Below are 72089 nucleotides of genomic sequence, written 5' to 3' on the forward strand. Positions count from 1 at the left end.
TATATAATTGTGATAAATTAATTTAAAAAATGATACGCTAGAATAAGAAGTCGGCACCAGAAATCTCAAACTATAGTTAAAATAAAATAGATTAAATTATGATAACTAGCATGTATCCCGTGCATTTGCACGAGTAATAATATAAAAAAACCGTAAAAAAATATTACGGTAAAATTTTTATGGGCGGGTCAACCCACAATCCGACCTAAACATCCAATTATTCTCACATATATCCAAATTAACCACAACTCTCGATCCGGCAATCCGGACACTTTAAAAATTAAGCATCATTATATATATATAGATTAGTTAGTTAAAAAATTGAACTTATATTGTTAAAATGACACGCGTTTATAAAATTTGGGTTGAATTTAAAATATAAAGTGTTATTAGCCTAGTTGGTTAAAAGATTGTACTTGTTTTGTTAGGTTGCAAGTTCGAACCATACATATAACATTTTTAATTTTATTTTTAACCGTTTTAAGTTTATGGGCGGTTCAACCCACAATCCGACCCAATTATCCATTTACTCTCATATATATTCAAATTAACCACAGCTCTCGACCCGGCAATCCGGACACTTTAAAAATTAAGCATCATTATATATATATAGATTATTAAAATATTTTTTATTTTAAATTATTATTTTTTATTTTATTTATATATCAATACATTTTAATTTTTTTATCAAAAATAATAATCATTTTTTCAAAATAATCGCTCATTGATATTTTTTTATTTCTCTATATATTTTTAAAAATCCCCAATCCAAAAAAGGGTTGATGTTTGTCTATTAAGGAAAAAGTATCCCTTAATATATGATTTTTTTCAACAAAAAACCTGTTAAAGCCACGTTTTGACTGGTATCTGAAATTAAAATATTTTGAAAACAAATATCCACCATCATATATTGAATCAAATTAAAACACAAATGAAAATATATATTTAACTATACCAAACCTTTTTTATTTCATTTTTTAAAATCATTCTTATTGAATAAAAATTAAATAATAATTAAGCACACTATCAAGAATGACAGATATATTAAAATAATGAACATAAACAATAACGAAAAATAAATTAGAGTGAAAAAATTATTTATCCAGAACTTTTTCTTAATATCATTATTTTTCCGCTAAAATTCGGGCATCTAAGGTGGCAGCGTAACGAAAAAAATGGAGAACATATTTGGATTTCTTAAAAATCAATTGTGCTTCATCCAGATAATCCATCACAAAACTGCAAGAATATAGTTTTATTGTTTCTACCATCCCACTTTCTAACATTCAACTCACATATCTAATATTATTAATGAGTCTAACACGTATAAATGATTAAATATGAATGAGACTTTTGTAAAGATCATTTAAAAAAAAACTTTGATTAGAATTAATTTGTCGCCCAATTATCCTCTCAAAATTTAACTACATTCTCTTTCAAAACCTGAACATACTTTCAAAACCTAAAAATACTTCCCAATTGTTACAGCTAATAGGACTATTTATCATTTAATTAAGCTTCTATACCAATTCGATCCATAATATTTGCTTATAATAAAAAAGCAAAACATATTGTTCGATACAATTAAAAATCTGCAATACCATTTAAAAACATAACATTATTAAAGTGAATGAGATATGAAACTCTTTGAGACTTAATTTAAACCTTATTCAGAATTTTTTTTTTAAAAAACTTTTTTGTTAGTCAGAATAATTTAATTTTCTGTTGTTAACGAAGACCCTTGTAATTAAAATTATTTTCAAAAATTTATTTTCAAATTATTAGAAGACAAGCAAAGTTTCTTATTCGTGCTCTTTTGATTGTTTCTTCTAATTTATATCACCATTTTTTTTAGAGTGACAGAAATCATATAATAGTTAAATTTGTTTCTTTTCATTTTATTTGAGAAATCCATATATATAACTATGACTTCCTCGTTTTAACTTATAATCTTCTTAATATAAATCAAATATCAGGTATTCAATTAATCTTTTTTTAGATAAAAAATAGTCACTATTAATCTATCTTAATAACTTAATTATTAAGTTTCTTAATATAGTGATGATATTGTTGTTAAACCACTAATTAACTATGCCACTAATTAACTATGCCTTCAAAGATGTTCGGCATTATTATTTAGGTAGGTTATTTGAATAATTTTTTTTAAAAGGTAGTGTATATTAAAATTGATAAAATTGTTTTACTAAAACGATAAAAACATGACAATAAGAGAAAATAAAAAACAAAAAAAAAAACGTTACTTAATAGGTTATTCGAGTTCGTAAATTCTCGAGAAGAACGATTAACTCCCGACGGACTCTACCGATTTTCTGGAATCAATTAGTGAAAGTTCGATAAATAAAAAACATTCTTATAATCTTTAGATAAATAATTAGGCCTTGTTTGGTAGTGAGTTTTTTAAAAAAACTAAGAGAGAGAAAAATTGAATGATAAATGATAATTTTGAAAAGATAATGATTATTTTTAATAAAAGAAAAATGATTGAGAGAGGAAATTTGAGGGAGAAAATAGGGGAGAGAATGATGTGACTATTAGCCAAAAAAAAAATAACAAAATTGTTCTATCTTCTCTCTCTCCTTACCTTTTTATCATTTTTCTAACCAGTGATTTAGTAACGCATCATTTCCTCCCCGTTCCCTCAATCAAATTCTCTCACCTATCACTCCTCTTAATAAAAATATTTTAAAAATATTGATATATAAAAATAAAATAAAAAATATTTTAAAATAAAAAATATTTTATTATTTTGCTTAATAAAGTGAGTAATATAATTAGTGAAAAATAATTGATTAAAAAATTAAGAAAAAAATTGAAAAAGAAGAGAAGGGACTAAAATTATGTAATATAATGAAATGTAAAATATGTAACCTTATTAATTTATAAACTTAATTGTTTTAATTAATTACACCCATCAACATCATATCATTAAAATATATAAGTTCACTAACTGACATAATTATAAAATTAATAGCATTTAGCCGTGCATTTGCACGAGTAATAATAATATAAAAAATCGTGAAAAAAATTATGGATAACATTTTAATTTTATTTTTAACCGTTTTAAATTTAAAAATGGGTCACTCACAATCCGACCCAAGTATCCAAATTAACCACAGCTCTCGACCCGGCAATCCGGACACTTTAAAAATATCATTATATTTATATATAGATTAGTTAGTTAAAAAGTTGAACTTATACTAATATTAAAACGTCCCGCGTTTATCAAATTTGGTGTTGAATTTAAAATATAAAGTCTTTGTAGCCTAGTTGGTTAAAGAGTTGTACTTGTTTTGTTATGTTGCAAATTCGAACCATACATATAACATTTTTAATTTTATTTTTAACCGTTTTAAGTTTATGGGCGGTTCAACCCACAATCCGACCCAATTATCCATTTACTCTCATATATATTCAAATTAACCACAGCTCTCGACCCGGCAATCCGGACACTTTAAAAATTAAGCATCATTATATATATATATAGATTATTAAAATATTTTTTATTTTATTTATATATTAATACATTTTAATTTTTTTATCAAAAATAATAATCATTTTTTCAAAATAATCACTCATTGATATTTTTTTATTTCTCTATATATTTTTAAAAATCCCCAATCCAAAAAAGGGTTGATGTTTGTCTATTAAGGAAAAAGTATCCCTTAATATATGATTTTTTTTCAACAAAAAAACCTGTTAAAGCCACGTTTTGACTGGTATCTGAAATTAAAATATTTTGAAAACAAATATCCACCATCATATATTGAATCAAATTAAAACACAAATGAAAATATATATTTAACTATACCAAACCTTTTTTATTTCATTTTTTAAAATCATTCTTATTGAATAAAAATCAAATAATAATTAAGCACACTATCAAGAATGACAGATATATTAAAATAATGAACATAAACAATAACGAAAAATAAATTAGAGTGAAAAAATTATTTATCGAGGACTTTTTCTTAATATCATTATTTTTCCGCTAAAATTCGACGGCATCTAAGGTGGCAGCGTAACGAAAAAAATGGAGAACATATTTGGATTTATTAAAAATCAATTGTGCTTCATCCAGATAATCCATCACAAAACTGCAAGAATATAGTTTTATTGTTTCTACCATCCCACTTTCTAACATTCAACTCACATATTTAATATTATTAATGAGTCTAACGTATAAATGATTAAATATGAATGAGACTTTTGTAAAGATCATTTAAAAAAAACTTTAATTAGAATTAATTTGTCGCCCAATTATCCTCTCAAAATTTAACTACATTCTCTTTCAAAACCTGAACATACTTTCTTGATCATCCATAATGATTGATCTTGAAAAATCTTTCAAAACCTAAAAATACTTCCCAATTGTTACAGCTAATAGGACTATTTATCATTTAATTAAGCTTCTATACCAATTCGATCCATAATATTTGCTTATAATAAAAAAGCAAAACATATTGTTCGATACAATTAAAAATCTGCAATACCATTTAAAAACATAACATTATTAAAGTGAATGAGATATGAAACTCTTTGAGACTTAATTTAAACCTTATTTAGAATTTTTTTTTTTAAAAAACTTTTTTGTTAGTCAGAATAATTTAATTTTCTGTTGTTAACGAAGACCCTGTAATTAAAATTATTTTCAAAAATTTATTTTCAAATTATTAGAAGACAAGCAAAGTTTCTTATTCGTGCTCTTTTGAATGTTTCTTCTAATTTATATCACAATTTTTTTTAGAGTGACAGAAATCATATAATAGTTAAATTTTTTTTTTTTCATTTTATTTGAGAAATCCATATATATCTATGACTTCCTCGTTTTAACTTATAATCTTCTTAATATAAATCAAATATCAGGTATTCAATTAATCTTTTTTTAGATAAAAAATAGTCACTATTAATCTATCTTAATAACTTAATTATTAAGTTTCTTAATATAGTGATGATATTGTTGTTAAACCACTAATTAACTATGCCACTAATTAACTATGCCTTCAAAGATGTTCGGCATTATTAATTAGGTAGGTTATTTGAATAAATTTTTTTAAAAGGTAGTGTATATTAAAATTGATAAAATTGTTTTGCTAAAACGATAAAAACATGACAATAAGAGAAAATAAAAAACAAAAAAAAACGTTACTTAATAGGTTATTCGAGTTCGTAAATTCTCGAGAAGAACGATTAACTCCCGACGGACTCTACCGATTTTCTGGAATCAATTAGTGAAAGTTCGATAAATAAAAAACATTCTTATAATCTTTAGATAAATAATTAGGCCTTGTTTGGTAGTGAGTTTTTTAAAAAAAACTAAGAGAGAGAAAAATTGAATGATAAATGATAATTTTGAAAAGATAATGATTATTTTTAATAAAAGAGAAATGATTGAGAGAGGAAATTTGAGGGAGAAAATAGGGGAGAGAATGATGTGACTATTAGCCAAAAAAAAATAAGAATGATGTGACTATTAGCCAAAAAAAAATAACAAAATTGCTCTATCTTCTCTCTCTCCTTACTTTTTTATCATTTTTCTAACAATTGATTTAGTAACGCATCATTTCCTCCCCGTTCCCTCAATCAAATTCTCTCACCTATCACTCCTCTTAATAAAAATATTTTAAAAATATTGATATATAAAAATAAAATAAAATTTAATAATTTAAAATAAAAAATATTTTATTATTTTGCTTAATAAAGTGAGTAATATAATTAGTGAAAAGTAATTGATTAAAAAATTAAGAAAAAAATTGAAAAAAAAGAGAAGGGACTAAGATTATGTAATATAATGAAATGTAAAATATGTAACCTTATTAATTTATAAACTTAATTGTTTTAATTAATTACACCCATCAACATCGTATCATTAAAATATATAAGTTCACTAACTGACATATTTATAAAATTACTAGCATTTAGCCGTGCATTTGCACGAGTAATAATATAAAAAACCGTGAAAAAAATTATGGATAACATTTTAATTTTATTTTTAACCGTTTTAAATTTAAAAATGGGTCACTAACAATTCGACCCAAGTATCCAAATTAACCACAGCTCTCGACCCGGCAATCCGGACACTTTAAAAATATCATTATATTTATATATAGATTAGTTAGTTAAAAAGTTGAACTTATACTAATATTAAAACGTCCCGCGTTTATCAAATTTGGTGTTGAATTTAAAATATAAAGTCTTTGTAGCCTAGTTGGTTAAAGATTTGTACTTGTTTTGTTATGTTGCAAGTTCGAAACATACCTCTAGTATTTTTAATTTTATTTTTAACCGTTTTAAATTTAAAAAAGGGGTCAACCCACAATCCGACCCATGTATCCAAATTAACCAAAGCTCTCGACCCGGCAATCCGGACATTTTAAAAATTAAGCATCATTATATTTATATATAGATTAGTTAGTTAAAAAGTTGAACTTATATTAATATTAAAACGTCCCGCGTTTATCAAATTTGGTGTTAAATTTAAAATATAAAGTTTTTGTAGCCTAGTTGGTTAAAGAATTGTACTTGTTTTTGTTAGGTTGCAAGTTCGAAACATACCTCTAGCATTTTTAATTTTATTTTTAACCGTTTTAAATTTAACAACAGGTCAACCCACAATCCGACCCAAGTATCCAAATTAACCACAGCTCTCGACCCGGCAATCCGGACACTTTAAAAATTAAGCATCATTATATATATATATAGATTAGTTAGTTAAAAAGTTGAACTTATATTAATATTAAAACGTCCCACGTTTATCAAATTTGGTGTTAAATTTAAAATATAAAATCTTTTTAGCCTAGTTTGTTAAAAAGTTGTACTTGTTTTGTTAGGTTGCAAGCTCGAAACATACCTCTAGCATTTTTTATTTTATTTTTAACCGTTTTAAATTTAAAAACGGGTCAACCCACAATCCGACCCAAGTATCCAAATTAACCACAACTCTCGACCCGGCAATCCGGACACTTTAAAAATTAAGCATCATTATATATATATAGATTTGAATTATATGTTAGATAATTTCAAATTTGAGTTCTATCTAATAAAATTGACCTACTTTAATCTTCTAATAGAAGTTTGACCTCTAATTTTAAGTGATGAATTATTTTTGGTATAATTGAACAACTTAGTCTCACCTCATATACCCGTTATAGATGTTCATTCTATTTATTATGAACGGGTTCACTCTATTTACTATGAATTGTTTTAATTACAATGAATTAACAGTGTATTTATGAAAGAGAAAAAAATATATCCATATTTTTTATTTATTTTATTTTATATCTTTTATAAATTAATTTTAATATGAAATCATGTGATTAAAAGTGATAAATCCAAACCGACCGTGTCCCACAAATCATACCAAACAGGGCGGTCCTTTAGATTGAATCATTTTCTGTTCTAGTTACGTTTTCTTTTTCTCTTTCTAAAATATCTACCTTCTCTTTTATTTTTTCAAAATACCTATTTTTTTGTTATATTTTATTTTCTACTTATAAGCACATTGTTTAAATTTTCTTCTTTCTGAAATTGTAATAATCCAAATAAAATAGACTCCGCAAATATTTTGTACATTTAATTATATTTAAATAATGTTTCTCTTTTTTTTTTAAAATAAAATGTGTACATAAATTTAAGACTAACCTTCAAAATTAAATCATTAAAATAAAATAGAAATTAGTTTCAATAGTACAATAAAATAAAATATATTAAATAAAAAATAAAATTCATTACATAGAAAATAAAATAAATTACTACCCAATAAATATTAAAAATAATGTTGGGGACATCGCAAACTACATCTTTGTATGTCTTTTGTTTTCGCATCATCCACAAGAACCCTCATTTTTGTAGGTTGTCCAATTCCATTAGAATACACAAACTTTAACTTCTTTAACACGCTTATTTCTTTTTTATCTTTATGTCTTCATTAGAAATAAAAAAACACAATATCTCTTCATCTTTTTATTAATAGAAATGTTCAACATAATTGATTAGAAATTTAGTTAAACTTATAGTTATACATTTCACGTTAATAGATTTGTGACATGATTCAATATATTGTTTTTAATCTAAGTTGCGATAATATTGCTCGTCATTGTCTATTTCATCGCATTAATATTTATCAATTTTTAACTCATTGTTATAATTTTGATATTATTGACACTACTTCAGTTATATTTTACATTTTATTTTGCAATTTCTTTAAGAAAAAAAGTATTCATCCGTTACAAATAAAATATAATTAATATCGATAAATTATAAAATACATTAAACTCACCACAAAAAAAAAAACAAAAAAACATCTAACCTAATAAATTTGTTTGAATTCTCAATTATATAGAAAGTTATTTATATAAAAAAATATAATTAACACTGTTAATAATTTGAGTTAACAATACACTAAAATGTTGATATGGATTATAAACTGAAAAGTTTAATTTGATAATATACTCTAAATAGGTAAAATCTTTGTTTTAGACAGCAGTAAATATTTTTTGTCAAGTGGTTGTATATTTTTTTTTTCTGGAATTAAGTGGTTGAAAATTGAATTTAAGTGTATAAATTAAAATAATCTCATTCCAATTAAAGGAGGAGTTGTGTCTTAATCAATAATCCCATTCCATTTTACCCTATAAAATCTGGTTTGGTCTGAGTTTTATAAGATTTTTTTTTTCTTTTTAAGTATTATTTTCAGTTTTTTCTTATAAATTCTCTCTGTAACATAATTATCATTTAAACCATATATCAATCATTTCAATAATTAAAATACAATTATTTTATTACTACTAAATTTAAACAAAAAATATATTTTAGTAAATAAATCAACTAAAAACTTAAATAATATTTTTTTATCAAACAAAATTTTTTAAACAAAATTCTAGAAAAACATCAAAACACTACAATCAAACTAAGTTCTAAATCTCTATTATAAAAAGTTTTTTTTTAAGTAATAATAACCCATCAAATTGAACCACCATTTAACAAATAGGATCCTTTATGCCCATTTTCTCCATGTGATTCATGTGCCCTCAAACATTGAAAGGTTGAAATAATTTTAATTTTTTTTTTAACATTTTCAACCTGTGACAGGACCCACGAAAGAAAATAGGCACATTTATATGGGCCTGGTGGTTCGAATAAAGATTTTAAAAAAATTGGGTTTCTGAAAAACAACTATTGATAATTTTAAGAATGTGGGGGGATATTTTTGGATAAAAAATTTAAAATGTTTAATATATAATAATAAAATAAAATTTTAATAATTTAAAATAAAATTATTTTAATATTTTAATTAATGAGTTGAGTTATTTAAAAGATATTTTAAAAGATAATTTTTGAATTTAAGTTATTAAAATATTTTCACCCATAATTGTACTTTAAATGAAGGGAGTTTTAATTTTGTAGGTGACATTATTTAATTTAGGCCTTCTTCACTGTTAGATTTTTTTAATAATATATATTATTTAAATAATGTTGATGGATAGTAAGATTGAGAATTTTTTTTTGTTAGTAAAAATATTTTAAAAAAATATTAATATATAATGATAAAATATTTTTTTTAATTTAAATTAATTTTAATAAATTAATTGAATAACATAATTAATGAATTACTCTTTAAATAATTATTAATTAAAATTTTATATTTATTTAAATCAATCTAGCAAGATTTATCAGGAATAGTACACTCTTTGTAATGGAAGAGAACATTAATAGAAAAGACAATACTACGAATTCAAAACATCTCATAAATTTATTATTGCAAAGAATTTCTTAACAATTTAAATTTAATTAAATATTATTTTAACCTCCTCTTATATATTATATATTCAATTCATTAATCAAAATATTAAAATACTTTTTATCTTAATTATTTTATAATTATATATTAATATTTTAAATCATCTTATCAAACAAATTTTCGTCTCCTAAAAATGATCGTCAATCAATTACTTTTGAAATAATATAATATGAGAAGTTAAATTGAGAGAATGCTGTGACGTCATCTTATTTGTTAGAAAAAAAGTTTGAGAAAAATGAAATTATTTTATTTTTTCAGTTAATCAGATTGCGCCACATAATTTAATTTTCTCATTTGCTATTCTTAAAATCGTTTGAGTGAGATGTTGAAATACTTTGTTTAAATTTACAAATTAATAATTATTTTATTTTTATATTTATTTTTATTATTTTTTGTTTTCTTCAATATAAAACTTCTTAAATTCATAGAAGTCAACACTCCTATATAGTAATGTTATTTTTATTTATTTTAAAAATAAATTATTTACTATTTCTTTTAATTGACTTTGATTTAATATTTAAAAATTGAAACAATCAACCATATTGAACTATAATTAACTTTTTTTTTTAATAATGAAGGGATAGTTCAATTGGGTTTATATATTTAAATAATTTAACGTAATCAAATATCATTTTTCTCTATCTCACTCGTTATATTACTAAATTTAATAACTAAAATACTATATTTTAAATTATTATTTTTTAATTTATATATCTTTACTTCTCAAAATTATCACCAAATTCAAAGAAGGCCAATAATAATAGAACAAAAACTTTTAAGTATTGCTTCAAAGGTCAATGTATATATATAACAAACAAGATACTGAAAAAGCAATATAACCGACCAAATTAATTGCTGTTACATATTTTTTTAAAACAAATTAATAATGATGCCCAACTACTATAATAAATTTTTCAATAATAAAGAATCTACCCAATAAAAACTTCTGTACTCATCTACTTCTAGCATCAAATATATATATATATATATATATATATATATATATATATATATATATATATATATATATATATAACTCAAGCAAAAGATAGATAGAATCTCATAATGGCATATTCATTAGCCAATGCAACTACTCACCCATTGCAATGCCCTAAACACTTTATCCTAGTCCATGGTGCATGTCATGGAGCCTGGTGCTGGTACAAGCTCAAGCCCTTGCTCGAATCCGCTGGCCATAAAGTAACCGCCATTGACATGGCGGCATCCGGGATAGACGAAAGGAGAATTGAGGAAGTATTGACGTTTGACGATTATAATGCCCCATTAATAAATTTTATGAAATCTATCCCTACCGGACAAAAGGTGGTGCTAGTCGGACACAGCCTAGGAGGATTAAATATAGCCTTTGCTGCTGATCAATTCCCGGAGAAGATCTTTACCATTGTATTCCTCACGGCTTTAATGCCTGATTTTCGCCATAAACCGACTTATGTCCTTGAAAAGGTGATGACACCAAAAAGTTTCGATAATTCTAAACGGTGGTTTTTAGTTTTCTTATATGAAATTGACAAACATTATTATCGTAGAATCTATATATTTTTTTCTTATCAATTTTTTGAATCAGGACACAATAATAGTTTTAGATGATAAGTTTTTACCAAATGATTTATTTGTTTGATTTTTTGAGGAGGTTAAATTTTTTGACATTCCTAATAGGTTTTAATGACTTATGTGGGTGAGCTATCTTTTTATTAATCACATATATTTGTGATATTTTATGTTGATTTAGTAAATTTTGGATAATTTATTTTAAATAATTTATGATAATTAATGCCATAATTTGAATTTAACCCTTATTTTTTATGAGTTTTCAAGGTTAAGTATCTTAAGATTTTTATAATTTAGTGGATCAACTAAATTTGTTTTATCCTTTAAAAGAATTGACATAATTTCAAAATGACTCATTAATATTATTTTTATTATGACTTAACTATATCAAATAATTTAAAATAAATAATTTCTTGTGCAATGAATTATTGCAAAGTTACAATTTTTGGATTCATAATTAATATATTGTTTTTTTATGTGAAAGTTCTTCGAGAGGACTCCAGCAGACGCGTTGCTTGACACTAAGTTTGAACCCTATGGTCCACCTAACAAGAATCTCAACTCAATTGTTTTTGGACCAAATATTTTAGCCAAGAAGCTTTATCATTTATGTCTTCCTGAGGTTATTCTATCTCTTTTTTATATATTTATGTCATGATTATCCGTTTTTATTCATAGCGCAATTTAATCATTTTATATGATTATTTTAAAATAATCATATAAAAATGTTTTAGGGTTATATATTTATGATTTTCTAACAAATTAAAAATGTGATGAAATTTAGGATCTTGCATTAGCATCATTGATGGTTAGGCCTTGCCCACAATTCACCGGGGAGTTAGCAGACGGGAGCAACTACTTGTCTAAGGAAGGCTACGGTAATGTGCCACGTGTCTACATCCTTTGCAAGGAGGATAAAGTGATACCAATTGATTTCCAATATTGGATGATCGAGAATGTGGGAGGAGTGAAGGAGGTGAGGATGATGGACGGTATGGATCACATGATCATGATATTTGGTCCTCGTGATCTATCACTCCATTTGCTTGATATAGCTGCCGAGTATGATTAAATGTTCATCTTAATTAGAACATAAAATAAAAATACTTTATATTAATTGTCTTTTTATATGAGTTTTATTTAGGGATTCGATTTTCGGGTTATTCAAGTTTTCTTTTCGGTTTTTTTCGATTTTTTATTTTTTTAAGCAAATTCGAAAACGTACCGATTTGAATAAATTTAAATTCGGTTTATTCAAATTCGGTTGGATATTCGGTTCAGACCAAATATTGAACACTCCATACTCATAAGATGAAAGGAATTTCTTAAGAGAGTTATTAGAATTATCAAGTTGTTAGAGATTTTATCTACTAAAATTATAAAAAAAAAATGTAAATCACCCGAACTATGTTTAGTGATTGACCGTCAATGTTCAGAAGTTAAACGACAAAATTAAAAATAAAACAGTGTTGATGACGATCAGATATGATGGTGGAGAGGTGTTTGTGATTAAAAATAAAACCGTGTTAATGACGATCAGATATGATGGTGGAGAGGTGTTTGTGATGGTGGTAAATGTTTTCGATAAGAAAGAAGGAGATATAGGTCAAGACTCAAGGGTAGACGGTTGAAGTGAGGGATTAGAGTGTTAGAGATTATGGAGGACTACTAGCTACTGAGCTAAATTAATATATAATAAAATATATAATTATTTAATTATATATAATAAATTATATAATATATAGTAAAATATATAATTAAAATAAATAATAACAAATGAATTCGGTTTTCGGTTTGATTTTCGAGTTGAAACTCAAACTCGAAAACCAATTTGAAAAGCATATTTAAATTCAAATTGGTTTGAAATTCGATTCGAAAACTAAAAATAAAATTCAAATTTAATTTATTTTCGGTCGAATATTTGGTTTAAACCGAATATTGAACCCTAGTTTTAGTAATTAATATTTGCTCCTAATAAATTAAGTCTTTTATTTTTATTTTTATTTCTTTTCACTATTTAAATTAATTGCGTTTTATGTGGATTACCAAAACAATAATTTCAAACATTTATATGTGTCATTTGTTTAACCATCGTTTTTTCTCTATCAGGATTTAAAATAAAATGAAAATGAAAATGAAATTCGAGTTGAATGGAATGATGAATAAGAGACTTAAGTTCTATATAATGATAAATAAAAGACTTTGATTTTTTTTTTTAATAGATATGACCCAAAAAAATTAGTAGCTGTAAAAATGAAAAAAAAAGTATTTATATTACAATATTATTTTATAATAGGTAGATTTTGTTTTTGATAGTATCATAATTTATGTATATCAAATGCTAAATATTATATTTTACTAAAAAGATGTTGGATTTTGAATTCATATTTTATTAGAGTTTATATATTAAAATGTGTGTTTTAAGCTTTTATTGAGTTTAGGAGTAATAGTTTAGTCTTTTTGGTTTTTGTTGTACTTTTATAAATAGAGACATTGTAACATAGGGTTATATGGACCATCATTTAATGATAAATCAATAGAATGAACGACTCCCCGAGGATGTAGACATTATCGACCGAACTTCATTATATCATGTGTTCTTTATTATTTCTTACCACTTTATATTTAAATCTTATTTTATCATTTGTTTAGATTAGATATCTTCTCAACATGTGGTATCAAATCATGTTTTGAGAATATTTAACCTAATCTATTTGTGAAGATATGACGAAAACCCTAACCACCATTGAAGAAGTTGATGCAAATTTGTGTTTTTGCTGAAGATTGTTGGTTGTTTGAGAAAACAATATTGGTTGCAGAAGAATTAGCTGCTGTGAAGATTTGAGTCGAAATCTTCAGTTGCTAAGGATATGTCAACGGTCGTTAGAATATTTCTTAGTTTTGGGTGACGATGTCTTGAGAATGAGAGAAGAAGACAATTGGTTGTTTGTTCTTCTCGAAGGCGCCAACGGGTGCAGGTGACGAAAATTCATGTATGCAGCAACACCAGAACGAAGAAACTAAGATATATTCTTTTAACTTATTTTAATTTGGAACATATGGTCTATTAAAATATAAAAAAAAATAAAAAAATATACCTCTATATATATATATTATATTATATTATATTATATTGAGAAGGAGCCAATAATATTTGAAGCAATCAACAACTAATACTTTTTCAACGAAGACTTTTTCTTTAAGTCTCGTTTGATTTCACAAAATAGGTTTAGGGATTATTTTATTTCAATTTTCACAAGTAAAACCTTTGTTTGATTTTAATCAAGATATTAAAGCTTTGTTTGTTTTGATCTTGAATTTGTATTGAAGCTTATTTGACTTTAATTTCTCAAAGATGGAGATTTGTGATTTATCTTCTAAGAGATTTGATATTCGTCAATATGGAGATTGAAAATTAGAGTTGAAAAAGAAGGTGGAGTGCTTATTCGATGTTTTAGATTGTGGAAGACAGTAGATGCAACATGTAAAGAGTTTTTCAAATGAAAGTGTGTGTCTTTAAGGTTTATTTTCAAGAGTGTGGTTTTGATATGTGTGTATAAGCGGCAAATTTGGATGTGCATCAAACTTTATGAGTAAGTTTTTATTGGCAATCTCTAATAAGTGCTGATGCAAAGTTGTCAAGTGGGTGTTGATGCATCAAGGGTTCTACCAAGAATGATAATTTCTAAGGTATGAGTTAAGGGTGCACTAATTATATACATGGTTTGTTATATTATTTTTATGCATGATTTGGTTAGAAGAATGTGGAGAATAAACGATACATCTTAATGCTTGGTCTTATAACCGATTGTTGTCTTGGCATATGACTTGAAGAAAATCTCGGCTAAAATGAGTTTGGAAAGATTTTTCTTTGGAAAATGTTATTGAAAAAGTATAAAAAGAGGTAGAGAGAAAATCTAGCAACAAATTTTCGCCTATAGTCGCGCAGGGTTCATTAAACTAACGATAAGAGATTCAAACAGAGTTCGACTGAGCTGATATTTTGTCGAGAGGTTGGTAACTTGTTCCTTTACATTTTCAAGAGTCGGATCAAGGTTTAGACGTCTCGAAGTTTGATTTTCCGGGGCATAAAAATTTCTTCCTAGTTTAAGTTTTATTTGACTTATTTGGGACTAAAAAGTTTGTATCTTTTTGGTTATGACCTTTTATCTTATTGGAAGAGCTAATCAACATGAAGACGATGGTGAGATTATGTGTTTTACACAAAAAAAATTGATCGAGTTTGGAAAGTTGTTATCAAAATGGTGTTTACCGATAACAATATTGTCGACATGTTGATAGGACAATTCTTCATGCCATATTGCAAGATTGCATTGAGTTGACGGGTGATTACGGATTGACACAATTCCAGTTAACACACAATATGATTTAAAGACTAGGAAGAGGAAGACTAGTGAAAACACTTATAAGTTGAGGTGAAGACATCTTAAGAGCAACTCTCAAACTAACAAAAAAGAAATCATTGCATTATCTTTTAATGTGAGAAGATAAATAAAACCTTGAGCGAAATTCCTATTCATGAAAAAGGGCTAGATGAGAAACCCGATTAATTTGAATGTGATGATTGTGTTACTTATTTTGTTCTATCTTAATTGTCTATACATTGTGGATCTTAGTTTAGATGAATGAAATGATTGATTTTTCATCTTATTGATGAGATGAGATGAGATGAGTGAGACCTTGAATGAGATTCTTAGTCATGAAAAAGGGGCTAGATGAGAGGTTTGATCAATTCAAATGGAAGGATATTCGATTTATTTCAAAGAAACTATAGATGGTCATTTAAAGTATTGGTGAAGACAATTGAAGAAAAATAGCGAATCTTGAAAAAATATTCTTGAATTGTTAGTCGTTTTTGGATTAAACAAACTAGTAGATTGCAAATTAATTTGTTCAATGAGAAGTATGAGGTTCAAGTTGGTTGAGTATGTAACGTTCTAGGCAAGATGGGTGACAAATGCTTTGTTAGATCTTGATCTTGAGAAAAGAGATGTCGAGATAACCTAATTTATTTGTTATGAAATAGACGATAAAAGTTCATCTTGGGTCTTCTCGCTTTCGATCGATATCTTATTTTGATAAAGTAGACGATGAAAGTTCATCCTGGATATCCTCAGTTTTCGATAGATACATGATTTTGAAAAAGTAGACGAAGAAAGTTTGTCTTGGGCCTAATCGGTATAATGATTTATCTTGTGAATGGCTCGAGCATTGAAGATTGATGTGTGACTCATAACTTTTGATGTGCGTTATAAATGATGATGGAGATTGTTATTCTTCTAAGGGCTCTTGAGTGAGTGCGGAGGTACGAAAAGTTATCTTATGAATGACTCGAGCAAATGTGAAGATTAAAGTGTTAAACCCACTTATTTTTTGATGGCTTGACTTTTGTTAAGGTAGAGATTGATGGGTACGGCTCGTGTATTTCTTAATGGACGTGAAATCTGTCAAGGTGTAGATTGTTGAATTTGTAATATATTCATCACATCTCAATAAGCGCGATATTGACCAAAGTAGATATTGTTGGTTTTGGACTCATATTTTATTAGAGTTTATATATTGTAATGGATTTTAATAATTTATTGGGGTTATAAGTAGTACTTTAGTCTTTTTGATTTTTGATGTATTTCTATAAATAGAGACATTGCAACTTAAGGTTGCTTGAACAATTATTCCATGAAAAATCAATATAATGAACGACTCCCTGAAAATGTAGGCATTATTGATCGAACTTCGTTATATATTGTGTTATTTATTATTATTTATCACTTTATCTTTATATCTTCTTTTATTATGTGTTTAAATTATATTTTTTCTCAACATAAACTTTAAAAAGTAAAATATGTTTGAGAATCTAAAGAGAAAATAGGAAGTGAAAATGTTATATGGATATTATAATCAATTACGAATCCGGATTTGTTACATGGCTATTATGCATAAATTGAGTATATGAATTATGGAAGACAACTTTGCAGCTGTTGGGGCCTTGGGGTCAATTGGCTAATAATTTGATAATATGGATACAATCCCCCGCCCATACATATACATTCTCCTTCTCATAATTACTCATAATTACGTGACTCTAAATTCTAAATTCTCAAAAAATAATTGGACCTCAATTCATAATGAATTCAAAGTCAACAATTGTTATCAATAATAAATATTCAAAAGATTGAAAATCTAATAATTAAAATATACCATAATTATCGCTAACCAATCACAAAACAAGTTAGTTTGATTTAGTTTATTTTTAACTTATTAACACCAATTTATTCAATTAATTCAAAGTTAAGTTATATATATTCAGCTTATTTAATCGCTAATGCATACGGTGTAAGTTTAATTAGCATATATACGTTTAACTTATTTTATTTTTTATATTTATAATATTATTTAGTTATATATGATTTAGTTTATTTAATCACTAATGCGGTGTAAGTTTAATTCAGCTTATATATATTTAGCTTATTTATTTTTATATTTATTGTATTATTTAATAATTAATATTATATATGTAATGTTATATATATATTTATTTATTTAATTTTAAATATTAATAAATTATTTAAATTAAAATTAATATATTTTAAAATAAATTATATGAATATTATTAATTTTTATTAATATATAATTTTAAATATTAATAAATTATTTAAATTAAAAAATAATATATTTTAAATTAATTATAAGAATATATTATTTTTTATAAATTGTTATGAATATAATTTTAAATATATATATATATATATATATATATATATATATATATATATATATATATATATATATATATATATATATATATATAAAAGAAGGTATTTATATAAAAATATTATGATTTATTTATATTCATTTTTTAGTAAGTAAATTTAATTATATTAAGTAAAATTATATGTTATAAAAATGTTTTGACAGTGATTTAAAAATTAATTATAATATTATATAAAAAATAATATTATTTATATATATTATTAAACTGTCCATAATTTAAATTTATAATTCTAATTTTCATTATTATATATATATAATAATTTATGATTTGATCTTATATTTGTTTGTAAATAAAAATGAAGAAAATGAGTTTATATTTTTTTTATTATAATAATTTTATATTAATATATAAAAAAAATAGAAATAGATAGGAGATAATTAATAATATTAGAAAGATAGGAAATAAACTAGAGAAATGGAATAAAATGATTAAAAATATATTAAAAATATGAGAGATAAAAATAAAATAATTAAAAATAGATAAAAGATAATAAATAAATAAATATTTAAAATTGATGAAAGAGAAAACGTTGAGGTTATAAGTTTAAACGATGATGAGAGAGGTAGAAAGAAAATTGAGTTTAAACCATAGTTTTGAAATCCGTCTGCCCCGCCAATCGGACCGGCAAAACCGTTGAACCGATCACCAAACCGGGCTAGGTTGATGAAAAAAATCAGAAATGTAATCAACCCAGTTAAACCTGGCCAACCCGTAGGTTGGACCGGAAATCCGGCAGGCCGGGTTAATCCAACGGGTTTATACTATTTACAAAAAACACTTCTTTTCTTTTTCACTTATCACTCTCTTTGTTCTATTCTCTCTGGTTTTTGGTTCCCATTGGGTTTACATATTTCTAGCTTTAGACACTAAAAATGGAAAAGTATTTCATTCACCTCAAGCTCCACCTCCTACCTGAACCAACTGATTCCATTTTTACCAGACTAAAAAACGATTTAATGTGAAATTTTAAGTCATAACTTAAACCTAGTTTCTTCTCTAGATAAAAACATAGTTATCCAAAAATTTGAGGTTGTAGTTTGATTTGAAGCCTTGTCTCTCGCATAATCCAGTTTAGTCTCTTTTATTTTAACTTCTTTTAAATTATGGTCATCATTTTCTTATCAAAAATTGACTTATTTTGAGGTTAAACTTTATATAATTGATAATAGTAGTTTGCTATTATTTTGATGTTCATACTTCATATAGTGACTATTAGGTCTCTAAATTATCTTCTTATGTGTAGTTTGCTTATGGTTTCTATTGGAGAAACACCAAGATATGCAACAGCAAATTCTTCAAATGTACAATCTTAAACTTTTGTAAGAGGAAAAATTGATCCTATATGAGCTCATTGTAGAGAAGACTCAATAATTAACAAGAATGAAACGAGACTCATCTATCTCTATTGCGAAAAATTGATAAATGATGGATGTATTCATCGGTTTAAACAAAATCTCGTGGGTGTCAAAGGGGATATTGCAGCTTGTACTAAAGTTAGTGTACAAGTGATATATGAAATAAAAAATTAAAATTTAGAAAGAAAAGAACCATGCACGAAACAAGTGAGAAAAGACAAAATTTGAGAGATGAAGAGAATGAAATGTATATGCAAGTTGGAGTAGAACAAATTGACAATTTAACCTCTGAATCCAAGAAGAAGCCAAAGACGATAGATACCATGTTTATGCTTAGAACTATTCCGGGAGCATAACCAACTTTCAAAATTGTTTATGAAGGAAAAGCGGCAAAAGAAAATATTGATTTAGTTATTTTAAAATGGATGATTGATGCATCAATTCCTTTTAATGTTGCAAATTATGCATATTATCAGTTGATGTTTGACGCAGCTTGCTCTTTTGGAACTGGTTAGAAAGCTCCTAATGTTTATTACTTGCGCGATTATTTGCTAAACAAGAATGTTGAGCAAGTTAAGACTTGTGTGGATAGTTTTCACGTCGTTTGGAAAGAAATGGGATGCACTATTATGAAACCCACTTATTGAACCAATTGACCCACCAGTTGAACTAGTAACTCAATCACCCAGTCTTTTCAGCGGGTTGATGACCTGACAAAGTTTCAAAACTATGGTTTAAACGCAAAATGTGTTTAATTATAATTTTTTTGCATGAACATAGTACGCAAAATTATAAGAATGTACGATATTTCTAACAATATAAGTTAAACATTTTAACTAACTAAGCTAATAATGATTTATATTTTAAATTCAATATAAAGTTTGAATAATAGATGTCACTGCGTTTATATATTTTAAAATTTTGTATTAATTTCTTATAAAATTTTGTAAGACTTATTTATTAAGTCGTGATATATTTAATTAAAAAAATATTAATTTGTTTGATTATTTGTCTCAATTTTATTAGTTTATATACAAAATATATATAGATATACAAAATTTGAAATTAAATTTAACAATCACAAGTGGTGTAGTGGTAGAACTATTTTTTAGAGGAGTCATGGGTATCAATTCTTAACGCAAGGTTTAGATCCATGCAGCCTAGAACAATATAAATGTTCTCCTTCCAATTCTTAAAGTTTGTACCATTTAGAATGGAAATGGAGTTAATGTTAGTAGATATTGTAACATTAGCTGAAAAATAGAACGAAACATAATTAAATTATGCTCAAAATTAAAATCATTAAACAAAAATGAAATATTGATAAAATCCCATCTCAAGACACTGATGCAAGATTAATATCAAGTCTTTGGACAGTACTATTAATTACAGTAGTAATCTTAGTGTAGTGATTAAACATTGACAATAAGTGTTGTCAAATAATAGACGTATCTTTGGATCGACGTATTATTCACATGCTTAACTTATAATTGTCAGACATTTACCACCACAAGTGTGTGTATAAACATAGTCAAATATTAACCTTCCTTTGGACCGATTAATATTCATTAGTGTTTATACACACCAACATCTAATACGAATTAGACTTTTTCCACAAGAGATGTCACTTTGGTGACATCATGTTTTAATGAGTCTCTTTTGAATATTAGACAACTTAAAAACAAGTTTAGATATACCAAATATTCAATGTTTATTGAATTTTCGCATTAAAATTCAATTTATGATTAATTAAAAAAATTAACTTTAAAATACATTTTTTTATTACAACGAGGAACAAGACCCCTTTATATAGAAGTTAAGAGATCTTCTAAGATCTTTCTAATAATTATGATTGCAATCATCCTAAATTTAGAGATTCCCTAGAAATTAATTTTCTATATTTTGTAGTCTTTTTACTTATATGAAATTCTTAGAATCAAATCTTCTATATTTTGTAGACTTTTTCTTATTATGGAAATTTTAGAATCCAATCTTTTATATTTTGTATCCTTATTTTTATAACTTTCATTCACAATAAAAATATAAAATCACTTTTTATGACCGTTAAAATAATATATATGCATAATATCATAAGCCAATCATATAAATCCTAAACCAACATGCATTTAATCAAAAACTAGGGTTTTTGAAAAATATAATTGAATTATCAATTCCTTGAGAATCAATGGACGGTAGGCTCTGACACCAATCGTTAGATTTTATAAACCAAATCTAATAATTCTTTATATAAACTTTAAATAGTTATGAAATGATAAATAATGGATTTGAGATGATAGATATATTCAATTACTAGAAATATAACATATTTTAGCTTCCATTGTTCTTGATTGTCCTTGGAATAATTTCGGTTGATGGATCTTTCAATCTAGCATAACCCTTAACTTCACTTTGAGATTTCTCACTTTGTTAGTCCTCTCTATCGATAGGGAGACAAAAGAGATGTCTTACCTACTAAATGTCGTAACCCTATTAATACCAATCAACAAGTATTACGTCCAATGGGTCTGATATAGTGTAACACTGTGTAAGTTGAGGTCCATAATCATATTTTTTAGATTTTAGTTATTTATAAATTAACCCTCGTAGATATTTAAATAACATTTTAACCCCTCAACTTAAAAACAAGTTTAGATGTACCAAATATTTCATGTTTATTGATTTTTCGCATTAAAATGTATTTTTTGTTTAATTAAAAAAATTGACTTTAAAATACATTTTTTATTTTAATGGAGGGACAAGACCACTTTACATAGAAGTTAAGAGATTTTCTAAGATCTTTCTAATAATGATGATTGCAATCATCCTAAATTTAGAGATTTCCTAGAAACCAATCTTCTATATTTTGCAGTCTTTTTCCTTATATGGAATTCTTAGAATCAAATCTTATATATATGGTAGGTTTTTTATTTATATGAAATTCTTATAATCTAATATTTTATATTTGGTAGCTTATTTTAGAATTTTAATTCACAATAAAACCTAATATCACTTTTTATGATTGTTAAAACAATATATGTGCATAATATCATAAACCAATCATATAAACCATCAACCAACATGCATTTAATCAAAAACAACAAAAACTAGGGTTTTTAAAAAATTAAATTGATTTATCAATTCCTTGAGAATCAATGAACGGTAGGCTCTGATACCAATTGTTAGATTTTATAAACCAAATCTAATAATTATTTATATAAATTTTAAATAGTTATCAAATGATAAATAATGAATTTGAGATGATAAATAAATTCAATTACTAGAAACGGAACATACTTTTAACTTCCATTGTTTTTGATTATTTTTGGAATTAATTTCGATTGATGGATCTTTCAATCTAACATAACCCTTAATTTCACTTTAGGATTTCTCACTCTGTGAATCCTCTCTATTGATAGGGAAACAAAATAGATGTCTTACCTAATAAATCTCGTAACCTTAGTAATACCAATCAACTAGTATTAAGTCCAATGGGTCTGATACAGTATAACACTATGTAGATTGAGGAACATAACCTTCTTTTTTAGATTTTGATTATTTATAAATCAACCCCTCATAGATATTCAAATAACCTTTTAACCCTCAACTTAAAAACGAATTTAGATGTACCAAATATTCAATGTTTATTGATTTTTCGCATTAAAATATACTTTATGTCTAATTACAAAAATTGACATTAAAATATTTTTTTTAATACAATGAAGGGACAAGACCCCTTTATATAAAAGTTAAGAGATCTTCTAAGATCTTTCTAATAATGATGATTGCAATCATCTTAAATTTAGAGATTTCTTAGAATCCAATCTTCTATATTTTGTAGTCTTTTTCCTTGTATGGAATTCTTAGAATCTAATCTTTTATATTTGGTAGGTTTATTTATATGGAATTCTTAGAATCATATCTTTTATATTTGGTAACCTTATTTTTAGAACTTTAATTCACAATAAAACCTAATATCACCTTTTATGATTGTTAAAACAATATATATGCATATATCATACACCAATCATATAAACCATCAACCAACATGCATTTAATCAAAAATAACAAAAACTAGGGTTTATGAAAAATCGAATCGAATTATCAATTCCTTGTGAATCAATGGACGGTAGACTTTGATACCAACTGTTAGATTTTATAAAACAAATCTAATAATTCTTTATATAGTTATCAAATGATAAATAATGAATTTGAGATGATAGATATATTCAATTATTAGAAACAGAACATATTTTAGCTTCCATTGTTCTTGATTGTCCTTGAAATGAATTTCGGTTGATGGATCTTTCAATCTAGCATAACCCTTAACTTTACTTTGGGATTTCTCACTTTGTTAGTCCTCTCTATTGATAGGGAGAGAAAAGAGATGTCTTACCTACTAAATTTGGTAACACTATTAATACCAATCAACAAGTATTAAGTCCAATGGGTCTGATACAGTGTAACACTGTGTAAGTTGAGGACCATAACCATATTTTTTGATTTTGGTTATTTATAAATTAACCCCTCGTAGATATTTAAATAATCTTTTAACCCCTCAACTTAAAAACAAGTTTAGATGTACCAAATATTCAGTGTTTATTGATTTTTCGCATTAAAATGTACTTTATGTTTAATTAAAAAAAATTGACTTTAAAATACATTTTTTTTATTTTAATGGAGGGACAAGACCACTTTATATAGATGTTAAGAGATTTTCTAAGATCTTTCTAATAATGATGATTGCAATCATCCTAAATTTATAGATTTCCTAGAAACCAATCTTCTATATTTTGCCGTCTTTTTCCGTATATGGAATTCTTAGAATCTAATCTTATATATTTGGTAGGTTTTTTATTTATATGTAATTCTTAGAATCTAATCTTTTATATTTGGTAGCATTATTTTTAGAATTTTAATTCACAATAAAAACCTAATATCACTTTTTATGATTGTTAAAACAATATATATGCATAATATCATACACCAATCATATAAACCATCAACCAACATTCATTTAATAAAAAAAACAAAAACTAAGGTTTTTGAAAATTGAATTAATTTATCAATTCCTTGAGAATTAATGAACGGTAGGCTCTCATACCAATTGTTTGATTTTATAAACCAAATCTAATAATTATTTATATAAACTTTAAATAGTTATCAAATGATAAATAATGGATTTGAGATGATAGATCAATTCAATTACTAGAAATGGAACATACTTTAACTTCCATTGTTCTTGATTGTCCTTGAAATTAATTTCGATTGATGGATCTTTCACCATAACCCTTAATTTCACTTTGAGATTTCTCACTCTGTGAATCCTCTCTATCGATAGGGAAACAAAATAGATGTCTTACCTAATAAATGTCGTAACCCTAGTAATACCAATCAACAAGTATTAAGTCCAATAGGTCTGATACAGTATAACGATGTGTAGATTGAGGACCATAACCTTCTATTTTAGATTTTGATTATTTATAAATCAACCCCTCATAGATATTTAAATAACATTTTGATTTCTATGCATTTATTCCATAAACTACATACCCCATAAACCTCCTTAATACCGTATTTGGTCACTTTAGTTTAGGTTTATTACATAATAATTCATCACTATAAATATTGTATTAAAGGCCCAATAATTATTGAATTAATTATAAATTAATCCAACATAAGCCAGCATAGTAACTCGTTGAGTAATAATCGAATTAATTCACTAGTCAAAGGCATATTTACAAAAATATATAACAATATAAAATTATAAATTAAATTTAACAATTACAAATAGTGTAACACAAAATTCACATTGCTCACTCAAAATCAATATTAGAATCACATTATATGCAATCTAATTATATGCAAATTTGAGAGGGTTATAAGTTGAGAAATTTATTTTGATTTAATTTTGTTTTTCAATACAATTTATACAGTTTTTTATACTAAAAATCTTGATATTTTATTTATAGATATAAATATTAGGTCTAAACCATAAAATCTTATTATTTTATTTAATATATATATATATATATATATATATATATATATTAATTTCAATAAACAGTTTTATTTTTGTTTTGTACTGTAAATTCAAAAATAAAACTATTATCCACCCACCCAAAATAAAGCTCATATGTCAGGTTAATCTCGATTGATACCAGTCAATTAAATTTTCATTATCTACCCACCCCCAACCATTCAAAACCAATTCAATGTTACCAATTTAAGGCTCTCCTCAAATAAGATTAATTATTTGAATCGAATGTTATATTTTAAACCATGAGGAAATTAGAATCCTTACATTTTAAACTATGGCGAAATTAGAATTTCGAGTTGAGGTGGCTTCAAAACAATTTAGGGTTGCTTAAAAAATAATGAAAAATTATAAATAAACTGAGGTTGGATAAATTTTTTTTTTTAAAATTAGATACAAAAAAAATGTATTATACTAAAATATTTAATAAATTATGAGGTAATGTCACATTTGTACCATAAAAAATAAAAATAAAAAATAAAAATAATATATATATATATATTTTTTTAAATGACTTTTTTCCACTAGACTTCTAATTTGCCTGATTTTAATTACATTTTATTATCCTTTTAATATATATATGACCCGCCATAAACGCCTAGAAAAAGTTGTATTTGTGCACAAACTAATACGTATAATCTTAATGTATGATGAATTTTGAAATCATGTTTTAAAATATAAATAGTTTGAATAATTCTTTACAATATTAGAGCTTCTTCATATTAGATTATTTGTTTTAAAAAAACATTGAGGTGTGTGATTTTAAGAAAAAATGTATTTTTTTTAAATGTTTAATTGTATTAATATATTGATAATATATATATATATTTAAAATAAAAAATATTTTATTATTTTGAGTATTTAATTAAGTAATGTGATTAATAAGAGATGGATTGAAATGGTATTTAATTATGATTGGATTTAATTATGATTAAATTTAAAAAAAAAACCTATATTTTAGAGATAAAATTTGAAAGAGAAATAATGTGACTTATTTTGATTAGTTGAAAATTTAAAAGATTTATCTCTTTGTATTTTTTTATTATTATTTTGGGTTCAATAAGAGGTGGTTGTCAGATGACACATCCCTTTTCCCAATTTTCTAATGGTATTTTTTATTTAATTATTTAACAAATTTCTCCTTAACTGAAAAAAAAAATTATTTTATTTTTAATATTTTAGAGTTATTTATTTTTATTTTGCATAGGATCGATCTCATATAATGACTTTGTTTTTTTAATGTTTAAATAAATTTTTTATTGTGCAGCAACCAATTATTAACTTGTACAAATTATTTTATAAGAATAATTATAAATAACTATGTTTCTTTAAATTAAGGCAGTCTTCTCTTTGAGTTTAAAAAAATAATAATAAAAATTAATTTTTAATCAATTACTTCTTAACAATAATATCACTCATTTTATTAATTAAAATATTAAAATAAATTGTATTTTAAATTATTATTTTTTATTTTATTTATATATATTAATACTCTTTAAATTATTTTATCAAAAATAATCATTAATTCCTAAAAATCATTACCAATTATTATTTTTTTCTCTCTAAATTTTTATAAAATCATTCCGAACAAGGCCTAAGTCTTTTAGTTTACGATGGTCATTGAGAATTTAATTACAGTAGACCAGATATAAATAAAAATAGAGAGAGTTTAAGGTTGTAGACAAACTTATTCTTAGCCATGGTTGATTATAATAAATTGATTTTTCCTAATATTCTCAAATCATCAAATAATAATACAAATTATTATCTAAAATATTAATATATTATACTTTATTAAAATAATAAATAAGCAAAAGAAAAAGTAAATCAATCTTTATCTATAAATATACTATTTAGATTGTCTTTAAATAATAATAATAATAATAATAATAATAATAATAGACTTGTAGGAACTTGGAATGACCTACTACCATACAAATATCTAAAAACAATAAAAAATTTGAGATAATGTGATAAAGATATATACAGATGTCAGAGTTAATCTGATGAATTGGCATGGAAATTATTTTTTTATTTGGCCGAAGAGACACCACGTGAATCATATTTACATGCCTGTCGGCAAATATTTTTATAAATGGTTAATATTATCAATATATATTAATGTTATTTTTATTTATTTTAAAAAATATATATTGTTAATATTTTAAATTATTTATATTATATAAATTAAAATTAAAATAATTTTTATTTATTTTTTAAATAGAGTATAAATTATTGTAAAGTAATATCCAAATAAAATAAGCATTATAATATAAATAAGTCTCATACTCATTATATCCACCCAATAATTATATCACGTGAAAAGCTGGATATGGTTTATTTTTCTTAAGTAAATAAGTGATAATTATAAATAACTAGTCTGGAGCATGTAATTTGTACGAGTAATTATATTTGACCGAGTTATTTTAATTTTATTTTTAACCGTTTTAAGTTTATGGATAAATCAACTTATAATCCGATTTAAATATATATTTATTCTCAAATATATATTTAAATTAACCATAACTCTCGACCCAGCAATCAGCCCGGCCCGGAGGGGTAGACAGCCTATGCCACGGCCTAGGGCATATGACCAAAAAGGGGCCCATTTTTTTTATATATGCTAGGTATTAGTAAGGATTTTTAGTTTCTTATTCTTTAATTTTTTTATTATGTTAGATTTTTTGGCCCATGGCTCTATAGCCCAAATAGAGAAACAAACTAACACTATTAGAACAAAAAATTGAAAACCCTACTGTATGTCTCACTGTCTGTCACGCTGTCTGTGTCTCTCAGTCTCTATATCCTACACCGACAACGAAACCGACAACGAAACTCACAACGAAACCGACAACGAAACCGACAACAAAATAATTTCGACGGTGGCTCTATTTCGCTGGGTTGAGCCTTGAGGTAAGGTTTAACCATTAAAAGTGAAAATTCAAAATCAGGGTTTGATTGTTATTTATTTTTATGCTTTGTTTTGAGATTGTGTATTTGTGTGGTTAAGCCGTAAAGATCTTTGAAAATAGTTTACTTGTTTGATGGCGCCGAAAAAATATTTATCTGGATATGAAAAACGAAAAAGGAAAGAATTAGAAGAACAATTTGTTAAATCTCAAACTGGTGCGCTTGACGAGTTTGTTAAAAGAACAAAAGCTTCTGAAAACATAGGTTTGAACCATTGAATGAATTTAATGACTTATTTGGGTTCCTTATTAATTCTGGAAAGTTGAAGGCATTGAATGAAAGCAAATTGAAAGAAAGTGTAGCACATTTTGTAATGTATTTTCTCATTAAGGTACGTGTGATGTTAATTTGAGTGATTTATTTTCTGAACTAAAAATACTACAAGTTGCTTTACCTAGTTTGGATATGTCCGCTGCTGAAATTCTTGATTTTTTAATGTCAATAGATTGCTATCCTAATGTCTCTATTGTATATCGAATTTTACTAACATTGCATGTTACGGTAGCTTCTGCTGAAAGAAGTTTTTCTAAGTTAAAATTATTGAAAAATTATCTAAGATCTTCGATGTCTCGAGATAGATTGAATGGACTTGCTATTTTATGTATTGAAAAAGATTTTTTGAAATATATTGATTACGATACAATTATCAATGATTTTTAAACCAAAAATTATATCCCAATACACAGCTTTAAATAGTTCAAATCTTGTTTTGATTTAAGGTTATTTGCATAACTAATTATTTTAAAATAACTTTATTATGAAATCTGTAATTGTTTAGATAAAACTTGTCTTTTTGGACACATTATTCTTAAATCCTTTTCCTGGAAGTGACACCTAATTTTACAGCTGGCCCAAAGCAATCCTATCCGAATACATTTCTGGATGAGGTGAGATTTGTATATGGCTGAGTTTCGTCATTAATATTCAAGGAGAGAAGGAGAATGGCATCCAAACACTTTGTCCTAGTCCATGGTGCATGTCATGGAGCCTGGTGCTGGTACAAGCTCAAGCCCTTGCTCGAGTCCGCTGGTCACAAAGTAACCGCCATTGACATGGCAGCATCTGGCATAAACCCAAAGAAAATTGAGGAAGTGTGGACTTTCGACGATTATAATGCCCCATTAATCAATTTTATGAAATCTATCCCTACCGATCAAAAGGTAGTGTTAGTCGGTCATAGCCTAGGAGGTCAAAATTTGGCTTTTGCCGCCGATCAATTCCCCGAGAAGATCTATGTTGCTATCTTCCTCACGGCTTTAATGCCCGGTTTTAGCCATAGGCCATCCTATGTCATCGATCAGGTGATGCCAATTACTTAATTAGATTTCTAATTATGTTTCAATTGTTGATAATTTATTTATTTTTAGTTCATAGAGAGAACTCCAACTTGGCTAGACACCAAGCTTGAACCCTATGGTCCACCTAATGAGAATCACATCTCAATCTTGTTTGGGCCTGACTTTCTGACTGAAAAGCTTTATCAATTGTGCTCACCAGAGGTTATTATAGATTATTACTTCCCTAAATAATAGTTTATTCTATTTATTTATTCTTAATTATTGGTTTTTAAAATTTTATTTAGGATCGAGCTTTGGCGTTAGCATTGATGAGGCCTAGCTCCCTTTTCGTGGTGGACTTAGCCAAGAAGAACTTGTCTAAGGAAGGGTACGGTATAGTTCCACGGGTCTATATTGTTTGTAATGAAGATAAAACAATAACAACTGACTTTCAAAAGTGGATAATTGAGAATATGGAAGGTGTGAAGCAGGTGAAGGTGATGGACGGCATTGACCACATGCCCATGTTATCAGGTCCAAGCGATCTATCCATCCATTTGCTTGATATAGCTGCCGAGTATGGTTAAATATTGCTTGTTTCGGTAAAATAAAATAATGATTAAAATATCAAATTGTATTTTCCCCCAAAAGTAAAAAAAAATAATGTTCCCATTATGCTTGATAAGGTTCCAATTCAATAAATTGAGTTTATTTGAAATCATTATACTTATATTGGATTTCTTATACATACATGTTTTGCATTCTTCTACAGAAATAAAAGTATTTTCAAATGAAGTTGGACTAATTGTTTAATTTGCCGCCTATACATGGTCACATTCTTTCAAGATTTTTGTTGTTGTTAAATTTAGAGATTTTCAAAAGCGGCTTAAAAGTTGGTTTGTATGGGACCTTGATTGTTTTCGATCTAAGGTTGATACTTTATTTTATAAGATCAAAGTTATTGATGGAGCTGAAGAGTTACGTGAGTTGTTGAATTCTTTCCGCCTATATGTGGGTCACATCCTTCCAAGATTTTTGTTAAATTTAGAGATCTTCGAAAGCTGCTTAAAAGTTGGTTTGGATGGGACCGTGATTGCTTCCGATCTAAGGTTGATAGTTTATTCTATAAGATCAAAGTTATTGATGGGGCTGAAGAGGTGCATGAGTTGTTGAATTCTGAGATTAGCTCTCAAATTCATTTGATTAGTGAGTTGTTATCTCTATGCAAGGAAGATGAAATCGGGACTCGTCAGCGTAGTAGGGCTACCTAGTTAAGATACGGTGATAAGAATACAGTTTTTTCATAGTGTTTTGAATGCTCGAGCTAGAAATAATGCGATTAATTTTATCTTGGTTCTCGGGGTTACTCATGAGAGTGAGCTAGCTATTTCCACAAACATTATCCAGTTTTATAAGAATCTATTTCTCGAACCGTTTATCGATAGGTTAAATTTAGACGACATAAACTTTGTGGCTATTAGTTCTGAGCAAAAGTGTATTATTCAGAGACGTTTTACGGTGCAAGAGGTGTAAGATGTTATTAATGCGTGTGGTAGTGACAACGCTCTGAGTAGCGATGGTTTCACTTTGGCTTTCTTCAAAAAAGTGTGGACCTTCCTTAAGGGGATGTTATGGCGGCTATAGAACACTTTTATTGTTTCTCCTTTTTGATAAAAGTTGTAATCCTATCCGCAATGTTTCAAGAACTATAGACCTAAAAAAAATTAGGCATATAAGTTTAGTCACGTCTTTTTACAAGATTATTTCAAAATGTTTGGCTAACAAGATGCGTGTGGTGTTAGAATCAATTTTATATGTTAACCAAGTGATGTTTATTAAAGGACGTCAAATCTTGATTCCATTAACTCTAATGGTGCTCATACGCCTTCGTCAAGCTTGATATTGAAAAGGCTTATGATAATGTTAATTGGGAATTTCTTTTCGATGTCATATCTAGGATGGGAATGGGAAAAAACTGGATTCGATGGATAAAATTTTGCATTTCCAAAACTAAAATTTACGTTATAGTGAATGGTAGTTCTCAAAACTTTTTCAAGAGTTCGATAGAATTAGGCAGGGTGATCTATTTTCCCCCTTTTTGTTTGTCATTGTGATGGATGCTCTTTCTAGGATGATGATCTTCGCTAAAAATAACGGACTTATCCATATGGTTGATTGTGGATCAAGGAAAGCTCCGTTTTCCATTTCTCACTTGTTGTTTGATGGTGATACGTTCGATATGATTCAGGCTTCCCGTAAAAATTTCAAGTACCTTCTTGATATTCTATGGTTATTTTGCGTTATCTTAGGACTTCATATTAATCTTGGCAAGTCTAAAATTATCTTCTCTAATTTTGTGTCGGCTATGAGAATATCTCGTTTGACGAGTATTTTGGAATTTGGCATTGGATGTTTTATGGCCATGTATCTTGGTCTTCCATTAGGTGCAAAGGCTCGATCTAAAGTCTCTTGGGAGCCAATTATCTCTAAGATGGAAAAAAATCCTTATCTAGAAAAATAAGTTGATCTCTAAGGGAGGTTGTATGGTTCTCATCATGAGTGCATTGGAATCTATGCATACTTACATGATGTCATTATTTGTGATTCCTAAAAGCGTGACATTAAAATAGATAGATTGATGTATAAATTTTTATGGAGGTCTTCTAAGTCTTCGTCTTCACAGTGTTAGTTGGGACAAGGTAAAAATGTCCAAAGATGAAGGAGATTTGGGTTTTCGTGACCTATGTGCTTGTAATAAGGCATTATTGTCAAAGTGGTGTGCTCATTTTGGTTCAGAACATGGAAGTCTCTAGGTAAATATGATTAGAATCAAATATGGGTTGGATTGGTCTAGTTGGTTTATAAAAATATTCAATCGCCTCGTGGGATGTAGCATATGGAGTGCATATTAATCATGTGGAAAATTTATCGTGAACATTCTTTGTTTACCATGGGTGATGGTTCATCTATCCATTTTGGGGAAGATGCATGGTGTGGGGTAAGAGTTTTGTTGTTTTTTCCCTGTGTTGGCCTCTATTACTATTTGCAGAGATGCCACAGTTAAAGATGTGTACGACCATTTCTCTCAAGGGTTTGTGCATCGTATCAGATATAAAAAGAGGTTATCATTTGAGGAAAGTTCTTCTCATGATAGATTGTTATCATTAGTGGCAAACAAAGGGGTGTCTCCGTTGAACCGTGATACGATGCAATGGAGAAATTTGTATAAGTTTGATGTGGAACATTGTTATTATCTATTTGATAGACTCGTTCTAACTGAGTTGTGCTGAGAGAAATTATGGGAGTATAAGATTCCCACTAAGATCTCTTTTTCGGGTGGAGTGCAATCCATATTGGTATTCTAACTGATGATAGATTTATACGCAAGGGTCTTATCTTAGTTAGTCGATTTCGTCTGTATCTTAAGGATGTGGAGACGGTCACTCATCTCTTTTTAGATTGTAAGGGTGTCGTTAGTATTTGGAATCTTCTTTGGAGTATTACTGGTATTCATTGAGTTGTGACGGGAACCATTAGTGCGTGTTGGAAAACGTGGATTGAGGCAACTAGATTTGCGGGCCTAAAACAATTTGGTTTTATATCCCCATTTTTTCTGGTGGGTAATTTGGTTAAAGAAAAATCGTAAAACTTTCAATAATCTCAAACGACTGTTGCGAATCATTTATTCGGAGAACTCATTGCCATTTTAAAATATCTTTGTACACGTTAATTTTGTATTATTTGTGTGATTTTTTTCCCACAAATGTAATGTTTTTTTCGTTTTGCATGTATCATTTTGAAAAATATATATAATTGGCCACCGCCAATTTTTTTTACTACTGTTGATAATACAACGCAGTCTTAATCTCTCATTGTCAAGTTTAGACTTGACTATTCAAGTTTCATTTTTGGACTTACAAATTAATCAAGGACTCGTAATCTTTTTACTCTTTTCTATTTACTTAGAAGTGGCTGTTAGATATATTAGTTTATTATCTTTATTAGCACTTAAAGGTATTTTAGTCTATTAGCATCTAAGGGTATTTCAGTCTATTGTAATCACTAACTATATAAACTCTTTCATTACATTCAGTTTATTTTTCGTTTGCTAATAAGAAACCCTAGCCTTTCTCTCTTTATTTTATCATGGTATTAGAGCCTCCATTTATGGATTCTCTTTGTTTAACCTAAATCATTCAATCTACATCTTTTAATTTGAATTTGGTGTTTGAGTCTGCAATCATCAATGGTATTTTTCGTTTTTGCTTCCTTTTGCTCTAGCTGATTTAGTTTAGAAATTTGTATTTGTGGCGCGTCGTGCCACATCGTGTTATTGTATTTGTATTGTCGTTGTTGGAGATTTGTGTTCGTGCCGTATCGTGCCATTTTGTGCCATATTTGTGCTGCTTAATTGGGTTGTTGTTGGAGATTTGTATTCGTTCTGCATCATGTTGTGTCGTGCAATATTTGTTGTTACTGATTTTGAGTTGGTTAAACTAGGTCCTTACATAGTTTTGCCAATATTTGTGCTGTTGTATTTGGGTTTTCATTGGAGATTTGTATTCGTCTGATATTAGTAATACAATTACTGCTCCAACCATGGATCCATATTTGTTTGAGAAGTTTGAGCAGTTTAAGTAGTTCCTCGCCTCACAGCCACATGCCATGTCCGCCTCCTTTCATAAAGGTTTGTCATCATCTGATAATTCAGGTAAATCGTCTCCCTTATAGATATTAGATTCAGGCGCATCTAATCATATGTCTCCTAATATTAACTCATTTGTGTCAGTCAATTGTTCCACCATCTTCTGTCATGACTGTCGATGGTACTCCAATGCCATTAGAAGGAATTGGTTCTGTACATACATCTTGTTTTTCTCTCCCAAATGTCTACCATATTCTGTCTTTTTTAAATCTTGCATCTGTTAGTCAATTGTGTGATTCTGGTCTCACAGTTTTGTTTACTTCTTCCAATTATTGTGTTAAGGACCCACAGTCACAAAAGGTGATTGGTACAGGCCGTATGAAAGGAGGACTTTATGTTTTAGATGAACTCAAAATATCATATGTTGTTGCCTCCGGCATTGACTTGTCATCATTTCGTTTGAATAGTTCATCTTCGGGATTTTACCGTTAGCATTCTCGTTTGGGTCATGTTTCAAGATATCGTTTAAAGTTTTTAGTGTCTACTAGAGCTTTTGGTAGTTTAGAAAGTCATGACATTTCTGATTGCAGTGGTTGCAAATTGGCTAAATTTTCAGCATTGCCTTTTTATAAAAGTGTTTCTTTTTCCACTACTCCATTTGATCTTGTGCATTATGATATGTGGGGACCTTCTCCCGTTTCTTCTAAAGGAGGTTCTCGATATTATGTTTTGTTTGTTGATGACTTCACTCGTTATACTTGGGTTTATCTAATGAAACGCAGGTCTGAATCTCTTACTATAGTCACCAATTTTCGAGCTCTTATGAGAACACAACATTCTTTAGTCATTAAATGTTTTAGATGTGATTTAGGAGGTGAATACACGTCTAATGATTTCTCTCAATTATTTGCCTCTGATGGTACAATTCACGAAACCTCATGTACTGACACTCCTCAACAAAATGGTGTGGTTAAAAGAAAACATTGTCATCTTGTTGAAACAGCTCGTTCTTTTATGCTATCAGTCGAGGTTCCTAGTGTATGTTTAAATAAATCCTAAACCCTAAACCTTAAACCCTAAACCATAAACTCTATATCATAAACTCTAAACTCTAAACCCTAAATCATAAATTCTAAATTCTAAACCCTAAACCCTAATTATAAATTTATCTCTTTTATTTTTATTTTATTTTTATGACTTTTCAATTCATTTATTTATCAAATATTTTTTATTTATTTTTTATGGCTTTTTTTTATTATTTTATAGGATAGAAATTATTTAATAAGAAGAGAGAGAAAATAATTAATAATAGGAGAGAGAAAATAATTAATAATAGGAGAGAGAATATTCTACCTCTCAACCCGTGCATTGCTGGATCATTCGCTGTCTCAAATCGCGCTCTCTATATTTTTTCTATATATATATAGCAAATTTTTTTTCCACCCCCTCCCATATTCCCGCCCCCCATTTCACTCCTTAATTAACTCAAAAATTACTTATTTATCCATATTAATTTTATATATTTACCTTTCATCTTAATTATTTTACTTATTTTATTTTATTTAATTATTAAGTTTTTTTATCATAAAATATAATTAATTAATTAATTTTTAATATTTTTCTATTTAAAAGACAAAAAATCTAAAAGATATATAATTAATTTTAAATATTATATATTAATAATAAAATTATAATAAATTAATTAAAATAAAATAATAATTTTATATAAAATAAATATTTTAAAAAGTTAAATATGAGATATTTTAATAAAAAATATTATTAAAAATATTATGCAAATGTTTTCGTTTATATTATTAAGTAAAAATTATATTTAATTTGACTAATTATTAATATATAATATATTAAAGATTTTATCTTATTTATTTGTTAAATAATTTTATTTATAAAAAAATTGATTTATATAAGTATTTTAAAAAATATATATAATTAATATAATAAAATATTAAATATTTATATTTTATTAAATTAGTACACATTTCAATATTTAATATATGTTAAATAATTATAATATAAAAATAATAATATTTTATATTTTTAATTAAATAAATAAAGTTAAAAAAACATATTAAAAATTAATTAATTAATTATATTTAATAAAAAAAACTTAATAATTAAATAAAATAAAATATGTAAATTAAATAAAATAAAAAAGATAAATATATAAAAATTATCGGGATAAAAAAGTAATTTGGGAGTTAATTAAGTAGTGAAGGCGGGGTTGGAAATATAGGAGTCCCATATATATATTAATATATTTTATATAATAAGATATCCAATCAATTCCATGTTACTCAATATTTTGTTTTTGTTACATGATAATTTATGTCTTTTATTTGTGTTACTTATTTTTGTCCTATTTCATTTTTATTTACAAATTGTGTGTCACAAATACGAATTCTTTCGCAAAAAACAACTTCAAAAAGTAAGAATACATGTGATAACCGAAAGAAAAAAAATGGGAAGTGAAAATGCTCTAAATATTGATATTGAATTTTTGTATATGTTAGAATGATATGGAAGACAACTTTGCAGGGGTCGGGGTCAAGCTAATTAATAATTTACTCTTTGATAATTATGTCTATGTGACTCATACTTATATACATTTCTCCTTTCTCATAATTATTATGTGACTCAATTCTAAGTTCTTAATAATTGGGCTTCAATTAATAATTCATAATAAATAATCAAGATAGAGAATCTAATAATTAAACAATATCATCACCACTCACCAAATACAAAACTCAAGTCATTGATATGGTTTGACAATTAAATGCCTTATTAATAAATTTTATGAAATTGATTCCTACCAATCAAAAGGTGGGGATGCAGGGATTTCCTACTCCTACATTCCTCTGTTCCCTCTACTAAGAAGGGACAAAAATCTGTTTTACCCCTCCATATTAGAAGGAATAAGGGAGCATGTAATTTTTAGTAGCAATAGTATAGATGCCTTTTTTCTAATTTCATTTTTTTGATATTTTATCAAATTAATAATCATATTAAAAAAGTGGCAGTATAACAAAAATAAAGTGATTGAAATTCATAAAATGTGATTTGAAATAAATAATCTACTAGATGGATGATCTCATAAAAATAAGTATTTTTTTTCAAATTTTGGATAATGGCAAAAAGTTTTTTTTTTAAAAATAATTAGTTTTTAACAAAAATGAATTTATTTTATCACACTAATATAGCTTAAGTGTCAACAATGGTTCCTATGAGACTAAATGTCACGAGTTCAATTTTCACTTAAAACGCCTTAAATGAAAAAAAAAAATATTGTGACTATTTTCAGGAATGTGAAAAATTGTAATTCCAAAAAAGGAAATATTATTATTATTTTATATAATCCAAGCAATTTAAAATAAAATTTTGTTTAAACACTACCACAAAATCATAACATGAAAAACAAAGTTCAAAATAAAATTAAAATAAAAAACAAAGATATAACTAATTAGCTCAAGGAATTTTAGAATATCAATGAGATCCCCAAACAAATCAACTAGCTTTTTTTATTAACTAATACATCGTTATCATGACAAATGATCATTAATGGCCTACTTTAGTTTTAAACATTCTTTGATTTATTTCCAAGTAGATAGTCTATCAGAAAATTATAAGAATATAGATTTATCTTGTAAGTTTAGCTCTTTTGACCGTCTCGATCCATGCTTAAGCCCACCTCAAAAGTTATTATTAATTTTCTTAACAATGTAAGGTCAAATTATTCCATAATTTCCTAATTTTTTCAATTTAATTAATTGTCAATTTAATAAAATATTTACTTAGTTTTTCCTTTTACTATAATCATGTTCTTCCGCATACATTTATCGATGCTGAGAATTATGACATGCTCTAATCAAAACGTAATTTTGGTAGGCATCTTAGATTCCTACAAGTTTTTTTAAATTCTATTTTTTTAAGTGAAAATGTGATAATATAAATTCACCTACTCATGATTTTCACCAAAATGGTAAATATAAAAAAAATTAAAAACATATATATACTAGTATTGAAAATTAGATTATTGAGATTGACGCCCAAAATACTTTTCTCCCTATACAAAGCTATGAAATTATTTATAATAAATGATTCGAACAAATACAAGCACAAAAGGCATACAAATTAATCAAAATTTCTATTCATACTCTTATTTATCAAAATTATTTAAACTGATGTTTTTTCTAATAATAAAAAGCTAGAGGAGAATAACTTGTTTTTTTAGACATGCACTAAGAACTCTACAGCCCACGAAATCTCACCTTTGGGTCAATGATCTGGGTTATTTGGCCCAAAAGCTTCATCTAATATTTGGGTTATTCTATTTAATCTCGTCTTCAAGTAATCTACATTTATTCTATTTAACTATGTTATATAATTATTTATATACGCAAAAAGCTAACCCTAACAACAGACCACTTTTTTTTATGAGAAATATTTTTAATTAAACCCTTTATTTATTTTTATTTTTATTTCTTAAAACACCTAAAAAGAAGCAAGTTAGGGGCTTATTTATGATTTTCTAACAAATTAGTATTTGTATCATGGAATATTGTATTAGCATCATTGATGATTAGACCGAGTTCACAATTCACGGATTGAGGACTTAGCCGATGAGAGACTTGTCCAGTGAAGGCTACAATATAGTCTCTATATCAAAGAAAGAAAAGATAAAATGATAACAATTTATCAGTAATATACATTTCAATATGTCATAAAAAGATGTATATATAATCAAAATAATTGATGGACATAACACATCAAGTAGATCTTAATTTCCACTCTTTTTACATGGTTCCTACAAGGGTTAGATAGTAGCTAGATGCACCTAATTTACAATCTATAGCAAAATAAATGCACATTCATTAATAATGATTACACAATACATCATCATTTCTAACAAATGAAAAATGCTCAACATTATTTAAAATGTTTCCCCAAATTGTATTATGTAATAATGGTATGAAAACTAACTATAAACATCAAAATACATTGTTTTGAGTCAAATAATACATTAAGGTGTAAAAAATATTAATATTTTTCAGAATAAAATACTAGAAAATAAGATATATATATATATATATATATATATATATATATATATATATATTAAAATTGGCTTAACATATTAATAATTGAAGTGATTTTAGGTATTTTTTGACTATTTTTTTAAAAATAAATTAAAAAATAATTGAGATATATATGCTGAGAATGATATGAAAGACAACTTGCAAAAGGGTCAAGCTAATAATTGACTCTTTGACATGATTAATTTGTGAGCCTACATTCATTTACATTTCTCCTTGTGCATAATAATTACGTGACTCTCAACTCTCAATTATTGAGCCTCAACGATAGCTACCCAAATATTTTAAAAATTGTAAGATCTAATCATTTGTTTTTAGTAAAGAGTCCAAAATTGTGTAAATATTAGAGTCTGGGGCCAATTTTGAGCAATTATCATAATATGGGGCATTCATGACATTACAACAATTAATCTTCAAAATTGGTCCTTGTTTCTTCACATACACTAAATGAAGTTCAATGATATAGACAAGTATATATTAATGTGTTTGTGATGAAAAGCTAGCTCCATGTTTACTAACTATACAATTTGAAGTTCATATATAAATTATTCATAGTCATATAATCAATTCGAATTGATTTGGATTTACAATGTCTTGCATGACAATTCACATGGATTATTATTACTTCAAATCAATCACCAAATGTCTCTCGTCGCACAAGAGCTCGCATGGATCATATTACTCTAAATTAGTGACATGACTAGTTGCGACTATTGTACAATATTTTTTTGCTTCACTCTAATAAAAGTTACACCATGTCAAATAAAATAGAAGAATAAATGGACAAGATTTGATGGTTTGGAAATACATGGCTTGTTATCTTGATTTTCTTGGGATTTTTTCAAAATATCTTTTTAGTTGGAAAAGTGGTGTATTTGAGTCCATTAAAATAAAGAACTAGGAGATTCAAGATCAAGCAATGATTTGAAAACACATTTCCGTTCTCCACTACAGATTCGGTTAATGTTTGCGCAACTTTAATTTATCTCGTTTTATCATCATACAATATTAGAATTATATAAAATAAAAAATAAAAATTTAGATTAAATTGCAATAAATTCTATGTATTTTTCAATTTTATTGCAAAAATTGCATGCATTGTAAATTCACACAAGATTAGTAAGATTTACTTTTACTCACAAATTTCGTTACATTTAAGAATTTTTAAAAATATTTATTTATAGTATTATTTACATTATTACATTTACGAATACTAATACACAATTTATGAGTGTCACTATAACCCATATCTCCTACCTGGCTACTTTACACAATCCATCCACCATCTCAAAAAGACATTAATTACCCACTTCTTCATAATTATTGGATCTTATTTTGTTCTCAACATGTAAATAACATACACTCATATACCACACAACATGATGATGATTCAAGATCACAATGATAATATAATAGGATTACTACTCGAAATAGATCGATGAATCAAGATTCGTAGAAGTTGTGAGAAAGTTTTCCCTTAATCCACTTAAAACTGTTTGAGAGCGAAGATTTGAGCTTTCTTTCTACTGAATACATGTTGTAAGAGGCGACACGTTTCCTCCTCTTCACCTCCGGGTTGTCGTTTGGACCGTTGAAGCTATAGGAGTTGGCTCGGTCTTCTAACCCTAGACGCATGTCCGCGTATTGACATGATGCATATCCACCCAAAGACTTGCTCTTCTCCATCAGAATTGAGTTAGCTAGCCAACAGACACACACACACACATACACAATTGAGTTAGCTAACCAGCTTTATATAATTGGCCAAATAATAAAGAACCCTAGAAGAAGATATATCATTATATCACTTGTGGGCTCCATTCATTGCAGCCAAACATCATTAATGGGGGTTGTTAGTGCGGCCTGCATGGTCCTAGCTCATTTTAATCTCATATCTAAGCCTTGTTTGATTTAAGGTTATGTAAAGAATATTATTGACAAGATTGGTCTGTGCATTTGAATGTCGATAAAGTTTATTAAATCAAACTTCAAATTGATTTCACCTATGTCTATATTTGAGTACCCTTTAGAGTTAACTTTTGATGATTTTTGTTATCGATGTTGTAACAAAGATTTTTCATTCAAACTAACGATCATGAGTCCCAACATTCACAACTACAAAATTAATGAAATTTTTTCACCTTTTCATTAAAATGCAAAAGATCCGCTAACCTGTTTGATATACTTTGAAGTGAGTGTCACGATTTTGAGATTTTGTATGGTTCGGTGAAACGTAAATGTTTTAGTAGTGACAAGGACGGATCGCGAAAAAAGAATGAACATGGCTTTGTTTCTAGTACAATAACTTGTTTATCTTATTATTGGTTCCAAAAACAATGACTACACATAAATTTGTTTTAAAAAAAAAAATTAGTGTCCCTAAATAGTTGTGACATCCAAATCAGCTTCCATTTAGAAACATGTCCATATATACAAATTTATATAAAAGTAAAAATGTTGTTTCCAAATTAGTTTGAATTATTTATTTATTTTAATTAATTTTACTTGCAGAGAAAATCTAAGAAAAAATTATAGGATTTAATTGAAATTTGAATTTTGATTTATTGGTTAAAAATTAAAATTCTATAAAGGCATATATTTTGTGTTTAATTGAATACTTAATCAAAACTTCTATTTTTTCAATTTGGATTTAAAAGTATTTAACTCCAATTTAGATTTGTGTAATTAATCATCACACTCGGCTTAAATTATTATCAAAATTAAAATTCTATAAACATATAATGAGAAGGGGATGCAACTCACAAGTTGCAATTTGTGAAATGATGGATTTGGGAAGTGGGTGTTGAAAACCCAAATTGATCCTTCAACTTATATGAAAGATTTAATTTAGTTTTTATTTATTTAGTTCTAACTAGATTTTAATTGATAAAGTAAAATTTTAAACAAATAATTAACATTTGTAGTATTATGAAGGTGTAATCACCCTGTTATAAAATGATAATTTTGAAAAGAAAAAAAAAAAGTTTTTGAATTTAGAAAATATCTTTTATTGTATGGTCATGATTATCACTTTAACTTATGGTGTTCTCTTGAGTGAGAATCATAAATTTAATTGAACTTAGGGCGTTCTTAATAGGAACTGAGTTTGATAGAAATCGAATATGAGATACTAAATAAATATATATATATATATATATATATATATATATATATATTAATAAAGGAAAAAAATACTAGGTATTTTTTTTATAAGAACTTAAGTGAGAATTTTATTTTAAAGATATTAATGTTATTTAAGTTGTTAAACATTTTAATGTTTTGGTTATTCGGAGTTAAATGATTTGGTGATGTTGCAATTGTATTTTATAGTCTTTAATATGATAAATTAATTTATTTTTCTATTTAAACAAAAATAATTTTATTGTAATGTAGGAAGTTATAAAAATCCCACAGGACAAAATAAATATTATTAAAGATATATTAAACTAAATTAATTCAAGAAATCATCATTCATGAATAGTAAGGAAACTCAAGATTTGTTATATTCGTATAATCTAAATTAATTATTACATAATACAAATCATTATAATTTGTTCAAATTTTAAATGATGTTATGTGTTCTAAGGAAAACTACAAAAAAAAAAAAAAACAAAATCTATTAGCTGTTTTATATTGTATATATATCCGGATTCTAAAAATAGTTTATTTTAATTTTTTGCCAAATAGTTTTGATATATTTAGAAGTTAAGTTCCCAATTTGATTGTCTCTCATAAATTTAGTAGCTCATTTCAATTTTCAGGAAGTGTCGTTTTTGGTGTGGAAGGATATAGTGGTTGTAGCAGTTTGGGAGGCTTACGTACTTATCTTTTTGTTCTGTCTACCCACCTACCATTCCCCACTTCTAAATTAAATTTAGAGAAATTTTAATTAAATTAAATAAATTATTTGTACAATAATAATATTATTTTCAAGTAATCTGATTCACTATAAATTTTCTCAATTATAATACTCTTGTAAAATCGAGGTTAACTTAAGTTTTCCAAAAACTTATTATTGTCCCTTGTTTGAAATGAATTATGTTAAGTTGACAATAATTGTTTTTTTAGAAACTTGGGTTCACCATTTTAGGTGGTGTTACTAATGAAAACAAATGGCTGCATATCTCTCGCCTCAAATTATTGAAAAGATTTTATATGTGGTGAGTGTTATATAAGATGACATTTGTTTTTTTAGAAATCACTCTTATCACGTATTAACCTAAGTATGTAATATGTAACAGTAATTAAGCTAAGTATGTAATATGTAACAGTAATATAATATCTTAATGAAATAAATAATTGATTATTAGGCTTAGATGGAGTTAATTTGTTTTTAATTCTTGAAAAGTATTCTATCCGTGGTTGTAAGGTGAGCATGGTAGTTGTACTTTTAAAAAAAATTGCTTATATTTACAAAATATCTAAAATATAATATATATTTTTAAAATTAATAAAAAACAATATATATATATATATATATATATATATATATATATATATATATATATATATATTATTAATTTTAAAATTGAACACCCTCAAATTAATGTCATGCAGATAGTGATATTGTAGTTTTGTTATTATTATTTATATATATAAATTTAATTGTCATCTATAATTTATGTCCTATTTTTTAATTTATTATTATTATTTAATTTTTAAAATATTTTTCAATTCTCTTAAAACCTTTTTTCTTTTCTTTTTTTAAATAATTATTTTTATATTTGTTTTCATTGGACGGGTGGTAGAGTTATCTGCACCTTTAAGGTCCAAGATCTTATCACTGAGTATTTGACGAGATCTTATATATAACTGAGTATTTAATGAAATGTTTTACCATAAAAAAATATTAATCGATCAAATTAGTTTCTCCTAATACTTGGTAATTTTTTTTAAGCTTTGCTTCAAATTTTTTTTTTTTTGAATGAATAGTGTATTTTGTTGAATGTATTTAAAATACAGTTTGGAGTTCATTTATGATTAATTTTAAAATTTAACACCTTTATAAATCATAAATGTTTCATACCTAGTGACGTTATTTTGTCTCTATGTTTTTATAAATTTAATTTTCATCTATAATCTATGTTATATATATCTTTATTTTAATCCATGTTATATCTTTAAACTTTTTAATTTATTATTATTTTTTTATAATTTAATTATTTTTCAGTTTTTTAAAATATTTTTCTTAACTGTTTTATTCAATTTTTTAGATTTATTTCCATTTTATTTTATAATAATAATATAATTGATTATTTTCTTAACAAATATTTTGTAATAAAGAAACCTAACAAATATATATTGAATTTTAGAAAGATAATTAATCATGAAAATATTATAAACTAATATAATGTGGAATTGAAAATTATGTTTTTTATTTCCTAATAGATTTTGAGTACTTTACTCAAATACTGGTCATATTCCCGATATAATTCATCACACCAAATTTTCGCCATATTACTCTCTAATATAAATTTTTGCCATCCATTACTCTATAATATATATTAGGAAAGAAGAAGAGACATGTAGCAAGTAGCCTTAGATAAGGACATGAGTGGCCAGTTTGGATTAGGGTGGATCTTGGCCCACTGCTCCATACCCAACATTGAAGACTGTACATAGTGGTAGCTCCACTGCATTCATCACCAGTCTATTTACAAATGAAGTCATATTTGAATTTCTATTTTAAAAAAATAAAATAAATATTTGACAAGATTCATCCTTTATTGATTCACAACAATTGGATTGATTTGTTTCATTTTCAATGGAGTCCAATAGATTCAGTTAGACTCAAGTGTAAAGAGCTTATATATAATGTTGGTATTGGATTTCAAGGCTAGAAATGCCTAAAAGTAAGCAAATTGGACTACCTTAAATATTTGCCCAGGACGGACTACTTTGAAGATTGGAATGGATTTGAGTCAATTGACATTCACCGAAGTCTGTGTGTGTCCTCTATACTAAAATAATGTGTATTATGATTTGATAGGTTAAGGTCAATGTCTAATTCAATTGTCGGTTGTTAAGATGTTTGGATAGAAATTGTGAGACCACTTGGATTAAGTCCATGATCCGACCATATCCTGATTATTTTCTGATAGACTATTTATCTTGAAAAGAAGATGTTTAGTCATCGTGGTCGACCGATGCGTTTACTCCACAACGCTATTGTGACGATATTAGGTTGGTAAATTCAATGATCTTCTTGAGGATCTTTGAGCTCGTTAACGCTAGATTTTATGTTATGTTTATTTGTTCGTTCATTGATGAACATTTTTTTATATTTATGTTTTATCGTTGCTCACAAATGGTTAATCTAGTTGTATTTCGGATGTGTTTGGTGACAAGGTGAACACTCATGTTTTTATATTTTTGTCGTTATATTTAAACGACTATTATTTATATCTTATATTATATTAATATATGAAACTTTTACTCTAAAAAAAACATTGTTATAATAAATTGATTGAGCGAAAATAAACCACATTATTCAAAATAATGTTAATTTTTCTTTGTTTTTAAGATAGGACTCCTGATCTTTATTCATTTTAACGATAACATATAATTTAGAAAAATGTTTAAAAAAAAAATTACATAGTACTGTCCATTTACTTCATAAGGGGGAGAAAGAAAATCTTTTGAAGGAAAAATAAAATAAATAAATAAAGAGAATATATATATATATATATATTTTCATCTTTATTAAATTATGGACCATAACAATTTTCAAAATTATTGTAAGAAGATGATGAATAAGTTACTTTTGACTAGTACAACTTTTTATTAAAAAAAATTTGTACTTGTTTTTGCATATGGACCCTTTCCGGGGCATCAATCTATTATTTATATTTTGAGGTCTAAGTCTACTCTCATTGGAATCACACTGATTGAATGATAAGATAATGTTAGTTAATATGCTAGACTCCTAGGATGAATTGATATGTGTGAAACATTCTAATTTTAAAAATATGTATGAGACAATTAAAAATATTAGCATAAATACAAGCTATAGATGAAGTTAATTAGAACCAAATATTATTCACCAATATCATAGTATTATGGTCAAATCAGACTACAAACAAAAGAGTTCACTATTTTCTTAGTTTTATGGTCAAATAAGGGTGAGAACTATTTTAACTTATCAAACTCTTCTCTATTATTATTATTTTTTATATTTTTGAATTTTAGAAAGTAAACATTACACATAGTCATTGATTCTTTTCAGTTTCAATTTAACTTTGTAATGCGAATCGAATTTGAAATTTTAAATCCTTAAAATAAGACTATTCTCATTTGAATTAGGAGTTTAAGAGTTTCGTTCGGTCATTTTTTTTTACCGAAAATATCATTTAAATCGTTGGAATCGTTTTTTTTACAGAAAAATTCATCATAGCCGTTGGTGTTGTTTCAAAATTTTCATCTTCCGGTTAGTAGTTAAACATCAGTTCTGTTTGATCTGTTCATCAGTTTAATCGTTAAAAATTTAACAAAAATATATATATATAATATAATATAATAAACCAAAGAAAAAACTAATTGAGAAACATTATTGTAAATAAAATTATAATAAATTATGTAAATTTATTTTAAATCATTTACTACTACTAGAAAGATTTATTAAAAAAGATATAAAATATGTCGGTTAAACAATTCGTTTTTTATTATCTAAATCTTCAACTGAATCGGTTATGATCGGTATAGGAAATTGTGAATTTGTGATCAAAACAGCTCATAACTCGGTTCCATCAGTTTATAATTATTTGCGGTTCAGTTTTTCCAGTTTTACTTGCACCCCTCCATCAACTAATAAAAGTGGATTTTATGGAAGTTCATATTTATAACTTATTCCATATTTATAACTAACCAATTACAGTTTTTTTTGTTCATTGTTTTTTGAAATAGCAATGATAGATTCCATCATCATTAAAAGATGAATTTCTTTCTAAAACTTAATATATTTTGATTGTTTCAACTTTCAAGGGCTATTGGAATCCAATCCATCCTAAAAAATATCTCTATCTAAAACAAGTAGGATTCACTATGATAAATCCCACTTATGTAGTGCAATTGGAGATTAAAACCACTACTTCAAGAATACTAATGAAGACCTAAAAACACAAATAACTTATCTACCATAGAGCTCCACCATTAACTGGAAAACATGAACAACATTTGTATTATAGAATGCATTTTGAATAAAGTAAATTCATCCCTTACGTATACATGGAAAAAGAAAAAAAATCATATTCATCCCACTAAGATAATTTATGTGGTAAGAGCCTTAGTTTCAAAATGTAAAAAAAAAATATGATAAGGTTCTGAAAGAGTAAATGTAAATAACTAAAAAGGGGGAAAATGACTTTAAAACCGTGTTAAATTCTTAAAATAAAATAAAAAAGTATTATGGTTCAAACAAATACATATTTCAACTTTGTTTTATGTACATGATAAAGGAAACAAAAAAAAGAAGAGAAAAGACAAAGCCTGATACAACACAAAACTAATATGATCTAATGTTTAAGAATCTTGACTTTAGTAGTGGTCAAATTTTCACCCTAAAACAGTGTTTTAGAATCCTTTTTTAAAAGAAATGTTCTAGAATCATTTTTTAAATTAAAATACTCAATCATCGATCACTTGCAAATCCAAAAGAAAATGTTTTTAACTAGCTCTAAAACCATGTTTGCAATATTTTTTATAAAATATACTCAATCATCATTAATCAACTTTACCCTAAAAACCGTGTTGTAGAAACATCTTTTAAATTTAAAATACTTAATCCCAGTTCATCTGCAAACTCAAAAAGAAAAGAAAACGTTTAACTAGCACAAGTGGATTTCAATCATGGAATTTCACTAAATTATTCCTTAACTACTGGGACAAGACCTGTTATTTAATGGAATTGATGTTACAATTCAAATATAACATTTAATTAATTTATTGTCAAAAGACAGCAAACAAGCTAATGAAGATGTTTGCTAAATGGATCACATGTGGGTCTCCTTTATCATGAGTGGATATGTAGACAAGCATGAAAGGGTCTTCATATTTTATTACTTATTGAATAATTAATTAGTTACACTTCTAATTTGAAAACATTTTTTGAGATGAATTTTGGTTTACATCTGTGTTTGGACGTGAAGTGGTCAATAAATTTCTTAATAATTTGAAAAATAACTTATATTGATATATATTTACAAATTTATTGACATTTTTGTTTTGTTCAAACTATTATTGAGATTAAACTCTAAGAGTGTTTTTAAATGTCATCAATTGGTTATTCTATTAGAAAAAACTCCATATATATATATATATATATTTATTTATTTGTGTCACTATAAAGTATCCACTAATATCATAGATCATGATGTCAAAGTATAGAAATAGATTATTTTTCCGAAAAAGAAAAGGTGTAGATTCGACTTACTAATTCCCGACCCCGCCGGGTATATCTATTTGTATTTTCGTTCTCGATTCGTCGGGTATCCGATCACCGATGGGTACCTCATTACCCGTTGAAATATGATTTTTATTTATTATTTTTTAAATATATTAAATATTAAGACACACAAATAAAAAATATTACTTGCATATTTATATTATAGAAGTTGAACAATATAACAATTATGTTGTTATTACATATATTAAGTTTAACAAAAACTAAAAAGAAGATTGAAGAAATATAAAGAAATGTTAATCTTGAAATTAAAAAGTGAATAGAGGGAATATATTTTGTTAACCTAAATTAAAATAACGATTATGAGGAGTGGAAGGTTGATACTAGTAATTAAATAATATATTTAATGTAAATTTGTAATGATCTTAATGATGTAAAATTTGAAAGACATTTTAAATTTTAACAAAATATATATATATATATATATATATATATATATATATTTAATATTAATATTTCGGGTATTGGGTTTGAGTTTTGTACATTTTCATCTCCGACCCCGATCGGGTAATCATTTTTACTCCCTATCATCAATCACGAACCTGATTTAAAATACCCGAATTCAACCATCGAATACCCACAGTTATTGAATATATGGGTACTCAACTGATATCTCTAGATTCGGCTATCTATTTACAAACTCAAGCTATCAAACTAAATGAAAGCTTATTATTAAGTGAATCATACTATAAACATAAAGCAGATAAATTAAAATAGATTTCCAGATCCAATATAATAAAAAATTGATCTTCCCAAATATTTTCATTAGACACTTGTTTCTTACAAGTTATGGAATTTTATAAGAGCCCACATTCCATGGCTTAGGCCCAAATAAGCTATAGAAAGCTTATCTATCATTTTAATTTCTCAGGAATATATCTAAGTCTAGTCATGAAATGATATGATCATCAAATTATATTGTAATTAATATCTCTTCTGGGCTAAATTAGGGTAGAATAATTCAAATTCTATCTGTATCGATTAGGAACGATCATCAAGGTCCATTTGTACACATTCCATTGTTATTAATTAAATGTTAGACACACAAGAAATATTTAATCAACTTTCAAATAAACAAAAGAGATCATGGGCAAAACGATAAGTATACAATATTTTTCTCAAAAATAGTTAATTTGAAAAACAGTACAGGATTTTTGAGCCGTAGAAAAATAATTTTGAGATAATTTTAAAATGTCCAACCTTAATCCGATGGATAAAATGTAGGGAACGAGTTACTAACTCTCGACAAAATTTTAGCACAATTCTACACATAAATGCCTATTTGAAATTCGTTTTTCTTTAGGCAATTGCAAGTAGGGTTGCAAAACAACTTTGAAATCAATAGTAGAATTCATGAGATGATGTATTTCATATTTTTGTTTATTTTGTTGTTGTTTCTATTGTTTTTTGAATTTTTATTGCATGTTTCATTTTATGTATATTTTGCCTCTCACCAAAAATCAAAATTTACTATTTAGCAAATAAAAAAAATAGTAACACGCCACAAAAATAACTGAATTACACATCAGTAAATAAATTGGGCTTGTGAATCGATTTGGGCTTTTATAGTTTGGGAGCCCATAAACATTTCTTGCAACTAGTGATGATAAAAATCTCATATTTTCAATTTCCTTTTAAAGAGTAAAGTTGGTTATAACTTAAATTAAGATTATAAAATTTTAATGTATATCATGTGATAGATATACATATAGTGTATTCTGGATTTTATGTATTTCCTTTTGTATTTTAAGTATGGAAATTGCATTTAAATATTAAATAAATGATAATAATAATAATAATATGAAATAAAACTAAATACATTTTGTAACATATGGGTAAATCATGTTTTAAAAGCTCAATATAAAGAGTAAAATAAATAGATGGTCAAAATGGGATTTAGACTTTTTCTTTTGAATGGATTGTCAAGAATGAAATTGCCCTTTTCTTTTTCTTTATTCAGTAGGTCCACTATTACAATGTAATAATACATAGTTCAAAAATTTGGAACACAAAATAAACTTAAAACATAAGCTAAAAAAGAAATTATTAATTGTGACCAGAAATCTATAAGAATAGGAGCAACTCCAATGGAGCTGTAAAATATACTCAAAATGAGATTAGCAATTTTGGTAACCCAAACTCAATTTGGGATATCCAAACTCTCTCCAAAGCACCCATATTTGCGTTGTTACGGTAGCAAACGCATAATTTTTTTTATATATTTTAACCCTTCAATTTTTATTTTATCAATTTTATATATTAAACTTATTTATATAATTAATTTATATAAGTTATTTATATTTTAATTTATTTATATGTTTTATTTATTTATACGTTTTATTTTTTTATATTTTTATTTTTATCTTATATTTTATATTAAACTTATTTATATAATTATTAATTTAATTAATTTATATAATATTTTTTATATAACATAAATTTATAATAATATTTAAAAAAATTATAATAATATTAAAAAATAAAATTACTTTAATATATATATATATATATATATATATAATACTTTTAATAAATTTTTATAATTAATTTATATTTAAGTTAAAAATATTTGAATGATATTATAATATTGTGGTGTAATTTATAAATTTGTAAAATATATGTGCGATATTAAAAAGTTATAAAAGTTGATGTGAAAAAGAATATTGTAAGAATATTCTTTTAAGTTTGTGAATGAGTTTTTCGATTAAAGAAGAATTATTGTTTGATATGACATTTACACCAAGATGAGTTTGAAAATAAGTTTTTCGATTTGAGATGCTTTAAGTATAGAGGATAATTCTTATAGTATAATATAGTAACTAGTCCCCCCAGGTACAACACTATTCTTATATATATCATTTAATTTTTAATTTCTCATTATACTCTTTATTAATAATATATAATTATTATTATATAATATATTAAATATGTTTTATTTAATTTTAATTTTTTTATTATATATAATCATTTTTAATATAAATATTTTTAAAATATTTCAATATTTTAATTAAAAAATATTTATTTATTTTTATAACAATAATTTTATTAATTATTATTTTCTATATTTACTTATATTATAAATAATATTTTAATTTTAATTTATTTTATTACCATTATTAATCATATTTAAATTAAATAAACATAATTTATCATTTATATTATAATTAATTTTTTATATTTTAATTAAAATTATGTTAATTATTAAATAATAGCGATACAATAATTTATAATGATAATAAACAATATTATTTATAATATAAATAAATATAAATAATAATATTAATAATAAAAATAATTTTAAATTAATATTTATACAAGTTATACTATATTCTTATAATATATACCAAACACAAAATTATAAACCATATACAACTTATAACATTTCTTATAATTAATATCAAACATCACTAACCTTTACAACTTATATCACCTTATATTATTATACCTTATTACAATTTATACCCTATACAACTTATACCCTATATAATTTGTACCACTTACCAAACACTACCATTAGGTAGAAAATAATTAGTCTACTTGTAGCCTTACTTAGGCTTCATTAATTTTTTTTATTTACTGATCATAAATCCCGAAAATACATAATTTGTAGGATTGAGTTAGAAAAATGAGTAGCCACCCATTTTTGGAACCGAAATAGTAATAAAGAAGAGCGCAAGGGACATAGTTTTGGTTTGGCCGCTTTCTTTAATCTGCGAATGAGAGACCACGTAGCATGTCTCCTGAGAAGAAGGTTAGCCCATGAGGGTTAATAACTTGATGATGAGAAATAGATTGAGCCGATCTGATTAATTGTGCAAATGTTTGATTTCCGTTGCCGACATCAGAATTATACAGATAAATTAAAAAAAAATCAAAATGTTAGCTTTGAGAAAATTCGTACTAAATTAAAGAGCAATGGTACAAAAATAAAATTAAATAATGCATATAATAACAGTTTATAAATAAACTTTCAACCAACTAGAGGTCACCACATGATGTCGGACCCACAAATTTTGTTTTGGTTTTGTTAATAATTCCATTGGTATTTGGTGGGTAGACATTGGTACACATATTATAACATGACTAGCCACATAATAAATTTAACAATAACATAAATGATGATAGTATAAAAGGAGTTAATTAATACTTAACAGGTCAGTTGTCTGAAATAAAAAAAAAAAAATTATTGTTTTTTTATCAAAAATATTTAAAAAAATTGTAATTACTATGATTGAAAAATCACTTTCTTCTTTACTTTATTTTTATTTTTATATAGTATTCACATTTTTTAACCTAATAAAGTTTAATACAATTGATTCAATCACATTTTTTTGTATATCAAATATCTAAATTACTTTCACAATTTAGAAATGTTATTGTGATTATAATAACTTAGACATCATTTGTGATAAGTTCATACCGTTAGAAAAAATATGTCATTTTTTCTAATTCATGATAAACGTGACTTTAATATTTATTGAGAAAAATTTAACTAATGCCATCCATTATCATAATTTTATTAAAAAAAAAAAAGAAATCAGAATAAAAATACATCAAACAATATCAAAATTTAATAACATCAAATTAAGAGTAGAAAACATTGCTCAAGATAAAATAAACTTTCATCGACATAAATGACGACCCTAATGAGAGTTGTTGCCCTTAATCCTTTTCCAGTGCTAACGAGAGTGTAGAGACAATGGAGGTCTTGATTCACTTTTCTCGTCTCAACTATGTACATATTTTTTTTAGATATATTTGACCATCAACTTAATTTCAAAGATATTGTTAATCATGATTAACTTTGTAACAATATTTAAGAAATATTGGATTAAGAGACCTAAACTATCTTTCATTACAAATTAATTTTGTTACGGTTGGTTATCTCAATTTATTGATATAAAATATTAAGATTAACGATTAAAAACTAAAAAGTTGGATTAAATAAACTAACCTAACTATTATCAATCTTAGTAGATATTTTTATTTTTTATTTTGGGTTGAAAATTTGCATAATTTGCACCATCATGACCTACCCTTCAACTTAGTGTAATCCAACCGTAATGCTAGAAATATTATTATAATTGACTTTGTAAGAAGCAAAAAGTTCCAATAGAATTAAATTATTAATTTCATATACATGCATGGTCATTTTAAAACTAGAGGGTCAGGGTTGTCTGGTCAGCCAGTCCATCTTGAATGATAGATATGAAACACAATCATGTGACACAAGTGCATCCACGCTGACCTCCTCCTTCCTTCAACTTCAACCACAATTTGCATTTTACTGCTAATTACACCATGCATGACAAGACAATGGATCAAGAAACCTCAAAAAAGGGAAACCAATAAGCACTATTCCCTTCTTGGGACTCATCAAAATCATCATGATGATCACAATACCCTTTTCATTGAATTGGTCCAACCGATCATCCATCCAAATCATACAATCAATGAACCACCATTCCTCTCTCACGTGCTCTCAACCGCTCTCATCTTGCAATAGGCCTATGACTATGGCTCATAGCCATAGGTATATATTTACCACCCACCAGATATTGAGTTTTTTTTTTTTTTGGAATTTTTGTACAAAATTCAACATTTTCCTTCTTTTCACTCGTCTATTCCATCATTCCTTTTATCTATCCAAATACCAAAATATTTATCCCTCATCTTTTTATCTCAAATATTTAAAGGGTAGGATGGTCATTAAATATTTTAAAAATTAAATCAAACAAAATTTTTATCCAAAGTTCAGATAAAACTAAAAAATCTCCAAGACTAGAATGGCTGGTTTATTAGTAGACACATAAAAAGGGAGGAGCCTTATCATGATCAAGCGAGAAACTGCGTGGTTAGAAAGCCTTATCAGTTTTGTCAGTTTTCTTACCCTTAATCATTCAACTTATTCGTCAAAATCGCTTATGAATGTTTGATCGAGTTTATAATTCTTTGTTCAAAATATTGTAGACAGCTAGTTCTCAATCGGAATCAAACTAGGGCATTTATATACTTGTCTTCAATTATGAATTCTTTGGATATATACTTTGACAGTTATTTATAATGTAAATAGGAAAAACGTACGTGAAGCTTGGGCTTAGCAAGGAAGGAGACATAGTCAACATAATGCCATCAGAAATGAGAGCATTTCCAATCCCATATGATCTAATAATATGTCCCCGGCAATGAGCATCACTTGTTGTTTTTATGTGTTTTCTTTTGTCAATTCATTTAATGTTGATGTGTTGTATGAAAGCGACCCTTTTTCAAATTATTTCTTTCGTAATTTGTATAACTGTTATTTGTCTTTTTTAGTGTTTTTGTTAAGGGAAATGAGTAAAATTGTTGAATTTTCAAATACAATCTTTTAGAGAAATGAAAAGGCAAAAATAATTGAAAAGCTTGGTGTTATAGATGAAATTTGAGGAAATCTTGACTTTGAGACATGATAATCAATCAAACAATAACGTCTTGAATGTTTTTTATTTGTTGGTTAAAAAAACCCAAAGTCTGTTGGAAAAAACGTATATTCTATTCCCTACTTAATTGAAAAACTTATGAGCAAATAAAGCACACAAGTAAAAGCGGAAATAAATAATACAATGCACACACGGAATTTTTACGTGAAAACTTTCTCAAATCAAGGAGTATAAACCACGGGACTTACATCCAGTTCAAGCTTCACTAAAATCAGAGTCGGGAATACAAACAAGGTATAACAACATTTTAATACCGCAGAAAGATAAAAGGGCATTCCCAAAAAGATACAACTTTTTGGTCCCAAACAAGTCAAATAAAAACTTAAATTAGGAAGAATATTTAAGCCCAGAAAAACTCCGTTTGAATCTCCGATCGTGAGTTTGATGAACCTGCGCGGCTGTAGGCGAAAATCTGCTACAAGATTTTCTCTTTTTTCCTCTCTTTTAACTTTTGACTTCCGCTTTTTAATGACGGCTGCCGCTCTTTAAATACTAGAGCAATTAGGTTATATCATAAGCCTTTAAATACTCTAATACCTTTAATGAATTAAAAGTTAACTTGAACCCTATTGAGCCTTTTTCATAGTTGGGAGCCCAAACAAAACCAAATAAACTCCCCCCTCACAACTATGGGAAAAATATTGTCAATCCAGCGGTTGAACAACAAAACTTGAACTTGTCATCATATTGGCACCATTATCGTCTATATGCACATTTTCTAAAATTAACAACTTTTCATTTAACGCATCCCATATCCAATGATACCTCACATCAATATGTTTCGATCTAGAATGAAATGTTGAATTTTTCGCTAGATAAATAGCGCTTTGACTATCACAGAGAAGCACATACCTTTCTTGTACAATATCAAGTTCAAATAATAACTTCTTAACCCAAATCAGCTCCTTACAAGCTTCCGTTGTTGCACTAAGCTCAGCCTCCGCGGTTGACAATGCAACACACTTTTATAGTCTCGATTATCAAGAAATAACACCCCCTCCAAAATTAATCAAATAGCCTAAAGTGGATTTTCTTAACATCACCTGCCATATCTGAGTCGGTATAACCAACTAAATTCGGATTCTCATTTCCAAGGCAAAGTTTCATACTTGATGTGCCTCTGAGATATCTCAATATTCACTTCACTGCCTCCCAATGTTCTTTTCCCGGATTTGAAAGAAACTTGCTGACAGTACCAACATCATAAGTTAAATCTTGTCTCGTGCTAACCATATCATACATAAGACTACCAACAACTGAACTATAGGGAACATTCTTTATATATTTCTTCTCATCATCATTTGAAGGACTATATTCGAAGCTCAATTTAAAATGAACCGATTAAGGTGTGCCGACACATTTAGCATTCTCCATATTGAATCTTTGTAACACTTTCTCAATATATTTTTCTTGAGACAACCATAACATTTTCATCTTTCTGTCACGACTGATTCTAATTCTAAGAATCTGCTTTGCTTGTACAAGATCCTTCATTGCAAAGGATTTCCCTAGGTTTTGTTTCAACCTATCAGTTCTCGTAGCACTTTGACCAACAATAAGCATATCATCAACATAAAGTAACAGAATAACAAAATCTGTTGGAGGAAATCGAATAATAGCACCTGTTTAGCAATTCAGAAATAAACAAGCTACAACAAGGCCTAACAATTCTTTTTCTCTTTTGTGTAATCAAATAGGCAGCCAAAACAATTGAGCATTAAATAATCAAACAATCAAAAAAACAGAGAGCAGGACACCAAGATTTTACGTGGAAAACCCAAATTAGGTAAAAACCACGGGACACTTCGGCCACTTAAATCATCCACTATATCAAATGGGTATACAATGTAGTTCAATACAAGCCTAGAGGTAATCTAACAAAAGTTATCAATTGACCTCATCCTAACTTGTCATTCACATACATTATCATCATCATTAAAGATGGCTAATCAAATGGAGAAGAAATCAAGGAAATCATAAGAAGAACCTGCTATTGCAATGGAGGAATTGCTGCTTCAATGGAGGAAGAACTGCTAGAAGAGAGAGAAAAAAATCAACCTAAAAACTGCTGTGTTTTTTTTTCCTTAATTAAATATGCCCTAATGGGCTTTATTAATTTGTTAGGCCCAACTGTCAAATGAGCTGACCCAACAAATCTCCCTCGTCAGCGCAACTTCGCGGGCTCCAATAAACCCGCTCTCTCCCGACAATCTTCAAACTTGTCCTTAGGCAAGGATTTCGTAAACATATCGGCACCATTCTCACTTGTATGAATCTTCTCCAAGTTCAGCTCTTTTGCCTCAAGCACATCACGTATCCAATGATATCTCACGTCGATGTGTTTGAATCTCGAATGAAAAGCTGAATTCTTTGAGAGATGAATGGCACTTTGACTGTCGCAAAACAAAGTAAACTTCTCTTGCTTTTGGCCCAACTCTTGTAGGAACTTCTTCATCCATAACACCTCTTTACATGCCTCCGTAGCTGCAATATACTCAGCTTCTGTAGTAGACAAAGCAACACACTTTTGTAACCTTGACTGCCACGAAACAACACCGCCTGCAAAGGTAACCAAAAAACCTGATATAGATTTTCTTGAATCAACATCACCCGCCATATCAGAATCTTTAAAGCCTTCCAAAATAGGAGTATCATTTCCGAAGCATAAACGTGCTTTCGAAGAGCCTCGAAGATATCTGAGAATCCACTTAACAGCCAACCAATGTTCTTCTCCAGGGTTGGAGAGGTACCGACTAACAACACCAACTGCGTGTGCTATGTCCGGTCTTGTACATACCATGGCATACATAAGACTACCAACTGCAGAGGCATAAGGTACATTCTTCATTTCATCTTTCTCTTTCTCACTTGTAGGACATTGTTTAGAACTCAACTTGAAATGACCTGCAAGTGGAACTAAAACCGATTTTGCATTTTTCATTGCAAACCTCTCAAGTACCTTCTCAATGTACTTCTCTTGTGATAGCCAAAGTGTTCTGTTCTTTCTGTCTCTTGTGATTTCCATGCCTAGGATCTGCTTCACTGAACCCAAATCTTTCATTGCAAAAGACTTGTTCAAATCACTTTTGAGCTTTTCAATTTTCGCAATATCTTGCCCAACAATCAGCATATCATCAACATAGAGCAGAAGAATAACATAATCATCAACACCGTATCTCTTGATGAAAACACAATGATCAGAAGTGGTCTTACTGTACCCATTTACTTCCATGAAGGAGTCAAATTTCCTGTACCATTGTCTAGGCGCTTGCTTGAGCCCATACAAGCTTTTCCTCAACCTGCACACAAGATCTTCTTTACCTTTAACTTTGAAACCCTCAGGTTGTTCCATATAGATCTCTTCCTCCAAGTCATCATGGAGAAATGCAGTCTTCACATCCAGTTGTTCAATTTCCAAATCTTGACTAGCAGCCAATGCTAACACAACTCTGATGGATGACCTCTTCACAACCGGTGAGAAGATCTCTTCAAAATCAATCCCCTTTTTCTGTCCAAAGCCCTTCACAACTAGTCTTGCTTTGTATCGAGGTTGTGAGCTATTCTCTTGGTGCTTCAACTTGAATACCCACTTGTTCTTCAAAGTCTTCTTTCCTTTTGGAAGTTTCACCAAGTCATAAGTTTCGTTCTCTTGCAAGGAATTTATCTCTTCTTGCATTGCCACCGACCACTTGTTTTTGTTTTCATGAGACAATGCTTCTTGATAGGTTTCTGGTTCTCCCCCGTCAGTCAACATCACATACTCATTGGGAGGATACCTACTAGAAGGTTGTCGCTGCCTACTAGATCTTCTAATATACTGATCATCAGGTGGCTCTAGAGAACTATCATCATCTTGTTCAGCTTCCTCTGTTGGCTCAGCATCAACTAAAGGAGTCTCATCAACCTCAACTTGGGCATTCTCCACATCATTGGGCTGTGATTGTGGTGTACGAATCCTACCATTGTCAGGCAATTCATTCTCTGTAGACTTCGGCTTTTCCTTTTTCTCAAAGTCTTCAATGGTCTGATCTTCAAAGAATACCACATCTCTACTTCTAATGAGTTTCTTGTTAACCGGATCCCAACATCGGTACCCAAATTCTCCGTGGCCATACCCAATAAAGATACACTGTCTCGTCTTGCTATCAAGCTTAGCTCTCTCATCTCGAGGAACATGAACAAACACTTTACAACCAAAAAATCTCAAGTGATCATAAGAGACGTCTTTACCTCTCCAAACTCTTTCTGGAACGTCGCCATCTAAAGGAGTTGAGGGTGAAAAGTTTATCAGATCAACCGCTGTCTTCATTGCTTCTCCCCAAAAGGATTTTGGCAACTTAGCATGAGACAACATACACAAAATTCTCTCATTGATAGACCTGTTCATCCTCTCTGCAACTCCATTCTGTTGAGGTGTTTTTGGCACAGTCTTCATAAGCTTGATCCCATGACTTTTACAGTATTCCACAAATGGTCCTCTGTATTCGCCACCATTGTCCGAACGAACACATTTCAACTTCTTCCCAGTTTCTCTCTCCACTTCAGCATGAAACAACTTGAAGTAATCCAATGCTTGATCCTTAGTCTTCAAACAATATGCCCACACCTTCCTTGAGCAATCATCGATAAAAGTGATGTAATAATGAGCACCACCTAAAGTCAAGGAATCCATAAAACATATGTCTGTGTGAACCATATCTAGGATATTGGGCTTTCTAGATGGAGAGAAACTTTTGAAGGAAACCCTATGTTGCGTACCAACTAAGCAATCTGTGCATGTCTTCAAATCTGTGGACTTTAAGCCTTGGAGATCGATTGTCTTGGAGAGAACTCGCATGCCATTCTGACTTAAGTGACCAAGTCTCTTATGCCAAAGCTGTGATGAACAATCATTAACTGCATTTGCTTCTCCACCATAAGACTTAGTCTCTGTCACATAAAGAGAACCGACCTTCTTTCCTTTAGCTATCACCAAAGATCCCTTAGTGAGTTTCCATTTTCCTTCACCAAAGTAACTATGATAGCCCTCATCATCAAGAATACCAGTAGAGATCAAATTCATCCGAATATCAGGAACATGTCGAACATTCTTCAAAAGTAGCTTGCACGAAGTGTTAGTATCCAAACAGACATCTCCTTTTCCAACAATCTTACACGTAACATGGTTTCCCAACGTCACTGAACCAAACTGTCCACTAGTGTAAGAAGCAAATATATCACAACGATTGGTGACATGATAAGAAGCACCTGAGTCTACCACCCATTGTGTATCTTGAGAAACAAGGTTGATACTATCATTGTCGTAAACAATATCGATGTCGTTACCACCCACATCTGCAACCTTACTACTTCCATCTTGCTTATTCTCCTTTTGTTCCCGCTTCAAAGATCTGCACTGATACTTCTTGTGTCCTGGCTTGCCACAATGATAACATGTAATCTCTTTTCTCGAGCTGGATGTTCCCCGTGACCTGTCTGAACTGCCACTGCGATTCTTTGGAGTTTTACTTTTACTTCTACCCCTTTTCTCAGTCACGAACACCTGACTTGGAGTCGAGAAGCCCTGTTCTTTTCTTCTAGCCTCTTCATTCAGCACACTCTCTTTCATCATTTTCAAAGTGAGCTTACCTTGTGGAACAGAATTGGTAATTGAAACCACAAGTGTTTCCCAACTATCAGGCAGAGAATTAATCAAATACATAACATGAAGCTCATCATCAAATTTCATTCCTATCGCAGCCAACTCATTTAGAATCCCCTGAAAAACATTTAGATGCTCAGACATAGAAGACCCATCTTGATATTTCAACGAGCAAAGCTTCCTAAATAGAAATGCTCTATTTTGAGTGTTGTTCTTCTCATACAGCTCACTCAAAATAGTCCACACCTTATAAGCATTAACTTCAGTAGCCACATGCTGATACACACTGTTGTCAACCCATTGCCTGATTTTACCAACTGCCTTTCTGTTCAGCTTCTTCCAATCTGCATCTGTCATAGCCTCTAGTTTGCCTTTATCACCCAAAATAGTGTCTTCATAATCATATTACACAATAAGTCCTCCATCCGTGACTTCCAGATTGTGTAATTGGTAGCTGTGAGTTTGATCATCGTTCCATTACTGCTCAACGATTCTTCCATTTGAATTATACAAGAATCACCACCAAACGAACTCAGCTCTGATACCACTTGTTGGAGGAAATTGAATAATAGCACCTGTTTAGCAATTCAGAAATAAACAAGCTACAACAAGGCCTAACAATTCTTTTTCCCTTTTGTGTAATCAAATAGGCAGCCAAAACAATTGAGCATTAAATAATCAAACAATCAAAAAAACAGAGAGCAGAACACCAAGATTTTACGTGGAAAACCCAAATTAGGTAAAAACCACGGGACACTTCGGCCACTTAAATCATCCACTATATCAAATGGGTATACAATGTAGTTCAATACAAGCCTAGAGGTAATCTAACAAAAGTTATCAATTGACCTCATCCTAACTTGTCATTCACATACATTATCATCATCATTAAAGATGGATAATCAAATGGAGAAGAGATCAAGGAAATCAGAAGAAGAACCTGCTATTGCAATGGAGGAATTGCTGCTTCAATGGAGGAAGAACTGCTGGAAGAGAGAGAAAAAAATCAACCTAAAAACTGCTGTGTTTTTTTTTCCTTAATTAAATATGCCCTAATGGGCTTTATTAATTTGTTAGGCCCAGCTGTCAAATGAGCTGACCCAACAAAATCATCAGGAGAGAATTTTTGCACAAACACACAATGGTCGGAAATAGTCTTTTTATATTGTGCTGCTTCATAAATAACTCAAACTTCTTGTACCATTGTCGTGGATCCTGCTTCAATCCTCACAAACTCTTATTCAACTTCCAAACACAATTCTCTTTATCCTTGACCTCAAAACCATCAGGTTGATCTATATAAATCTCTTCCTCTAAATCACCGTGAAGAAAGATCGTCTTCACGTCCATCTGTTCAACTTCCAAATTAAGACTAGCTGTCAAACTTAATATAGTTCTGATTGAAGTCATCTTAATAACAGTAGAGCAAATTTCGTCAAAGTCAATTCCCTTTCTTTGACTAAACCCTTTGACAACCAAACGAGCTTTGTAGCGTGGACCTAAAGTATGATCATCTTGCTTCAGTTTGTATACCCACTTGTTCTTCAAAGCTTTCTTTCCTTTTGGTAATTCTACCAACTCAAAAGTATGATTATCACTCATCTTTCATAGCATCAACCCATTTATGCTTAGATTCACTATCCATAGCTTCTTCATATGACTCTGTCTCTCCCCATCGGTCACTAAAACATATTCATTAATAGAATATTTCGTAGAAGATTGTCTATCTCTTGTTGATCTTCTAGATTGAATTGTAGATAATTCCTCTTGCTCGTTACTAATATTCTTCACTTGAACATCATGTTCATCTTGAGAATCATCCTATTGCAACTGATTTTCTGTTGAAATAGGTGAATCAAATTATTGAAATGGATCTGAATCTATCCAATCACTTTTTTCCTTCAACTCACTATTTTTAGCTTTATCAATATTTTCAATAGTCTCATCTTCATAAAAGATGACATCACGACTTCTGATAAGCTTCTTTGCAACTGTATCGTATAATCTGTAATCAAATTCATTTTGGCCATAACCCAAGAAAATGCATTCTCGACTCTTCACATCCAACTTTGATCTTCATCCTTTGGAGTATGAACATACCACCTGCATCCAAATACTCGTAAATGATCATACAAAATATTTTTACGAGTCCATACCTTATTTGGAACTTCACCGCCGAAATCAACTGTAGGACTCAAATTAATAACATGTACTACTGTGAGTAATATTTCATACCAAAACGTTTGAGATAACTTTGCTTCTGAAAGCAAACATATAATCCTCTCAACAATTGTTCTGTTCATCCTTTTTGCAAGACCATTCAACTGAGGAGTCTTTTGAGGTATTTTCTGATGTTTGATCCCTTGTTGTCTGCAATATGCATCAAATGGACCACAATATTCACCACCATTATCACTACGAATGCACTTGATCTTCTTCCCGGTCTCTCTTTCAACAAGAGCATGAAACTCTTTGAACTTGTCTAAAACCCCATCTTTAGACTTCAAAACATATACCCAAAGCTTCTTGGAATGATCATCAATAAACGTTACAAAATAAAGAGCACCACTAATAGTTCGTACCTTTAAAAGACCACAAACGTCTGAATGCACAAACTCTAATATTTTTGAATTTCTTGAAGGAAGATTATGCTTGAACGATACTTTAGTTTATTTTCCAGCAACACAATGAGAATATTTCTCCAAATCGGTCTCACTCAAACTAGAAATAGCATTTTTCTTAACCAACAGATTCAATCTCTTTAAACTGATGTGACCAAGTCTTCTGTGCCATAATTTAGAAGCATCTTTACTCCGTACAACATTCACACTATCCATGCATATCGAAGTTTGCATCAAATATAAAATAGAATATTTCTCTCCACGAGCTATAATCAAGTTACCTTTAGAAAGTTTCCATTTTCCAGAACCAAAACTACTCGTGAAACCATCACCATCAAGTTTTTCAGTTGATATCAAATTCAGCCTAATATCTGGAGCATGACGAACATCCTTAAGTAATAATTTTGACCCATTACCAGAATCCAAACAAACGTCACCAATACCAATAACCTTACTTAAGCCGTCGTTACCCATCTTCAATACTCCAAATTCACCTAAGTATAAGACGTAAAATAGTCTTTCATTGGCGTAACATGCAAGGAAGCTCCGGTGTCAAACACCCAACTCGACTCATTCCATACAAGGTTAATTCTATTCTCATCGTGGACAGTTACAAGATCATTTGAAGTCGCTATTGACACGCGATCTTCACCAGCATCTTTATTTTGATTAGATCCGCTCATTTCACGTTTCAACTTAAACCAGTCTTTCTTAATGTGCCCCCTTTTACCGCAATGATAACATTTAGATGACTTGTACTTGGATTTGGACTTACTTCGACTCTTATGTCTCGCATTGTCTTTTCCACTCCCGTTCATCTATCTCCCCCTATTTTCAGTAACCAACACATTTGAATTTATCGAAGACCCTTGAGATTTTCTTCTTAATTCCTCATTCATGATACCACCTTTGGCCATCTGTAGAGTTACTGCACCATTAGCAACAAAATTCAAAGAGAAACCTTAAACATTTACCACGAATTGGGTAGAGTAGTCAATAACCAAAACCCTTGAACATTATCTTCAAACTTAATTCTCATTCCTGACATCTGATCAAGAACACCCTGAAACTCATTTAAATGATCAGCCATAGAAGCACTATCATTATATCTCAAATGAATTAATTTCTGAAGCAAAAATAATTTATTACTTCCAGTCTTTGAAGCATATAAATTTTCAAGTTTATTATATAAAGATTGTGCATTTGTCTCATGTTGGATGTGGTTGTAAACATTCTCTTCAACAAATTGACGAATAAAATCACCTACCCGTTCATGCTCAAAATTCCATTCCTTGTCAGATTTAGATGCAGGTTTCTCACTACCAAAAATGGGTAAATGTAAAACCTTAACAAATAACAAATCCTTCATCTTTCCTTTCCAAATTAGATAATTTGAACCATTGAGAGAAATCATCTTACTTGTGTTTATCTCCATAATTCAATCAAGTCCTAAACAACTAACCAAGCTCTGATACCACTTGTTGGGAAAAAACGTATATTCTATTCATACTTGATTGAAAAACTTAGGTGCAAATAAAGTACAAGTAAAAGCGGAAATAAATAACACAATGCACACACAGAATTTTTAGGTGGAAAATCTCCTCAAATCAAGAAGTAAAACCACGAGACTTTACATCCAGTTCAAGCTTCACTAAAATCAGAGTCGGGAATACAAACAAGGTATAACAACCTTTTAATATCGCAGAAAGATAAAAGGGCATACCTAAAAATATACAACTTTTTGGTCCCAAACAAGTCAAATAAAAACTTAAATTAGGAAGAACATTTAAGCCCTAGAAAAACTACGTTTGAATCTCCGATCGTGAGTTTGATGAACCTGCGCGGCTGTAGGCAAAAATCTGCTACAAGATTTTCTCTTTCTTCCTCTCTTTTAATTTTTGACTTCTACTTCTTAATGACGGCTGCCGCTCTTTAAATATTAGAGAAATTAGATTATATCATAACCCTTTAAATACTATAATACCCTTAATGAATTAAAAATGAACTTGAACCCTATTGGGCCTTTTCATAGTTGGGAGCCCAAACAAAACCCAACAAACTCCCCCCTCACAACAATGGGAAAGATGTTGTCAACCCGGCGGTTGAACATCAAAACTTGAACTTGCTTAGTGGTAGTGCCTTAGTCATCATATCAGCGCCATTATCATCTGTATGCATCTTTCCTAAAATCAATAACTTTTCATCTAACGCATCCCGTATCCAATGATACCTCACATCAATATGTTTCGATCTAGAATGAAATGTTGAATTTTTCGCTAGATAAATAACGCTTTGACTATCACAGAGAAGCACATACCTTTCTTGCACAATATCAAGTTCAAATAATAACTTCTTAACCCAAATCAACTCCTTACAAGCTTTCGTTGCTGCAATAAGTTTAGCCTCCGCGGTTGACAACGCAACACACTTCTATAGTCTCGATTGCCAAGAAATAGCCCCCCCTCCAAAATTAATCAAATAGCCTGAAGTGGATTTTCTTGAATCAGCATCACCTGACATATCTAAGTTGGTATAACCAACTAAATTCAGATTCTCATTTCCAAGGCAAAGTTTCATACTAGATGTGCCTCTGAGATATCTCAATATCCACTTTACCGCTTCCCAATGTTTTTTTCCCGGATTTGAAAGAAACCTGCTGACAGTACCAACAACATAAGTTAAATCTGGTCTCATGCTAACCATATCATACATAAGACTACCAACAGCTGAACTATAGGGAACATTCTTCATATATTTATTCTCATTATCATTTTAAGGACTATATTCGGAGCTCAATTTAAAATGATCCGCTAAAGGTGTGCCGGCACTTTTATCATTCTCCATATTGAATCTTCTTAACACTTTCTCAATATATTTTTCTTGAGACAACCATAACTTTTTCATCTTTCTGTCACGACTGATTCTAATTCCAAGAATCTACTTTGCTTGTCCAAGATCCTATATTGCAAAGTATATCCCTAGGTCTTGTTTCAACCTATCAATTCTCGTAGCACTTTGACCAACAATAAGCGTATCATCAACATAAAGTAACAGAATAACAAAATCATTAGGAGAGAATTTTTGCACAAACACACAATGATCGAAAGTAGTCTTTTTATATCCGTGCTTCTTCATAAATAACTCAAACTTCTTGTACAATTGTCGTGGAGTCTGCTTCAATCCTTACAAACTCTTATTCAACTTGCAAACACAGTTTTCTTTACCCTTGATCTCAAAACTATCATGTCGATCCATATAAAACTCTTCCTCTAAATCACTATGAAGAAAGGCCGTCTTCACGTCCATCTGTTCAACTTCCAAATTAAGACTAGCTTCCAAACTCATTATAGTTCTGATTGAAGTCATCTTAACAACATGAGATAAAATTTCGTCAAAGTCAATTCCCTTTCTTTGACTAAACCCTTTGACAACCAAACGAGCTTTGTATCGTGGAGCTAAATTATGATCAACTTGCTTTAGTCTGTATACCCACCTGTTCTTCAAAACTTTCTTTTTTTGGTAATTCTACCAACTCAAAAGTATGTTTATCATGTAGAGATTGCATCTTATCTTTCATAGCATCAACCCATTTATGCTTGGATTCACTATCCATAGCTTCTTCATATGACTCTGGCTCTCCCATCGGTCACTAAAACATATTCATTAATAGAATATTTCGTAGAAGGTTGTCTATCTCTTGTTGATCTTATAGATGGAATTGTAGATAATTCCTCTTGCTCGTTACTAATATTCTTCACTTGAACGTCATGTTTATTATATATTTAAAGGGTAGGAAGGTCATTAAATAATTTAAAAATAAAATAAAACAAAATTTTTATCCAAAGTTCAGATAAAACTCAAAAAACTCCAAGATCAAACAAGCTCCAAGACTAGAATGGCTGGTTTATTAGTAGATACATCAAAAGGGAGGAGCCTTATCATGCTCAAGCGAGAATCTGCGAGGTATGAAAGCCTTATTAGTTTTTCTTACCCTTAATCATTCAACTTATTCGTCAAAATCGCTTATGAATGTTTGATCGAGTTTATAATTGTTTGTTCAAAATATTGTAGACACAGCTTATTCTCAACCAGAATCAAACTAGGCATTTATATATACTTGTCTCCAATTATGAATTCTTTGGATATATAGCTTGACAGTTATTTATAATGTAAGCAGGAAAAACGTACGTGAAGCTTGGGCTTAGCAAGGAAGGAGACATAGTCAACATAATGCCATCTGAAATGAGAGCATTTCCACCATATGATCTAATATGTCCCCGCCGGCAATGAGCATCACTTGTTGTTTTTAGGTGTTTTCTTTTGTCAATTAATTTAATGTTGATGTGTTGTATGAAAGCGACCCTTTTTCAAATATATTTTTCGTAATTTGTATATCTGTTATTTGTTTTTTAGTGTTTGTGTTAAGGGAATGAATGAAATTGTTGAATTTTCAAATACAATCTTTTAGAGAAATAAAAAGGCAAAAATAATTGAAAAGCTTGGGTGAAAAGGCAAAAATAATTGAAAAGCTTGGGTGCTATAGATGAAATTGGAGGAAATCTTGACTTTGAGACATGATAATCAATCAAACAATAACGTCTTGAATGTTTTTATTTGTTGGTTAAAAAAACCCAAAGGCTAGTCTATAGAAGTTGAAGGATGAGAATAAAAAAAATCCGTTTAAGCTATATGATAGCGCCTAATTTTTCAGATTCGGCGGTTTGATCTATGATTAATTATTCATGGACGTTGATAAGATTCTTCCATTTATTTGTTCGGGAACAATTAAGAAATTTTCTAATAGGATATTCTAATACGTTAGAAAATTTCGCTTTAGACAATGATCGAATCAGCGAAATAGTTGGCTTTTAGGGAAATTACCAAACGAACAATTTCAACTTCTTACTTTTATTATCTAATTAAAATATTTAATTACAAAAGATGAAAACATTAATTTTGAGTTGATAATTGAATGATTTTATTTAAAATGTAAAACAATTTCACTAAAGCACGCAATCTAAGATTGATTTGGATTGAGATCTTCCATCCCAATACCTAAAAAACAACTTAGGGTAAACTCTATTGAGGACTAGAGGTTCCTCAAGGCCATGACAAAAGACATACATGAAACACAAAAGCCTAATCCAGAAAAAAAAAAGTTGAGAATTGTGATAATTATATTCGAGATTTTGCAATTGTCCAAAAAATGTGAGTTTTGTTCCTCCCATAAAATGTGTTTGTTACTTTATATAATGATAGTTGATCAAATGTTTAATAATCTGCATTTTATACACCATTCTCTTTAAAAAAGATAAACCATTTTAATATTAGTCACGAGAATTGTGATTTCTTGAAAATATATCATAATTTAGTTCCCACTTCTTTAAAGGCTTAAATGTTAGGTAGAATCTAAATACATATATTAGGGAAATTTTAATGAATCAGTCTAGCTAGCATGTTTTTACAATTCCTTTCACCTAGTAACTTATATTTTATTTGATATTTCTACTTTGAATATCCTCAACTACCATATTATCATCTTTTACCTAATAATCCACGACACAATTTTTGTAAACTAAGAAATCTCCTAAACTTAGTAATAACTTAAGGGTACTAAAGACATTACATGATAAGTGCCACTTGTGAGTTAAAAACTATTAATTTTGATAAACACATGCATGTATATCTTATCTTGATTAATTATGTTTTAGATTATTTATTGATTCTATTACAACTTACAAGTATAATAAATAATATTTTTTTTTAATAATCACAATACATATCTATATAATATCAAAAGGAGAAAATATCTTTATCAATTATTTCAGGAGAGAAATTAAGGAAGATTACCGAAAAAAAGTATTTTCATAATTTGACAATGATTGCACGGGAAGGCAGGAAAATAATCTGACATTTATAATCATTATATATAGATTTATTTGGTTGGTACTTTCAATGGTTAAAAATGGGTCATATTTGCATGATTAAATTTATAATTGAAATAGATAAATATGATTAATTAGGTCATCACTATAAGAAAATTGATATTAATATAGAGGAAATATGAAATGAGCTAAATTTCGAAAAGAAAAGCTACCATCCAACGCTACCATCGAGACAAGATTTTCGTAAATTTTGTAAAGTCGTTACGTCTCAATCACGATGGTGTGCTTGTGTATAAGTTTCGAAGTTTGCGATCGATATTGTGTAAAGGTTTGGGAGCAAAATGTGGCCACTAAATGACTAAACCATGCACGTTAGTTGCCATGTGATTTGGCATTAGCCAACCTTATCTGATAAAATGATCAGGCCCAAGGTCCGACCAGAAAGTGTGCCAGCCAGTAGCTGCCTAATCACCTCTCTCACACACATAAAACGCCTTTCACAAATCATTAAAAAAATGTCTTTCTTGATTTACCTCCTCCTACCTATGTACTACAATATTATGCAATTTCACATTTGATTTAGGAATATAGTTCTCCTAGTTTATTTACATCATCGACTTGTGACATTTATGTTGATAATGAAGAAATGAGATGGAAAAGTAGAGAATAAAAATTAATACACTGATTTGACTGTTCATTTGACCAACAACTAGTGTTGAGTTATGGAGCCTACATTTATAATAAACTTTATATTGTTAATTAGAGTTTATTGGGTTTTCTTTTTGGTTTTGGGTTTGGGCCTGACCAAAGTTATTTAGGTTTATTACCTGAATATTTACCCTATAAATATGTAATTATTAAGGGTTTACATTAAGATAAACAGAATTATAAAGAGATAAAGTGTGAGACAAAAACTATGTATTCCTTCTTCTTCTTCATAGTAAATCTGTTGTGGCTGAAGTGGATGTAGCTCAATTTGAGTGAACCACTATAAATCTGTGTGTTCTTGTGTTCTTCTTTCTTGTGTTTTTACAGATTGTTTTCAAATAGGTCGGATTTGGGAGCTACAAATCCTAACAACTGGTATCAGAGCAGTTAGGCTAGATCTGAGCATTGGAAATAATGGCAAGTGAGAACAGTATAAGACATGGGATTGGAAGATTTGATGGGACAGATTATGCCTTCTGGAGAATGCAGATTGAAGATTATCTCTATGGAAAGAAGCTTCATGTTCCTTTGAGTGAGAAACCAGAGAAGATGGATGAAGCTGAATGGAAATTCCTTAATAGACAGGTTTTGAGAGTTGTCTGATTGACGCTAGCCAAGACGGTTGCTCACAATATAGCAAAGGAGAAGACCACCATGGGTCTGATGAAAGCTCTTTCTGATATGTATGAGAAACCATCTGCTAACAACAATGTATACTTAATGAAAAGACTCTTTTACTTAAGAATGGTTGATGGTACTTCTGGCACTACTCATTTGAATGATATCAATACAATTGTGAATCAATTGCTATCTGTTGAGATTGATTTTGGGGATGAAGTTAGTGCCCTGATTTTGTTAGCATCTCTACCAAATAGTTGGGAACCTATGAGGGCAGCAATTAGTAATTCAGTTGGAAATGCTAAACTGAAATTTGTTGAAGTTAGAGATCGTATTCTTGCTGAAGAGGTTCGTAAAATTGATTCTGGTGAAACATTCAAAGGTTGTGCTCTGAATGTGGAAAACACGGGAAGAGGTAATGATAGAAATTCCAACCGAGGTAAGAGCAGATCTATGTGAAGGAGCAGGAGGAGTCAGTCCAAGTCTGGGAGGACATTTGAGTGCTGGAATTGTGGTAAACAGGGTCATCTGAAGAGGAACTGTAAAGCACCGAAGAAAAACGGTGATGATAAAAATGATGCAGCCAATGTTGTTACAGAATCTGTCACTGATGCGTTACTTCTGTCTGTTGATAGCCCGATAGGTTCATGGGTTTTGGACTCAGGAGCGTCTTTCCACACCACTGCTCACAAAGAATTAATGGAGAATTATGTGGCTGGAAACTGTGGGAAAGTTTATCTCGCAGATGGTGAGCCACTAGATATTGTTGGCATTGGTGACATCAAATTGAAGATGGTAAATGGTTCTGTTTGGAAGATTAATAAGGTGAGACACATTTCAGGTTTAATGTGCAATCTGATTTCTGTTACACAACTTGATGAAGAAGGTCACAATTTCAGTTGTGGAAATGGTGCATGGAAGGTGACTAAAGGAGCAATTGTTGTTGCTCGAGGTCATAAAACTGGAACGTTATACACGACTTCAACTTGCAGAGAAACAGTTGCTGCTGTAGTTGATGACTCGAAGAACAGTGAGTTGTGGCATTGCAGGTTGGGCCATATGAGTGAAAAAGGGATGAAAATTCTTTTGAAGAATGGACAGATTCCAGAACT

At 28.4% G+C, this 72089-nt stretch overlaps 3 protein-coding genes across 3 annotated transcripts; 2 read left to right on the plus strand and 1 right to left on the minus strand.

The window, feature by feature from the left end:
* Window positions 1-10882: 10882 nt before the first annotated feature.
* Window positions 10883-12458, plus strand: LOC124937459 (salicylic acid-binding protein 2-like). Its single transcript, XM_047477730.1, has 3 exons — window positions 10883-11281; window positions 11871-12008; window positions 12171-12458. The coding sequence occupies exons 1-3, from the start codon at window positions 10883-10885 to the stop codon at window positions 12456-12458; spliced, it is 825 nt and encodes a 274-aa protein (XP_047333686.1).
* A 16970-nt stretch (window positions 12459-29428) lies between these two features.
* Window positions 29429-30610, plus strand: LOC124922414 (salicylic acid-binding protein 2-like). Its single transcript, XM_047463145.1, has 3 exons — window positions 29429-29839; window positions 29906-30037; window positions 30121-30610. The coding sequence occupies exons 1-3, from the start codon at window positions 29480-29482 to the stop codon at window positions 30400-30402; spliced, it is 774 nt and encodes a 257-aa protein (XP_047319101.1). The 5' UTR covers window positions 29429-29479; the 3' UTR covers window positions 30403-30610.
* Window positions 30611-40846: 10236 nt separating this feature from the next.
* LOC124922415 lies at window positions 40847-41308 on the minus strand. The gene has a single exon (XM_047463146.1). It carries the CDS (start codon window positions 41252-41254, stop codon window positions 41012-41014), a length of 243 nt encoding a protein of 80 aa, XP_047319102.1. The 5' UTR covers window positions 41255-41308; the 3' UTR covers window positions 40847-41011.
* Between the last annotated feature and the right edge of the window lie 30781 nt (window positions 41309-72089).

The sequence above is a fragment of the Impatiens glandulifera genome, chromosome 1, assembly GCF_907164915.1.
Source record: "Impatiens glandulifera chromosome 1, dImpGla2.1, whole genome shotgun sequence".
Taxonomy (NCBI): Eukaryota; Viridiplantae; Streptophyta; class Magnoliopsida; order Ericales; family Balsaminaceae; genus Impatiens; species Impatiens glandulifera.

Coding starts and splice junctions, on each gene's coding strand:
- LOC124937459 (XM_047477730.1), top strand. CDS start 10,883: ATGGCATATTCATTAGCCAATGCAACTACTCACCCATTGCAATGCCCT. Junction 11,282..11,870: donor CGACTTATGTCCTTGAAAAG/GTGATGACACCA, acceptor TTTATGTGAAAG/TTCTTCGAGAGGACTCCAGC. Junction 12,009..12,170: donor ATCATTTATGTCTTCCTGAG/GTTATTCTATCT, acceptor GATGAAATTTAG/GATCTTGCATTAGCATCATT.
- LOC124922414 (XM_047463145.1), top strand. CDS start 29,480: ATGGCATCCAAACACTTTGTCCTAGTCCATGGTGCATGTCATGGAGCC. Junction 29,840..29,905: donor CATCCTATGTCATCGATCAG/GTGATGCCAATT, acceptor ATTTATTTTTAG/TTCATAGAGAGAACTCCAAC. Junction 30,038..30,120: donor ATCAATTGTGCTCACCAGAG/GTTATTATAGAT, acceptor AATTTTATTTAG/GATCGAGCTTTGGCGTTAGC.
- LOC124922415 (XM_047463146.1), bottom strand. CDS start 41,254: ATGGAGAAGAGCAAGTCTTTGGGTGGATATGCATCATGTCAATACGCG.